The following is a 70605-nucleotide window of genomic DNA, read 5'->3' as shown; positions in this document are numbered from 1 at the left end:
CCTGAACCCCAGCTGCTCCAAGGGTGTCGTATAAATGGCTGACCCTGCGCTCTGACCCCCAGCTTCTCTCTCCCTGCCTGTGTGTCTCATGGAGAGCAAGCTGGGGTCTGTGAAAAGACAAATTCCTAATGCAAGAAATTGAATATGGCTAATAAAAGTGATCTGATCTTACCAATTCAAGGCCACAGGACCTATTCTGGCAAGCAAAGGGCACTAGGCGGGCTACACTCTGGACAGGACGCCACTCCATCCCAGGTCTTGGTAAATTGATCATGTATTATGTCTTTATTATATTATATTATATAGTATGTGTTGTGTTTGTCCGGCAAAGCCAAGTTCCCATCTGGGCCACTAAAGTCTGGAACCTAATTGGAAACTACATCTAAATGAAAATCGAAGAAATCTGAAAGGACCTCTTAAGTGTTTCTCTGATTGCAGATTCACCGACCCACAGTGATGGCTAAGAAGATATGCCTCACCTTAATCGTCTCAGGTTAGTGAGTCCTTTTTTCATTTGTGTGGACTAACCCTGAACCTCTGTTTGGAAAGATGATGTTGCTTTACTGCACAGTATTCAAGTTCAAGTTCAAGTTCATTGTCACTATACTCATATACAGGTATATGGTATAACGAAATGCTATTTAGCTAGCTCTCTGACGATACGTAGTACAAAAAAACAATGCAGTGTGCAAAAACAACAACAGGCAGTGTGCAAAACAACAAAAGGTAACGGGTAATGTGCAAAACAACATCAGATGTACAAAAACATGCATCAACAGAATGAAATAAAAGGATAGAAATTATGGGGAGTGAGCTTTTTGACATGTAAGGTAGAGGTAGATTTCAATGTGTGTTTGAGTTTTTGGTAAGAAAGAAGGCACTGTGAGGTTCAGATCATAGGTGAGAGGTGAGGTGAGAGTGAGAGAGGCTGGGAGTTTAATAGTTTGATAGTGCAGGGGTAAAAACTGATTCTGAGTCTGGTAGCCTGGGGCCAAATGCTCCGGTACAGTTTTCCAGATGGTAGAGGGTCATACAGTCTGTAGCTGGGGTCTGTGGGGGTCTTTAATGATGCTTAGAGCTTTCCTCAAGCACCATCTGTCATCAATGTCCTGTATAGATGGGAGGGCAGCCCCAGTATGTGAACAGAACTGTGTCACCAGCTCTCTGTAACTATCTGAAACACAACGACGGCTACTTATCGACAGATACTTTATTGATCCCGTGAGGGGAAATTGCAGTGCGACAGCAGCACAGTCATCACAGCAACAGTGTAATGAAATGATACAACAATACAAAAACACAATCCAATCAGTCCAGTCAGTGAGAAGTGCGCTAAGAAGAGTCGCTCACAGTCCAGAATATACAAAGAGCAAGCCGGAACAGTACACAAAAAAGTTGTATTGCACAATATAAATATATTGTCCCTGGCATGTATTGCACAAAAAACAGTTGTAAACGGGGAAAAAAAAAACTGAGGGAAGCAGAGAGTTTACTGTTTAGTCCAAAACCAGGTCAGTGTCAGTGCTGCTCCTGCCCAGACACACAGTGGATGAGTGGTACAGTCTGATGGCAGAAGGCACGAATGACCACCTGTAGCACCCCCTGTCCCACCGCGGGTGAATCAGCCTGTCGCTGAATGTGCTCTTCATTCTCCCAAGCATGTCTTAGAGGGAAAAATGGGAGATGTCCATGATGGCCTGTAAGGTTTTTCCTGGGGCGCACGATCAACCTTTTCGGAGTTCTCCAGTAAAGAGGCAAAGAAATATGTGTGCAGCTTCATTCAAATACACCGTTTGCTCCTGCCTACTTGTTAATTTTATTTAGAATTGGTCACAAATTTATATAGTGTCATAGGGAAAAAAAAAACAGTGAACAGTTATAGACAATTTGCCAAGGTTAATTTATGGCTGGTTTTAAAAAAATGATTATATACAGTATATGTATTGTAATCTCCTCATGTGGGCTTTTTCTCTCCTTTCCAATATGGACCGGCAGAGATGGAAGATGAAAAGACCTCTGAACTTCGGTGTTGAAAGGGCTGGAGCTTACAATCAGTCCCAATACAGTCAGTCCAGGCGGTCTGTGTCCCCGGTCCAGTTAGTCCAGGCGGTCTGTGACCTCTGGTCCAGTCAGTCAAGGAGGTCCGTGACCCCGGTCCAGTTAGTCCAGGGATCTGTGACTCTGGTCCAGTTAGTTCAGGGGTCTATGTCCCCGGTCCAGTCAGTCCAGGGGTCTGTGTCTCTGTTCCAGTTAGTCTAGGAGTCTGTGTCTCTGGTCCAGTCAGTCCAGGGGTCTGTGACTCTGGTCCAGTCAGTCCAGGGGTCTGTGCCACCAGTCCAGTTAGTCCAGGGCTCTATGACTCTGGTCCAGTCAGTGCAGGGCTCTCTGATCCTGACCCAGGGAGAGCTCAGGTCTAGTAAATGTTACAGGTCACCCTGAATCGCCAGTTTTATTGATGTTTGCTCCCAATGATCCCTTAGTTACTTTATTGAACAGACCACCTGTTTAATCGATCATAGTCCAGGTGATCCAGGCCTTTATTAATTGATCAAAGCACTGTTATTTACTCCTGGTCCTGGAGTGTGACAGGTAAATTTATGAGTGAGAGCCTTATAACAGTGCCAATCGAGTCTAATTGCATTTAGAGTGTATTCAAACCATTAAGAGTCCAGGAAAGGACATCAATATGCAGGACAATATTATTTGCAGGCTCCCTTTAAAACCCACTGGGAAAGGTTCAAGATGCTTCTAAATCTGGAGGTCTCAGTCCTGGTCCAAATCCAGGTATTAAGAGCCTAGGATGGAATAAAGATTAAAAGACACAAAAGCCCTCCAGGCTCAGAAATCAAATCAAATCAAATCAAAGTTTATTTATCAGATGCACAACAAAATGGCATGCAGCAGCAGTAGTTGCTGGCAATGAATTGTCTTTTTCTGCGAGCTCACAAAAACCACAAGAATCACAAAATTCACAAAATCACAAAATTGAGGTTACATTTTTTTAAATGGAATAAAACTCAATATGAGTAGAGCTGCTATGTGTCCATGGTGTATGCAATATATACAAGTAGTGCAGTTATGCTGAATATAGTGAAAACTGTGCGTCCATGTAGCCATTACAGGTGATTTGCTAAAGGAGCTGCAGGTTGGCTATTTAGCAGTCTAAAGTCTCAACAGTGAATAACAGTCTTATAGTCTCAAAAGTGAATATCAGAGCTCTGGGGCCAGGATTGGCCCTTCATTCCATGTTATCTTCATATTTCCACAGCCTTTCCTTTACTTATGTGCTTTGTGAGGAGACTGTTCAAGACTTTTTTCTGTTGGGGACACAGTCTCTTTCTGCAGGATCAAGATGGCTAAAGTCTCATAAGCACTTGGCTCACCAATGACTGGAGTGGTTGCACCCTGGATTCAGTTCTGCTGTCTGCTGTCTGGAGTTGGTATGTGCCTCCAGTTCATGTGTGTTTCTTATAGGTTTGCCCCGGTTTCTTCCCATAGTCCAAAGCCATGCTGGTGGGTTAATTGGCTTCTGGGAAAATTGGCCCTGGTGTGAGTGTGGGCATATCTGTGCCCTGCAATAGGCTGGTGTCCCTGTGTTAACATAGTCATTCATCTGTCCTGCCTTGTGCCTGTGGCTTATGGCTCGCTCACATTGTTTCGCGGATGCAAACGACGCATCAGCATAAACACCTGTCTTTTCCCCGAGTATCCTCCCTGAGTTTTGCATTGAAAGTTTGTTTTTCCTGCCGGCACGCCAGAACCCCACACTTAGACATGATCTGTCAGGTGTTTTTGGTTTAAATCATTTGAATTTCATTTGCTGCCCGCTTCTCGGCCTCCGCTAATCCCGCTGTATCACCTGCGATCGTCTGCAGTCTGGACTGGTCCGCTCATCTGGATCTGAGCAAAGTACAGAAATGACCAGGGGGCCGATTGCTCATCCAAGAACCTGTGGCCACCAGCCTAACAACTCGGAGGTTGTACCTCCTTAGATAGATAGATACTTTATTGATCCCGTGAGGGAAAGTGCAGCGCAACAGCAGCTTTACACAGACAACACAGCCACAGTGTAACGAATGATACAATAATAATAAAAATAATAATACAATACATACAATACAATCAGTACAGTGAGGGGTGCACTAAAAGAGTTACTCACAGTCCGGACACACAAAGAACAAACTAGAACAGAACAGTACGCAGAAAAATCGTAGCACACATATGAAAATAAATATAGATCTAAATATAGATATAGATATAAATATAAATGTATTGCACGGGTCCCTGGCATATATTGCACAAAAAACGGTTGTAAACGGGAAAAGAAAAGAAGAGAACAGATGTAGCAGTAGATGTGTAGATGCGTTCAGTCCAGAAATAGGTCACTGTCAATGTTTCCTCTGCCCAGACGCAAGGTGGATGCATTGTACAGTCTTATGGCAGAAGGCAAGAATGACCTCCTGTAGCGCTCCCTGTCGCACCGTGGATGAATCAGTCTATTGCTGAACATGCTCTTCATTTCTACAAGCCTGTCATAGAGGGGATGGGAGATGTTGTCCAAGATGGCCTCTAGTTTGGACACCATTCTCCTCTCAGCCACTACCTCCAAGGGATCCAGGTCAGACCCAATGACAGAGCTTGCTCTCCTGATGAGCTTGTTCTGCCTTTTAGAATCCACAGCTCTAATCCCAGGGCCCAAGCATACCACTGCGTAGAAAATGGCGCTCGCCACCACCGACTGATAGAACAAATGTAGCATCTTACTACATACATTGAAGGACCTGAGCCTCCTCAAGAAGTAAAGCCGGCTCTGTCCCTTCTTATAGATGGCCTCGATGTTCTTAGACCATTCCAGTCTATCGTCGATGTGCACTCCCAGGTACTTGTACGAGTCCACCATCTCCACGCCACTCCCATGGATGTAGATAGGAGTAGGTTTGACCTTTTTCCTCCTGAAATCTACCACCAGTTCCTTTGTCTTTGTTACATTTAGTTCCAAGTGGTTCAACCCGAAGTTCAAAGTCCGAAGTATAGAGAGTGAAGAGGAATGGAGAAAGAACTGTCCCTTGAGGTACCCCTGTGTTACTCACTACCTGTTCAGACACACAGTTCTGAAGTCTCACAGACTGTGGTCTGCCTGTCAGGTAGTCAGTGATCCACGAGGTCATGGAGGCATCGACTTGCATATCCTCCAGCTTCCTCCTTAGAAGTAAGGGCTGGATGGTATTGAAGGCACTGGAGAAGTCTAAAAACATGATCCTTACAGTGTTGCCAGCCCTGTCCAGGTGTGAGTAGGCCCTTTGCAGCATGTAGATGATCACATCCTCCACACCAACACTAGGCTGGTAGGCGAACTGTAGGGTGTCCAGTGATGAGCTGACCAAGGGGTCTCAGGTGGGATAAGACCAACCTCTCCAGTGTCTTCATGACGTGAGAAGTCAGTTCAACTGGTCTGTAGTCGTTGAGGACAGAGGGGCGCCCTTTCTTTGGTACCGGGACCAGGCATGTCTTCCAGAGCACCGGGACACTCTCCAAGCGCAGGGTCAGGTTGAATAGTCGCTGGAGCACTCCGCTCAGCTGATCAACACAGGCCCTCAGAACTCTGGGACAGATGTTATCTGGCCCTGTGGCCTTACCCTGGTGCAGCCTCTTCAGCTCCTTCTTCACCTGGTCAGCTGTGATGGTCAGCCTGGCCTGGGGGATGGTGCTCATAGGGCTTTCAGTGCTGCAGGTGTTAATGGCGGAGGTGTTGGAGTGGCAGCTGTGGGGGATGGGTGGGTGAGTAGCTGTCGGGGGTTGTAGCTGTAGGCGGCCATGTTTGTGGGGGGATGGAGGAGGTGTTAGGCAGTCGCAGCTGTGAAGGGTTAGGGAGCGTGTGGCTGTGGGGGGATGGGTGTTGAGCCACAGAGGACCCTGGATCAAACCTGTTAAAGAACTGGTTCAACTCGTTGGCCATCTCCAGGTTCCCCTCTGTTGCACCCCCAGCCTGTTTGAAGCCAGTGATCTCTCTCATGCTGATCCATACATCCCTTACCCTATTCCTTTGCAGCTTGTCCTCTACCTTCCTCCTGTAGGCGTCCTTGCTCTCTCTTAACTTCTGCTTTAGCTCCCTCTGTACACGCTTGACCTCTTCCTTATCCCCCCTCCTAAAGGCTCTCTTCTTGTCATTCAGAAGAGCCTTCAGGTCGCTGGTGATCCAGGGTTTGTTATTGGAAAAGCAGTGTACGTCTTTGGTGGGGATGGTGTTGTCTACGCAGAAGTTAATGTAGTCAGTGACACAGTCCACCATGATGTCTATGTTGTCCCCATGTGGTTCGCACAGCACATCCCAGTCGGTGGCCTCCAAAGCACCACGTAGATCCTCCATAGCCTCTTGAGACCATCTCCTCACAGTTCTCATGGTCGCAGGTTGGCGCTGGACAATAGGCGTGTATAGTGGTGTAAGCAAGACAAGGTTGTGATCTGATCTGCCAAGGGGGGGAAGGGCTGTGGAACTATATGCATCCTTAGCATTGGCATATAATAAGTCCAGTTTTTTGTTTTCTCTGGTCGGGCACTTAACAAATTGGTGGAAAGTAGGCAAAGTGGTGGAAATAGATACGTGGTTAAAGTCCCCTGAAATAGCTATAAAAGCGCTAGGGTGCTTTGTTTGTAGCCTGGCTGTGACTGTGTTTATGACGTCACACGCTACCTCTGCGTTTGCCGTAGGTGGAATGTAAACAACAACAAAGATGGCGCATGTAAACTCCCGCGGTGTCCGGGTTACAGACGCGCTCCTTAAAATGAGTATGTCCACCATCTGTTGTTGACAAGCACCACGAGCCCCCCTCCTTTCCTCTTACCGCTCTCGGTGTTTCTGTCCGCCCGCACCGTCTGAAAGCCGCCAATGGTAATGTTTGAGTCCGGAATAAGTTCCTGCAGCCACGTATCGGTGAAACACATGATACTGCATTCATGATACTCCCTCTGGCTTCTCACCAATGCTCCCAGTTCGTCCATCTTGTTCGCTAAGGACCTCACATTTCCCAGGATGATCGAAGGAAGGTAGGGTTTAAATCTCCTTCTCTTCGCCTTTGCATCCCGATAGAAACAGAGGTCCGAGTATCAGAAAAAACGAGAAAAGCATCTCAGCTTTCTAGTATCCATCATGTTGTGATCGCAAATTTAGTTGCCGGCAAAGGTATGAGGAAAAAACACTAACACACTAGCATTAACTAACTGAAAGGAACAAAAAGACAACAAAAAGACACAGAGCTGCTGTAGCAGGCTGCCACTAACACGGCGCCATGTTAGACTGATTATCACCTGGTCTTGTTGATGCCGTTGCTTTGTGCCAATGAATCGTTCCGCCTGACTTTGATATCAGCGGTGCTCTTGATTATATGATATTCCATCCTCCCACCTGTTCCACCTCATGCAGTTCAGGGTGGTGGGACAGCCAGAGCTTATTCCAGTAAACAGCAGGCACAAGGAGTGGTACTCCATCACACTGGCACTAACTCTCCCAGACGTCAGTGAACATACCAGCATGCCTTTCGACTGGGGAGCAGACTGGAGCACCCTAGAGGAAACCCAACGTGAGCACAGTGTCGAATATACAAACCAGACCAGAAGCAGAGCTGAACCCAGCGTCCCAACGCTGAGAAACTGCAGTCCAAAAGCCCCTGTGCCACTTCACAGTGCATTGGCAGACCCATTTGAAATCCTCCCCCAGGGAAGACAAAACCACTCAAAACGACAGCCACAAATGTCGGGTTGAGAAGTGCCGGGCCATTCCCCGACCGGATTTGCTTCTCCGACGCGTTGGCACGTCGTGCGCAGGCTTGGCCAGGCATCGCGAGCTGGTCACCCCTGCTCCTAAGCCTCAACCCTGCCTCCTGTGTTTCAGGCCTCTGGGAGTTGGTCTCACCTCACCGCTACCACTTCGTGAGCAAGCGCAGGACGTGGGCGGGGGCTCGGGCATACTGCAGGGGCCAGTACACGGACATGGCTACCGTGAGTGGGCCAGCTGACCTGGAGCAGCTCCTTGCCACCGCCGAGCCGGTCACGGGCTGCGCCTGGACCGGCCTGTACTATGTCTGGGACCTGTGGCAGTGGTCCCTCGGGGGGGGCTACCTCTACGGCGTGGGGAGGTCTGCTTTTACCAGCTGGCATGCGGGAGAACCAAACAACTACGGCGGCAAGGAGAACTGCGTGGCGATGGTCGGCGGCGGGTTGTGGGCAGATCGCCCTTGCAGTTTCACGAGCTATTCCGTTTGCTATCAAGGTAAATGGCCCCTGAGTCTTTTACGGCCTTTTACGGTCTTTCTCACGCGACTACTGCATGTGAAGGTGGTGGAGGGAGGGGGGGGCTTGGGAGTAATTCCTCCTTATGAAATTCCCCATTGTTCTCGGAATTGAATCCTTTGAGTGGCTCTTGGGCTGATGGGATGGCGGCACCGGGGCCCTGGGTTCAAATCCTGGGGTGGCGAGGTGGAGTTTGCATGTTCTCCCCTTGTGCGTGGGGGTTTCCTCCAGGTGCTCCAGTGTCCTCCCACAGTCCAAAGACGCTCTGGTGAGTGAATTGGCTGCTGGGAATGTTTGGCCCTGGTGTGACTGTATGCGGTGCTTGTGCCTCCGTGCAGTGGACTGGCGTCCCATCCAGGTGGTATCCTGCCTGTTGCTTGCCGAGGCTGCTCCGCGACCCTCAACCCGACTACTGACTGGGGTTCACTTCTTCAGGGGGGGAAGGCGCAGCCGATCAATACTTCCTGGTGGCTGAGGCCAAGAACTGGACAGAAGCCCTGACGTTTTGCAGAGAACATTACACCGACCTGACCCGGGTGAGGAGCCAGAGCGAGAATGAGTTAGTAAGAGTTACGGCCGGAGGCAGGGAGGTCTGGATCGGACTGTTCACCGAGCCCTGGAAGTGGTCCGATGGGGACGTCTCCACTTTCCGCCCCTGGCACGTGGGCAAGCCCAACAATTATGGCGGCATTGAGAGCTGTGGCGCCGTGAATCTTCAGGGGAGTGCGAGAGGCTCCTGGAATGACTATAATTGCAACACCACCTACGCTTTCTTCTGCTACAGTGGTAAGTTATCGCGGTGCCACTTCGACAGCCTTATGGGGGTAACCTTGCGGGGAACATCGCCTTCACTTTGCTATTCCACGACCGCTTGTCCAGTTCGCACTTGTGGTGGCCCAGAGTCGGTCCCAGGGTGCACTGGGTGCAGTGGTTAGCATTGCTGCCTCGTAGTGCCTGAGCTCTGGGTTCAGTATCTGGGCTGTTGTCTGCATGGAGTTTGAATGTTCTCCTTGTCTTTGCGTGGGTTTTCTCCTGCAGTACGAAGACATGCTGGTAGGTTTTGAATCGGCTCCTGGGAAAATGAGCTGTGGTGTGTGCCCTGTGACTGGCATTACTGCCAGGGTTAACCCTGCCTTGCACCTGTTGCTTGCTGGGATAGACTCTGGAGCCACCTTCAGAGCACCAGTCTTTTGTAATATTGTAAGTGATGTTTTGACGTCCTTGACCATATAACTGTCCCTCAGACCAGGCAGGGTGAATCACTTAATGCTACTTCAGAATGGGGTTTGCCTCTTTTTTTGTCTTCTATGCTGTTTTCATCCTTTCCTCCACATGGAAGAGAGTGGTGCTGAGAGTAAGGATATTAATGGACTCGGAAGTGAATCCTAATGACCCAGATGTTAAAGAGTGGCTTCTGGTCCAGGTATAGGAAATCGACTACTAGATTGTGTCAGTGTGCATAGGTGGCTTGCGATATTCCAGGCTCCTCGTAAAGAAGAAACTAAGCAAATCATACTGTTGGAGCTGCAGTAGACAAAAAAGATCATCCAGTCAATGCTATGCATAATGAGCCACACATTGCTTTGTTATACAGAAATCAGAAATACACTCAATCATAATGGTTGTCACACATTGCACGCAGTGGGTTCCTACCAATATGAATCATTATTGGGGATTTTTTTTGGTTAAAAAGCAGCATTTTAGGAATTCAGGAAACAATCAGATGAATATAAAGGGATAGTGTACTTATTATTGTAGTGTTACCTCACCTGGCTGGGGAAATCATTTGTGAAGAATGAGCCAGGGAGGCAGTTGCAAGGGTCAAGATAGGATGGAGGGAGGGGAGCAAGAGAAGATTAGCGCAGAGCTGTGGACAGACTGGGAGTATTTATAAACTGGGGAGTGGAAGTGATTAATAAACACAATACAAAACAAACAGAAGAAATTACTATTATCTTCCTTTTGGCATTTTGAATTAAGGGAGCATATGAATAGGCCCAAAAGTGCAGGGTAGAGTTATAGAGTTAATAAGGGCTTTAAACTAGAATATAAGAGAGAGAATACTGGAGATCATAGTTGCAGTTATATCGAAGCGCTGACCTTTCCCTTGCTGGCTTTGTTTATTTTATCATGCCTGCTCACGTTGGATTGCTCAAAGACCCTTCCGAGTAACCACAGCAACCGACGTGGCCACCTGTCAGTCACCTGGTTGCCGTGACAGTGCAATTGGGTGGAAGATCAGTTCCACCTGCTCACAGTCAGCCCTCCACTCGCTCAGTGTTAGGGAGTTCAGGCTTGAGCCTTGGTGTTCCTTAGTCAAGTTTTCCTTGATTCTTTGACCCCATTTCCCTCGACCTTGCTCTTGGATTGCCCTTGTGTTTGCTCCTTGGCGTCGAAGATTTCTCGCCTCGACTTCGTCTCTTAGCTGCTTCGCTTGGGTATCTATCGGCTCCGGGCTTTGCTTGCTTTCGACATCACCTATCTGGCTGCCTCCCTGCTTCATTCTGCAACTTTGAATCCCACTACGTCCCACGTTTTCCAGAGCGCTCACTCCAGCTGCCACCTCCCACTACAGACCACTATCACCCACCACAGGCGCTGTCTGCTGCTGCTTCCCTGTTTCGCCCGGCGATCGCGTCCTCCCTGCCGCGACAAGACCGCGGCTCTCGTTCAGGAAGACGTACCGGGCCCTGATTTCTGACCCGGGCTGCTGTGGTACTGTCCCCTCCACAGGTGACGAGAGAGCTGTCCAGGCACACCGAGCTGGGCAACACCAGCCTGCGCTGGGGCCAGGAGAACAATGGCGTGGTGTTCTCGAAAGACAAGGAGGAAGATGGTGAGATGCTTAAGCAGCACAGCCTTGGCGACGCGCATTCTGAACGCCAGGAACTTCATCGGTGATGTCTTTGCTCCACAGGGCAGTGCCACCCTATGGGAGACTGAGTGTCGGAGGATCAGTCTGCACAGGATTCCTCTGTGAAACACTGGCGACTGGCCACTGGCGACAGACCGACGTCTAAGAATAATGCAAGCTTCAAATACCGTAGCATTTATATTAAGGTTCAATATATATGGATATAGTATAATATTTTCTCTATGAGTGGTTCTCTGTTTAAACATCAAGGTCTGGTCTCAGTACAGTGAAAATGCATTGAGAGTTGTTTAATGAATATATATATATATTATCACATTTAAACGTAGTAGTAGTATTCGTTTTTTTTTATACCGTACAAACAAGAGTACATATAACATATAACACCAATAACACCGTCAGGGGCTACATACTGTAATACAATTGCACTTGACCAAAAAAAAGACTAAACAAGGTAAAAAAAAGATAAGGTCCACACAACTCTCACATTCTTACATTTAGAAATACTGTATTGTAGATAACGCCCTCATGCCTATTTTAAACTTTTCAAACATGTGTCTCAGACCATTTCATTTAATCAATATAAGAAAGTGTAGTATTAATGATTTAAAAGGAACATACTTCAAGGAACTTCTTGAAGGAGACATACTGTATATATCTGTGCATACTCAGGGTTATAGTGCTACTTAATCACGCTGGCATGTATGGAATAAATAGTGGATTATAGTGACCATGCAGCTTGGTGTCGGTCACCAGAGTAATTAAACATAGCAGTAATTGCCTTCGTTCCTAACAAGGCTGTCAAGAAAGGATCGAGGCTGTCAGGGTTGTATAAATCTTGAATATACCTGCTCAATATCTGGAACTGCAGTCGACTTTCATGAGCGTAAGACATCATCCAAACTAGGTACTGTGTAATCATCGTGGTCGTAGCTCCTCTGTCATCCAATGGAAGCACAAGGCACCCGCGTTCAAGTCTTTTGTGAGATCATGTGCATGCATCCAGGATGGATAGTGATGTACCCTGCTAGTCCAATAAGGGACACACACACACACGGAAGAATATGCAGACTCCACCCCGACAGCACTCTGGGTCTGGAATTGAACCCGGGGCCTCTGCAGTACGAGGCAGCCAAGCAAAACCACTGAGCCACAGAGCTGTCCCCCAGGTACTCCATATATATCAAATAAGGAGTCTCAGAGGCTCCTTAACACAATTCTAGCCCCTTAACCTGAAGCACTGGACAATAATGAGACAGGCCAATTTCTATAAAATAAAAAGCAAACTCGAACTAAATCTCTTCCTACAAAGTGGATGTCCAAAAGCAAACAGAGTTTTAAAAAATGCATCACCATCTAGGACTACAACACCATGCTTTGACACCCCCAGGGTGGTAGAAACATTCACCACATAATTACACTGTAATCAGACTTCCTGCGGTTTCAATGTGAAATATACATCTTTCAGCTCAAACGTGTTCTTGCTCTGTGGTGTTGTCATTGGAAGCTTATTAATATTCGTGTCCAGCATTCATGTTCCATGCGCCTGAAGTGTGTTGCCATCTTAAACAGCTTAATAATAAAAATTAATAATAATCCCTTACATTTATATAGTGCTTTTCTGGACACTCCACTCAAAGCACTTTACAGGTTAATGGGGATCCCCTCCAGCCCCACCTGGATGATGCTCCAGTCCGCTCAGCACACAGCAGCTCTCAGTGGGAAGGAGAGCAGAGGGATGAAGCCAGTTCAGAGATGGGGATAATTAGGAGGCTGTGACTGGTAAAGACCAGGGGGGGATTAGACCAGGACACTGGGGAAACACCCCTACTCTTTTCGAGAAACACCCTGGGATTGTTGATGACCACAGAGAGTCAGGACCTCGGTTTTACGTCTCATCCGAAGGACGGCACCTGTTTACAGTCTAGTGTCCCCATCACTATACTGGGGCATTAGGACCCACACAGACTGCAGGGTGAGCGCCCCCTGCTGGCCACACTAACACCTCTCCCAGCAGTACCTCAGCTTTCCCAGGAGGTCTCCCATCCAAGTACTGACCAGTTGCGAGTTGCAGGGTGATATGGCTACTGGCTATCCAGCCTGCGTACTTTAAAAATCTTAAAATCTTTTTTAAAAATCTGCGGCCGGCAGAGGAATCCTACTCCTTTGGGCCCCTGAGCAAGGCCCTTAACCCCAACTGCTCCAGGGGTGCTGTACAATGGCTGACCCTGCACTCTGACCCCCAGCTTCTCTCCCTGTCTGTGTGTCTCATGGAGAGCAAGCTGGGGTCTGTGAAAAGACTTTGTGAAGACAGTGGTAAAAATGGCACACAGCACAGCTTCTTCTGGTGCAAGATGACTACAGCCCCTGCTGCCATCACACACAGAAGTGCCAGAATCACCCTGACATGCAGTCTGGAATCCAGGTGGTTAGAGTTCAGACATGCGGCATAATCTGTTATAGAGACAAGAAAAGTTTCAGACGTTACCTGCTGCATAACAAAAATAATGTGACTCTGTTATCACCCTAGTGTGTGATACAGTATAATACACACTGATCTGCTCCAGACTCACCTGTGTGTGATACAGTATAATACACACTGATCTGCTCCAGACTCACCCGTGTGTGATATAGTATAATACACACTGATCTGCTCCTGTATCACCCCTGTATGTGATACAGTATAATACACACTGATCTGCTCCAGACTCACCCCAGTGTGTGATACAGTATAATACACACTGATCTGCTCCACTCTCACCCCCGTGTGTGATATAGTATAACACACACTGATCTGCTCCAGACACTTACCCCAGCTCAGCGTGACGCTGTGGTTGGAGCTGTGATGAGTGACAGTACAGCTGTATTCCTCGATCTTACTCTCTCAGATCTCCACACTCTTCCTCAGCTGTCTCCATTGTGTCTGAGCCCACTGGACCACACGTCCTCTCCCTCGGTCTCTCCAGGCCTGGACAAACTGACCTCTATGACTCTAGGACTGAAGCCCCAGTGACCAGACAGGACAGGGAACAGCTCTGTGTGTCTCCCAGATGCTCGGAAGAGACAAACACCTGAGGAGAGACTGAGAGGGAGACCGGAAGCAATGTTAACACACTGAGAATTAGTGTGGACACTGTGCAAGGTGAGGCGACATCGCTGCACAGACAAAATATTGTGTGGCTCCTTTCTGCAAACCTTTACAACCAAAACATGTCAGTATTAGACAATTATACAAATCAAACACATTTTCTCTTTGTCTGTTCCTCAGGCTAAGAAAGGAGATCACAGTAGAACTGGAGCACTGCAGACACGTCCTATTCACACAGGATCACACAAGCTTCACATTCACACAGACACAGACACACACTCACACACGAGCCAATTTCCCATAAGCCAATTTCCCCACCAGCAAGTGGGAGGAAACCCACACAAACATGAGGTGAACATGCAAACTCCACACAGACAGCACCCCAGAAACTGCACTGTGCCACCCACTCCTCTGCACATGGGGGAACTTCTTGTGTAGAGCTTCTAGGTGCATTTGTCTCATATTGTATCTGATATCTCTCTGTCTCACCTTTGTGTGGTTTTTGTGTTTCTTTCTGTACTGCAGGAATCTCTTCAGTGTTTCCATACAGTCAGTCTCCAGGAAGAATCTGGTATACTGGTTTTTAATCTTGTTCTGGTTCCAGTCCCTTTGAGTGCCCTCTGCCTCCAGGGAACTTGCTCTCCAGGTCATGTTGTCCACCTCAAAGGACAGGAAGTCTTGTCCATTGAAGCTGTAGTGATCAAACAGAGCCACACTCCCATCATCCTCCAGTCTACAGCCTTGCCACCTCTGGAGCGCATCTGGAGAGAGAGACCGAGGACACTGACACAGACAGAGAGACCAGGGACAGTGACACACACAGAGAGACCAAGGACAGTGACACACACACACAGAGACTGGGGACAGTGACACACATAGAGAGACCTGGGACACTGACACACACAAAGAGACCGGGGACAGTGACATCCATTTTCTAACAGCTGTATCCAGTCCAGGGTCACAGGGGGGAGCTGGAGTCTATCCCAGCAAGCAACAGGCACAAGGCAGGGTTCACCCTGGACAGGACAGCAGTCCATCACAGGACACGCACACACACACCCTAGACAGGGCACCAGTCCATCACAGGACACACACACTCACACACCCTGGACAGGACACCAGTCCATCACAGGACACACACACACACACACACACACACACACCACACCCACACCCACACCCTGGACAGGACACCAGTCCATCACAGGACACACACATATACACACACACCAAGAAGTCAATTAACCCCCCAGCCTGTCTCTGGACTGGGAGGAAACTGGAGCACCAGGAGGAAACCCCCACAAACACAGTTCAGAACTCCACACAGACAGCACCCCAGGTTCTGAACTGATCCCAGGGCAGGAATAACAACCACTGAGCCTCCCCCAGACATCTATACCTTTTATTTGTACGGAAAGTATTATATATAGAGACATGTAAATATCACTTCTCGAACCTGTTGTTTCCAGCTTCCTGTAAAGTCGTGTGGAAAGTTATTTATTTCTGATACGAAGTAGGAGTGAAACTCCGAAGTAATGAAGACAGAAGTCGGTTCAACGACAAAAGGAGTCAGGCGCTTCTGAAGTCCGCCTACGCGTCAGAAACTGGTGCGCGTTTATGCCCTGGGCCGTTGTCATTGTTTTATTCGGTTATGCAGTTTAAAATATTTTTAAGTTAAAGAGAGCTCTACTTCCGTCTCTGAACAGGTTTACGATGATGATACACGCGTTTCCTTGTTCTCTGACTGGCCATGCGGCGGCCATGTGACGAGGAAACGGGAGAGAGCAGGACGAAAATGAAAGAGAGAGAGAGACGGTGGAAATGTGACAGTTAAAATAAACTGCCAGAAGAGAATAACCGTCTCCGTCCCGTCCCTCTCCCTGCAGGCGGAGTGTTTAGTCACCGCCGACCTCTCGTACCCTACAGCAGTTAGTGAACAGGGCACTAGGTACTACTGAGCTTCCGTCCGGACTAAGCCCGGAGAGGACGGCGGTTCACTCACCCGTGGGGCAGCCCGGACCCGGATTCCCGTCTCGGGTTTGACAGCCCGTCTCCTGCGGAGCCGGAGCGGACTGGCGACGCGTACACCGGTCAGGCAGCAGTTTAATCGGAGGTTGTAATCGTGGGGGGGGGGAATTTAACCTTACGAGAGTTTCTTCTGTTACATTTTTTTTTTCTGTTAGGGAAATTCATATTACAGGATAATGTAAATTTACTATGTAAGGCGTTTAAAGGTCGAGGAGAGGTTGGGAAAGCCCCTGAAACCCAGCGCTGGAAACGTTGTCCGTCTCCACTAGGTATAGAATGCGCTCTTTACACGTCATTCACAGGCGTCACGTTACTCGGGCAACGGAGGTACGCTTATCCTCGGTGGGCAAGTTGATGTAATTCAGTAAAGCTGGAAAAGATACTCAGACACGTTAATTTATCACCTGCATATATTAACAAAGTTATTTTAGATGGACTTGCAGAACTATACTGTAGCTGCGTCGGCATGCGTAGGCTGCAAAGGAACAAGTAAAAGGTTATTCCATGCCTTCTTCAGTTGTTAGAAAGACAGGGCAGTATGCAAAGATAATTTTCTTTTTATCTTTGCTTACTGCAGTTTATCTTTGATGACAACATCAAAGACATTAAGGAATTCTTACAGCTAACAGCTCCACATCAACTTCCTTTTATAACTAACCTCATCAGATCTCTCAACTCCCAACTCTTCCAGTTTCTCACTTCAGAGTACGATAAAAAACTCAATCATCCTCTACAGAGAAAAACCATCAACACCCCTACCACCTCCACCAATCCTAACCTTGTTGTTACTGTACCCTCTGACCTTTCCCTTTCACCCCTTTGCATCCTCAGCTAACATATTTTAATATTACAACACAATTACAATAGATTGTACAGTATTTACAGTTTAAAATTAAGGTAAATATGTCAAAATATCAAAATCCAACTGCACAGTGCTAACAAAACAATGCTTGTCAAGTTCTCAAACAAATCTGCATTGTATTTTTAAAATATTTCAGCAGAGGATGTGACGGGAGTATAAATGACGATTCGACGATCATTTTTCTTGGGTGAATATGGTTTTCTGGGGAGTTGCGATGTTGGGCATTATTGGACATTTTTGACACGTGTTGAACAATCGCATTTCCTACAAATATTAAAATGGCTGTGATTTAGCTGAGAAATCCAATCGACCTATGCGAAAACAATGTTTACATCGCAAAAGAAACCCGACCCTGGGTGGACTTGAACCACCAACCTTTTGGATAACAGCCGAACACGCTAACCGATTGTGCCACAGAGACTGACTGGTGGAGTATTTTCTCGAATCAAAAAAAAAATATCTTACCGTTCTTTTTGCCAGCCGGTAATATTTCTTCTGCACTGATAACCAAAAACTGAATTTCATGTTTCGCAAGCTGTGTGAATTTAATCAAAAACAAGTTTTCCAGAAAGGAAATGAACACATGCATTTAACGAAGTCAAGCCCTTTGTGATTGCCCAAAATGGTACGTTCTGTACTACAAGATAGGAAGAAATACACAGCTGGGATTTGAGCATAGGTTCTTTTGTTTAATTGAGAAGCGCTTTAACCAACTAAGCTACAGCGACAGGATGACTGTCACCTTTTACAGCTACTTGGACACACTGCTCTGAGACATCTGCGTTCAGAAAGTGTTGAACCTGCTCTCAGAGCAAATTGCCTCTTTTACATACAGTAGCAGCCCCGACACTAAGAAACTAAGAGAAATGGCTTTTATTGGGCATTTTTCATGTCCAATGCGTTTGACATTTCCCAAGGGCGACAGAGTTCTTTTGCAACACTATTTCTTCTTCTTTTTTCTTTCTGTACGCTTTGATAAAAAACGAGAAATCATGCAAGGGAAAAATGTCTTTTTTTCATAGAGAAAACGTGTACCAGGAAATGTTGTGTTGAGAAGAAGTGATTTAACATGATACGTGACCTAATTTATCGGAGCGAATGCTCACCCAGCAAGGTCTGGAGAAGTTGGAGAGTCTGGTGGATGTGATAATTATACGGTGTTGTGGAAGAAAACAGTCTTTCTTTGAATTCTCAATCAATTGGAATTTCAGTGCGGAACATAAAGCCTTTGTCTGATTTAAAGAGATTATATTTTAAAACTCATAAAAAATCAGAAAACACACGTTTCTCACTTTGAAATTTTAGACGGGGCGGTATATTACTAGTAGCAACGCTGAGCACACTATTGGGGAATTCAGGTTATGTGAAATACCAGCAGTTTAATAAATAACGCATCTGATGTTGGATCATAAGATTGTAGGTTCGACTTCTACCTGGCTCATGTAAATTTTATTCAAGCTCCTCAGTAATAGATGTCTATTATGTAATGAACCGCACCTGAAAGCAAACATTGGGTCTGTTTCCTTTGTTTTCCAGCATGAAATAGCAAATCGTTACAAAAAGTACCTGCTAATGTCCAATAGCGTTTTTTTTTCAAATTACATTTTCAGGCTTCAGACACTTTTTAATAAAACAAAAGTGTCCAGAAACTCCCTAACTTTCAGGTTTGCTTGAACCTGTATTAAAAGAAATTATTTGAAACTTCCGGGATTCCATTCTCTGATGTAGCTGTCTCTAAAGACGGATGTGATGTTTCGCAGATGTGAACTGTGCCTTCTCTCTTGTGTTCAAGGGTATTCGCTGTGGGAGATCCTAACTGTATGTCCAGTAGGGCTCTATTTTGTTTAGATGATCTATGTGGTGTACAGATAGAACTCAACTACATGGTGTGAATTCCGTGTTCAGGACGAGCAGAACCTGAAAAACTAAAAGCAGACCTCGACCACAAGGTCACAGCTCTCAGCTGTTTTGAATTCCCCAAAGGAGACAAATCAGCTTCACAAAAAATTCTCCTGTGAAGAGCGCCGCTCTTCCGAAGAGAGTCTCTTCATCTCAGACCATATTTTATTCTTCCTGCACAGCTCTTGTGCAGGTGTTGTTCTTGATAACAGATCCAGGAAGTTAATTTTCAAAGTATATCGGAGTCAACTGATACTGATCAGGTTCTGCTGCTGCTGAACCCGCAGTCTTCACCTTAAAGTTGAATTCCCCAAGCCTTATATGTCCATCCCTTCTCGTCAAAACTCATATTTTCACAGGGTACCCTTCAGAAATCGCAGTATAGAATGAAAAACTCCAGTAGATCTCGGCCGCTGTTGGTGATTTTCCTTTAAAAATAAATGAATCTCTGGAAATTTTACGGAGTGTATTACTTTCACTGAGACCGAGGAGTGTTAAGATGTACATGAGTCTTTGTGGCTCGGTTGTTAACCAAAAGGGTGGTTTTATGTTTCACACTAAATTGAGATCTTGAAACCAAAATAGTTAGAAATATGGAACACAACCGTTGTTCCCCAAGAAGGAAAGCTGTTTTGTACTGACGTCACTCCTTTTTATGTAACCCAGATTGTGAAGACAACTCTGCCCTATCAAAGGAAAATGTTACACAAAAGTTGGAAAGCACACTCTGAACCCATCTGTATATTTGATTCCCGTGATCCGTTCAAAGCTGCTTAGTACTTTGCAAGCAAATCAAATCATTTCAGGGAAGAAACTCAGTTTAATGAACTACTTTTGTATTTTCACTCATTGATTTTGATCTTTGTATTCTCTTCGCATTCTCAGCAATAATATTTCAAAATTACAGTTCGGATTTATTGGAAAACTTCACAAGCATTATGAGATTAGGACTGTACAATTGTTTTTTAATATCTTGGTATATTTACCTTCATTTTAATATAGATATAACCATAAATGTTGTTAAGCATATTGTACTTTTGTCGTACTTTTTAAAACATTTTAGCTGAGGACACACGGCGACTATTATACCTTGTGATACATGCAAGACATCTGTAAACGAAGATGTAATTACAATAAAATTACAATTCACAGAAAAACACAATTTGTATAATATTATTCCTCTATATCAATGATCAATTGAAGGATTTGAAGAAACTATCAAAGAAACAGCAGCAATAGCAGATGATTTTGGTTTTGAACCCATCTTTACACCTCAATAATCCATTTGTCCTCGAAAAAAGAAAAGACAGGGATATTTTGAGTCTCATAATTATCCTCTTCTTGATCCAAAAAAAGCGTTTATTGCTTCTGTACTTTTTTGGATTTTCTTACGAAGATCTCACGAAGTATTGCCAGGATCTATATTTAGTGTTCGGTAGCGATAACACTGCTGATATTGATTGAGTAAAAATCTGTGATGTATTGACAGCTTTATCTGAAGCGAGAAATCCTCGAACACCGCTTATGAAGTGTTGGGATTCATACCAAGAAATACCTTTTGTTTTCCCACCCAAAATGCTACTATTGCATTACACATTATGCAAACATTACCAGTTTTAGTAGCTTCTGGGCGCGATTTTCCAAAACTGAAACTAATTACAAATTATTTAAGATGAACCATGTCCAAAAATTGTAAATCAGGACTAATATAATATCAAGTGAAATTACTACAGAAGAAAAGGTTTAACTGAAATATGAATAAGACTATGCAAGCCTACAAAATAGAATAATTCAATTTATATAACTTATTCTTTTCTTATTTGAGAAATGGGCTCACATACCGGAAGACACTAACGTTTCTCTTCGTTAGAATATGTGAATAACAGTTTAACCCCAAATGTCTGTAATTGTGATTCTGTTAAAATTTAAAAAAGCATCTATCAATAGTAAGAAATTATTAAGAAAGGAAGAAATTGTGTTATTTCATAAACTGTAAGACATGAAGACATTTACAGGTTATATCCTTTGCTTTGTCTTTTAACACAAGCGTTCAGGATCCAAGCCCATGTTCGGATGGTTGTGTTTCTCTTGTAATCATCAAATGTCATTGTTTTGTCCGTCAGTTCTTTCTCAAGTTGTACCATGGATATTTTATACCATCAACACTTTTCATGCTCTTTTGCATTTTCCTTCACATACGGAAAAAAACTCAAGGCGTTCTTGTCACTGTGCTACACAGTACAGGACACGCAGTGAGGAATTCGCGCAGCTTTCAGCTCAGTGCAGAATCCAGAGGGAGGACTCGCTCGGTGAATGATCTCTCAGGAAATCCCGGGTGAGGTTTTTCTGCAACAGCCACGACAAGTGTGAAGACGTTCTCTGGATTTCCTGAATGTGACTTTAAATTAGTTCACATTCTTTGGTAGTTAACAGAACTAAATGCTTTGGAGGTACATCTAAAACTGCAGAGAACACTGTAGCACTTCGAGTTAAATTGTGTAAACCTGGCTCTCTATGAACACGAGCAAAGAGTTCTCACTCGACAGAAGACTGCGATGTGAGCACAGTAACATAAAGCACTTGAAGATGCTAGGGATTGAACCTGGGACCTCATACATGTAAGACAAGCACTCTACCACTAAGCTACACCCCCGACATAGAGACCTTTCGAAGATGTGCAGGTGCTCACAGACCACAATCCATCTTTTGCATCTTTTAAGTGCTCTTGATTAAACTATGCATAGAAAAACAGCAGTACTGATGATTTTCATGGACTGATGCACACTTGTTCTGTACAACTCCAGTGATAAAACCTTGTCTGTAAATATTGTAGAACGTAAAAGGGTGAAACAACGCTCCAACCACAGGAATGGTAACAGAAAGGATCATTTTCTTATTTAATACGTCCTTTTGAGATGCCTTGTCAACGCACACAGACGTTAGAGCTGAACAAATATTTTGTACACAAGACGGCAGTGCGATATTAAAATTCCTGTCTTCTTGATGGATTCAGACTGGTAGCCAGAGGACGCCGGGACAACGCCCATTGGACAACTGCTGGAACAGAGGCTGCAACAGAGCTTGTCAGCTGGTTTGGTGTTCGTGCCAGGAGATTCCAAATCCATACACAGTGGATAAGTAAACCCCATGTTCTACATTCCGTCTCGAGAATTCAGTTTGTACCTCAAAAAAAGTTGTTATCAATTTAATTCATGAGTAATGTATTTACTTCCGAGTTTAGAGTAACAGTGGGTAATAACACTGATTAGCGATTTGGTAACCGAACGATATATATTGACATATATTCTCTGTTGTGTATCTTTGTGTTTGCATCTCTTCGAGATTATATACCTTGTATATTGATAACCCTCACAGTAAGGTCTGCCGCTCGTATCCAGGCAGACTAGTATATGTTTGGTGCACAATTTATGTTAATAAATGTATCTCGTGTATTGAACCCGTGTGTGTGCGTTGTTAGTTGTTCTGACGATTGATTTTCTAAAAGCCACAATGAACAACCTCGTGATTACTGCTACAATTAATAATTGTCTCAGTAAACCCATCAAACCTCTACACTTGTATAGTATAATTTATTATCTGTACCTGCAAATCCCCAATATTACTGCTGTCTCCTGAGAAACACAAGTGTAGAGTCAAATCATATGAAATAATACAACAAATCTATTCAATTAACACCCAGATGTGACAGAACACTTTAAAGACTTATACCCCTTTAAATAAGTATTTCCTTAATTTCAGTTCTCTTCCCTCCATGGGATACCTGAAAATTCACTATAGCATAATAAAGGCTGTGCATGCATTACCTGTAATACAGCTACTAATAAAGATAACATTAAAGTTGATTATTAAGAAATCACACTTTTATTAATAAAATATGTTTTGATAAAAGAAGTCTTAATAGACTAGGTAAATCCCTGTAGTAGTCTAACAACTACAAAAAAGAAAAAAAAAACAGAACAACTTCAAAACAAAGAGAAAAAGAACATTAAAAACAAATCTTGATAACAACAAAAACACAGAAAAGTGAGTGCTTTTTCAAGTCTTCGGTACTCCATCATGCTCCTCTCATTTCAGTAGACCTCTCTCATATATTTGTGTATAGGTCTGCTGGAGGTCCATTGCTGATGGTAATTTAAGTAGGGAGCTGTGTCAGCATGTGTGGACTGCATAGGAACAAGTAAAATTTTATTCCATGCAGAAAAGAGAAGCAAACAACGTTTGAGCTTTGGAGCCTTCTTCAGGTCTAACCTTTACTTGTTCCTTTGATGTTAATTTAGACCTGATCTCCAGCAAATACTTAACAGGACCTAAACTGGTCAGTTAGTTTAAATAGTTGAAGATATAGGCCACACTGCTCCAGGTGAGGCTTGAACTCAATCTCAGCATGAGTTCGATTGCACCACTGGAGCTGCAGAAGTCTTTTTTTACACAGACTAATGCAATTGCAATTAGTCACGAAACAAACGAGAACTGCAGCTGTACACTTGAGACAGGACGCTACTGTATTATTTTTGTTTAACACTCCAGTCGAACAAGCCGACATGTCACTATTGCTAAATCGTTACAAAAGACGCCAACTAATGACCAGTTTTATTTTTAACAGAACTTTACTGAAAGTTAAACTTATAAAACTACCTGAGCAAATAAATACAACAATTATTGTTCCTCTGACCTTCTCAGTATTTCTTTTTTTAAATTAATACATTTATTTATCCATGGTGTGCCTTGTGCTTACTTTTCAGAACTCTCTCTCCTGTGTTAGTAGGAGCTTACATTTCAAATTAAGTTCTTTAATCAGTTCCAATATCTTCCTTTCAAAGTAGGGAAGAGCAAGCTGGCATGTTGTTTTGCCTGTGGTTATTCTTTATGACTATATCTTCTGACACCTGTGCACAATCCTACAACATTACAAGAGAAGCACTATAACAGGAGTCATAAAAATGCAAGAAGCCACTTTGAACAATCTTTCGGAATTGTAAAACAACTAACGCTTTGCTTGGCTGTCATTTGGTTTGTATACCAGTCCATCAAGAGGCAGCACCATCATCATCAGGTCATGTGCAGTCCTACACAACCTTGCGATTGACTGGGATGAGCTACCTTTTCCATCTCCATGGCATGCAGCACACTCTGGCTGTTTCAACACAGTCATTATTGGACCACAGTGCACTGTCTCTTCTGTCCTGTGGCTATCATAATCACTTTTAAGAAGCCAAGTTTTTTTTCTTTAACATGTGCTTGGGTGCCACCCATTTCCTTATTATCCCTGCTTTCCAGCGGCTGACCCTACCTGTGTAAATAATGTCCTAGTAGTTCTAGTGCCCTGTGTAGTCTTATAAGTGTATAGCGTGTTGTTAAGTAATTACCACCCTAAAGATGTGTACGTGTTCTGTCAGTCTCCTCATGTGCATGTATATCCTGTGTTTGGTTTTGTGGTTGTTAAAGAATAAAGCTATTGCTTGGTTTGTTAATCGCGTCTCCACTGGTCCTTTGTTCTGAGAAGAACCTCTAAATGCTACATTGGTGTCAGAAGCGGGCAGGATGGACAAATCTTGGCAGACATTAGCTGATTCTGTCAAGTGCTGTCTGACTCTAAAAGAGACAGAACCCATCGGCAGCGCACATAGGGAGCCTGAGCAACTCCTGGGTGTGACAGGTGGCCACAGCCCTTACCAGGGCTATCCAGTAGTGGTCCTGCCGGTAGAATTGGGGCGACTGCCCGCTACTCCCGCCCAGTGGATGCCCCAAAGAGAAGATACCCTCCCTGCTGGAGCTGACCAGTGATTCCCACACCCATCAGTGCAGGTGCAACCCGGTCGCTACGACGGGGAAGCGCCTTGGGAAACCTACAAGGCGCAGTTCCAGCTCGCGGCCTGGACGAATGGCTGGTGCCGGGCAGAGATGGAAGGAGTGGCCTGCCAGGTGCTCCTGGACGTCCCGGAGGAGGACAGAGGCGAATACACGGCGCTGGCGGCGGCTCTCCAGCTGCGTTTCGGTGTGGAGGAGGCGCCGGACTTGATGCGGGAGAGGCTGGCCCTGCGGCGGCGCCGACCAGGAGAGCGACTGGGCCCGGTTGCCGCTGATGTCGCGTTCCTCGCCCGCCGAGGATACCCAACTTTTCCCCGGGAGGCGCAGGGGGAGATGGCTCTCCAGGCCTTTCTCAAGGCCCTCTCACCCGAGGAGCTGCGGCACCAAGTGCATCGCTGGAGCAGGCCTTGGCTGAGGCCGTGTTCAGGGTGGCTGGAAGCGCCAGCAGACACTGCTGGCTGACCGAGGCGGCGACGGAGGAGTCCAGCGAGGGGGAAGAGGAGCCAGACCTTGCAGCGACCCCTGCGGAACAGCCCCACACGCTGCTTTGCGACCGCTGCAGGAAGAGGGAACTCTGAGCCCGGTTCTGCCGGGCACCCGAACCTCGCACTCCTCGATCGGCGTCGGGAAACGGGAACGGGGCGACTCAGCGTGTGGAAGGCCGCCACTCGAACACCTCACCCCCCGCTCCGGAGAGCGCTCCCCCCGCTCGAGGACCAACCCTGCCTGGCCCTACTCGACGCCGGTTCATCGGTAACCTTACTCCGGCCGGGCGTCCTCCCCGACACCGAGGGCACCAACCCCCCAGGATGGGAGGCCTCCGGCCTGCGGCTAAGGACCGTGACGGGACAGCTCGCCGCAGTCCGGGGGAAACGGGTGCTTGCCTTCCGTCTAGGTGCAGCGACGGTGTGCCACCCCTGCTACCTTGCACCCATCCAGGAGGACTGCATTCTGGGGCTGGACGTACTGCAGCGAGTGGGGGCCAGTTTGGACTTGAGCCGGCAGGAGTTGGTGTGGCAGGGGGAGCGACTTCACCTGGTGGAGGGCAGGCCCGGCGAAGGCCGAGGGACGCGGGCTTGCCGGAGCTGGGAGAAAAAGAGGCAGTGGCGGCGGCGGCGGCGGCAGTCGCCGGGGCAGACCAGGCCTGTGAGCCGGGGAGCGAGCGTGCTGGATCCTGCTCCCGAGTCAGCCGGGGGGCCAGACAAGGCGGCGGCGGCGGGAGCCGAGCGTTGCATGGAAGCGAGGCGCGCCGTTGAGGATCTACCAGCAGAGCTGCGAGGGCCTCGATCAGGACCAGCGGCAGCGGCTCCAGGCGCTACTCGCCCAGAACGAGGATCTCTTTGCGGCGATAGATGAGGACTGCACCCGCACTGCCCTGGTCCAACACGAGATCAACACCGGCGACGCTCGGCCCATCCGCATCCCACCGGGACGCATGGTTCACGCCAAGCGGACCGCCGCCGAGGAAAAGATCCGGGAGCCGAACGGAACTACTGCGTGACCCGTCGCGAGCTGCTGGCGGTGATGGCGGTGGTCCACCACTTCAGGCCGTACCTGTTCGGGACCCGGTTCCGGCTGAGGACCGACCATGCGTCCCTCACCTGGCTGCTCCACTAAAAGGAGCCGGAGGGGCAGATGGCGCGATGGATAGAGATCCTGCAGGAGTACGACTTCACTGTCGTGCACCGTGCGGGGTCTCGCCATCTCAATGCCGACGCTCTCTCGCGGCGCCCCTGCGAGGCCGCGGACTGCCATCACTGCGCCCGGTGGGAGCAGCGTGAGGTGGCTGTCCGCACCGTGGCGGGGGTGGGCACTGCGGCCACGGCCCGGGAGGGGCTGCTGGGGGTGGGCCTGCCAGACCTGGCGCAGCGTCAGGCAGCTGATCCTGACGTGGGGCCGGTGCTCCGCTGGAGGGCAGCTGGAGTGCGGCCTACGCGAGAGGAGCTCGCCCCGCACCCAAAGTCCGTCAAGGCCCTCTGCGCCCTGTGGGAGGCCTTGGAGGTAAAGGATGGGGTGCTGCACCGGGGGTGGCGGGTACCCTCCAGTGGTGAGGTACGGTGGCAGCTGGTGGTGCCTCGGTCGCTCCGCGGGGCGGGGCACGGCCAGCCGGGCATGGGGCACTTCGGCGGTAAGAAAACCCTGCAGCGTCTCCGAGGCCATTTTTATTGGGGTCTTTGCCACTGGGACGTGCAGAGGTACTGCCAAACGTGTGCGGTGTGCGTGGCGCAGAAGGGTCCCCCCGAGCACTCTCGGGCCCCCCTCCAACAACACCAGGTGGGGGCTCCTATGGAGCGGGTGGGGGTGGACGTTTTGGGCCCGTTTCCGCGCACCGAGGCTGGGAACCGCTACGTCTTGGTGGCCATGGATTATTTTACGAAGTGGCCGGAGGCCTACGCCCTCCTGGACCAGAGTGCCCCCACGGTGGCCGATGCACTGCTGGAGGGGATATTTGCCAGGCTGGGGGTGCCGGAGGAGTTACACAGTGACCAGGGGCGTAACTTCGAGGTCTTCGCCAGAGTGTGCCAGCGCCTGGGGATCACTAAGACGCGGACCACACCGCTGCATCCCCAGAGCGACGGGTTGGTGGAGCGGTTTAATCGGACGCTCGCCACCCAGCTGGCCACCCTGGTGTCCCGGCACCAACGGGACTGGGACTGCCACCTCCCCCTTGCGCTCTGGGCGTACAGGACCGCGGTCCAGGAATCCACCGGGTGCACCCCGGCCTCGCTCATGCTGGGCCGGGAAATGCGAACCCTGGTGGACCTGGTCTTCGGCCCGCCGCCCGGAGACGGGTCGGCACCGCCGGCTGGACCGGACTACGAGTGGGACCTGCGGCAGCGGATGCAGCAGGTGCACAGCTTTGCACGGACCCACCTGACACAGGCGGGGGTCCGGCAGAAGCGGCACTACGACCTGCGCTGCAGGGGGCCTGCCTTCCAGCCCGGGGACTCGGTTTGGGTGTACAACCCGCGCCGCTGCAAAGGCCTCAGCCCTAAGCTGGCGCCGTCGTGGGAGGGTCCCGCTGAGGTACTCGGGGTGGTGGGTGAAGTCTGCTACCGTGTCCGGTTGCGAACACGGGGGAGAGTGGTGGTCCTGCACCGAGACCGCCTGGCCCCCTACCGGGCCCGGGAGGAGGAGCCGTGTGGGGAGGCTCTACAGGAGCAGCCGGGGCTGGAGCCGGACGATAGTGGGGCGTCCGTGGGTCGCCAGCCGTCACTGCGGCGCAGGGTTCCACAGCAGTTAGCCCAGTACGAGTACAGCCTGAGGGGGGTGTTCGACGTCGGCGAGACGCCAGACGCCAGACGCTTCAGGTGGGGGCAGTGTAATGCCCTCGCCTGGTGGTGAGGAGAAAGTGCCCCTAGGCGCTCGTAGTACCGCTGGGCATGCTGGGAGTGGTAGCCGGGGAGAGTCTGAGGGTCAGCACGATGACCAGCGGCTGACCCTACCTGTGTAAATAATGTCCTAGTAGTTCTAGTGCCCTGTGTAGTCTTGTAAAAGTATAGTGTGTTGTTAGGTAATTACCACCCTAACTATGTGTACTTGTTCCCTCAGTCTCCTCATGTGTGTGTATATCCTGTGTTTGGTTTTGTGTTAATGCTTGTTTGTTAATCGCGTCTTCACTCGTCCTTTGTTCTGAAAAGAACCTGCAAATGCTACAGTATTTATTTTATAAACACCAGTATTGACACTTTGATCAGTATATTTATTATTAGTAGCCAGTCTTATAAATTTACAATTTAGATTAAGTCTGGTAACAGTTATACAGTTAATTTAAATCATCAGACCACTAATGGAACTGAGAGCTGGGTGGAAATAAAACCAGGATACACATTTTAACCTCCAGGATCAGGAGTCTGATCCTCCTGGCTTCTTTACTCTGAAGATTTGTGTAAAACTCTTAAAAGCGCTTATTTCAGTGACTCGTGCTTGTCCTCTACTGCTCCACATGGGTATGCGATGTAAACTTTTTTTTCTGTTTAATGAATTTTATTCCTAGGTTTGTCGCTCTCCTTCTCCAACTGTGATGATTCGCTTCTCTTCACAGTCCGGTGTGTTTTTTTTGGGGGGGGAGATTTTATATCTGTAAGAAAAGCCCCCCGGGCTCCGGACAGGAGTCTCCTCCAGCTCTGCTTTGTCAGAAAGAGCGCTGTGACGTCACAGACACCAGCCAGAGTGCTGGGATCAGAGAGCGAGACCGCGGGAGATGCGCGGAGGGAACGGAGGAGAATTATTGATCACTTATGTATCGACAACCAATTTATTCAGCTGAAGGACCATAGAATAATCGATTAACTTCACTGATTGGTGAGTACTGATTCTTTTCTTGACCCTGTTTAAATATCTAGAAAACAGTCAATAAAGACTGTATCGATCAATTACCATAGTGCGTTTAGTGTTAATAATGTTCAATCCGAAATTAAACAATGATTATTCATATTATTATTTAGGTAACTCTATCCTAGAGCTAGAAAATTATATTCCAAGTTGATAAATGTATGTAAGTAACAGTTTAAATACATTTTTCCAGTGTTTATAAATCATAAGTATGGTAACCACGGCAACAGCCGGCACGTCACTGTATGTGTCTAGGTGTCTCACATTCGTCACAGAGAGTGTATGTGACGTCACGGGCAGCAACTAATACTACTACTAGTGTATTCATTTTAACATTAGTGAGAGTACAACTGGTAGTTTTAATGGTAGTGTTCATAACAAAGTGTGAGTATTAATAACAAAGCGCTTGTTTGTTAATCGCGTCTCCACTCGTCCTTTGTTCTGAAAAGAACCTGTAAATGCTACAATATTCTTTACTCAGCAGCTTATTAAAAACAGCTCCTGTGATGTTCAAACCGATTTTTTACACAGAACACTGACACAGCTTTGCGTTCTGAATCTCTTTTTCTCGTGCGTTTATTTAATGTGGCACAATGCACTGGGATAAGGGTATTCTGTTCACAAACCAATAGCATTTAAACCACAGTCCAGGTTCGATCTGTCTCCCAGAATCACCAGGGCGCACACACACACACACAACCGTGCCGTTGAAGTGCTCTGCTTCATTTCTAAGGGCAACTCAACATTCACTCCTACCCCGAGTGCAGAAAAGACAGCGTCCGCAGCAACAACAGCTCAGGTCTCTGCACAGGAGCTAAGCTGCCCCCATCTCCTCTGCTCTGCGGTTCCTGCGGAGTGGATTCCTGCCTGGAGCCGTGTTTGCAGGCGGCGGCTCCCCGCGCCCTGTCTGTGCGTCGTGTCCAAGAGCTCCTGGGAGGAAGAGAGAGCCCTCACACTCGGGGGCTTTTCCACGGTCTGTGTGAGGAGGGGCGGGTGTGTCCAGTAGCTTATCGAGCGGAAGCCTGGGGCAGCGGAGAGCTGTGATCGTGCAGACCTTGAGGTGTCACCTCTTTGTCTGCTTTCCCGCCCCCCCTCCGCCCAAGCTCTGCTCCAAAGTAGCCCGGCAACCCCTCACACCTGCACGTGTCACAACCTAAGGTGTGGTCATGAGACACCCATGGGGTGTCGTTCTGTTCTTGCTAATTGTTTCCTGCCCGTCGCAGGCAGGAGTCCATGCGAGGAAGATGCGCTGGACAGAGCTCAGAGGGCGCACCTGGGTGGCTTTCCTTCAGAGTGACGTTCCTGCAACACTCTCCCGCTACTCTTGGTGCGCTCATGCCGCAACACAGGAAGGCTGGAGCAGGTGGCTGTGGGCTCTGCGCACCGCCAAAATAGCTCAGTTGGGAGAGTGTTAGACTGAAGATCTAAAGGTCCCTGGTTTGATCCCGGGTTTTGGTATTTTGTTTCATCGCGCCCTTTGTTCCTCTCTCCAGCGCACCCTGCCTAAAGTGACGCGTCCCTTTCTCAGCCCGAAATGCAAGCAAGACACCAGCAGCGGTCCCTGCAGGTTTCCATAGTGTAGCGGCTATCACGTTCGCCTAACACGCGAAAGGTCCCTGGTTCGAGACCGGGTGGAAGCAGACTCGTTTTGCACGCTCCTGTACTTCACAGAGGTCTTGAACGACCGGTCATTTGTTCCCAATGTATTTCCGGTGCCTTCGTGCACTCTTGTACCAAACGCACGTTCCTTCTGTACGTGGAGCCGATCATTTGCAATTGGGCTGTGCCGACAGACCAGGACGAGCTCTGTCGGCTCAAAAGCAGCGCAGGACCTGCAAGAACAACAGAAAGATTAGCATCCAGCGGGGGCCTCTTAGTGAGCCCAAGATCTCATCAAGAATCGGCTCCAGCAACAGGGCTGGGCGCATTGTTCCATTCTCCGACCACTCTCGGTGTAAACAAGTCCCTCCTGGTCTCTGCTTGAAATGCACTTTCCTGCGTTTGCTTTGGTGTAACTGGCTTCCCCTGCATGGGCGAATGTGAAGAAGATCCTTAGTAAGTCATTGAAGAAAACCAAGAAGAGGTCAGAGTGGCCTCTGTCGTTCATCAACGATCCAGTCAGGCAGTACTCCTCCTATTCTGCCAGTATGTGGATTCGAACCGGGGTTGTTGCGGCCACAACACAAATTCTGAGCACTATACGATCACAGCGAGTTACTGAGACATACACAGCCAGTAGGAAAGGATGTACTCTCTTTGTGTGACACTAGTCGGAAAAGTCCTGACGCTGCATTTCAACTGAGCCCTAGTATACATCAACCCTTCGACACTCTGAGTGCCAACTCTCTTGTGTGTTTTCTCCATCAAGCAGGTCATGAAGGCAGCAATTACAGTTTGCTTACATGACGCACGCACAACATGGCTGTATGCTCCCATATGGTCTAGCGGTTACGATACCTGATCTTCACCCAGGTGGCCTGGTTTCAGCTCCTTGTATGAGAACGTGTCAGTTTTGCCTCCTGCTTTCCAAAGATCAGCACCATGTTTTATGCCTCCCCCGAATATCGAAGCTGCCTCTAAATCTGCAAATGAAGATGAGTCAATAAACCACTTGTTTTTCGTATAACTATACATATATTCATTTAATACTGATTTCATTCATTGAGCACGGATACAATAGAGGTACAGCTATTCACTGTTTGACATGTCTGCACTGGTACAGAACCTAGCAATCAGAAAACGGGTGAAACTGTCTTGAGAATTAGCATACAGTACCGAGGCCCCCATGACCAAATAAAGGCTAACCTCGATAATCAGCCTAAATAATGCAGACAACAGCAAAACGACTGACTTTGAAAAGGGAATGAATATCCGGAAGGAGTAGTGTAACCAGCTTGAAATGCTTCTCCGGACCTCTAACTAAAAGAAACCGGGAAGCAGCAGTGGCATCGACTCCTTTCGAACTGGGATCCTATCGCAGCTCATGGTGTCCTAACTCTCCCGTATCTGATATTTGACCAAGCACATCAGGAGAGAGCGCGAACGCAGTCCCCCACTACCAGAAATTATGCAGTCGAGATTCCCACATTTGGGGAATTCGCAGGGGTCAGCACAGCCGGAGTGCAATGGCCGAGCCTCGCCCTGGGTGAATCGATTTTTTAAGAACTTTATTTTCTTTTCACAAAAAAATACAGGACATCACAAATTAGAAAGCTTTACATTAATATACATACTTAAAACAGTATATATAATCCCATCTCATTACATTTTGACACGGTACCAGTTATATAGCAACAATTTATTTTTTTCTGGTGCAAATCACATTCTTTACTTAAACATGATAATGTTTTTCACAGTTTCTTGAGATATTGACCTATGCTCTCAATTTCCCACAGATTTTCTGCTTCCTCCCTCCCTTCTCTCCACAGATCTCTGAGGTAATAGTTCTCTCGGGTGATGAACAGGGCCAGGCTACCTGCTGCCTTGACTGGGACCTCGATGCCTTTGAACAGCCCCATGTTCCTCACTCTCCACAGGGCGTCTTTCCCACTGTTCACCACGGCCCAGATCCTGTCAAACATGTCAGGAGGAAGTTTGACAGGAGAGATGCCGTTGTAGCGGCAATGCTTGTTAATAAGACAGAATTAGGCCGTGGTATTCTGTCCTAAATGAGGCCCCATCTCACCCTCCATCTTTGTGGTGCAGCCACAGAGAAAGTATTCATGCAGGTTGATTTAAGATGTTTTCTTTTGATAATGGACAGCTCCCAGATGGGGATGCACTTAGCTTAGCCTGGCTATCATGATCAATGGTCATCCATTGGTGCCTATCTGTCTAGGGAGTGCCGAATGGACATCTGGACTGCATTCCTAAGTGTCAAGAGTAAGTGACTCATATCTCACCTTGACCAACCAATCAGGGACTGGCAGGGCGTGGTAATACCACGTGGGTCTCTAATGCCCGCCAAACTCTCAACCAATCAGCACACATCTATGTCTTGGTCAAAAAGGGAGCGCAAGCTCAGATCGGGGCTCTCCTTGGCCATTTTCGCGCATCCTCAGAGACAATCACGTGACAACTGCTGTTGTCTGCAAAGGGACTTGGACTTTGTTCTAAGCGCGAGGCCGAGGATCCCATACGTACTCAGAATTCTACCAACGTGAATGATCCGCTTGATCAACGGCAGCCTACAGTTGGACCCTCATCGACAACCTGAATAGCTTATTCAGAAGCAGCGCTGGACCAGGAACGAACCAGCTTCTTCCCAGGCAAAAGAGTGACTTGGTGTTCGTGCCGGGAGATTCCAAATCCATACACAGTGGATAAGTAAACCCCATGTTCTACATTGTGTCTCGAGAATTCAATTGTACCTCAACACAAGTTGTTATCAATTTAATTCATGAGTAATGTATTTACTTCCGAGTTTAGAGTAACAGTGGGTAATAACACTGATTAGCGATTTGGTAACCGAACGATATATATTGACATATATTCTCTGTTGTGTATCTCTTTGTGTTGGCATCTCTTCGAGATTATATACCTTGTATATTGATAACCCTCACAGTAAGGTCTGCCGCTCGTATCCAGGCAGACTAGTATATGTTTGGTGCACAATTTATATGAATAAATGTATCTCGTGTATTGAACCCGTGTGTGTGCGTTGTTAGTTGTTCTGACGATTGATTTTCTAAAAGCCACAACGAACAACCTCGTGATTACTGCTACAATTAATAATTGTCTCAGTAAACCCATCAAACCTCTACAACCACGATACACCACCATAAACTATATTAATTTAGGAACATGAACATATAGTGTAAACTGTATATGGCTGGTATTGGTAGTTTAAAGAAAAAATACACACCAGTATTCCACTTTCTTCCTAAACATTTTAAGCATCAAAGTCTTACATGTAGTAAGATTTTACCAGGTTTCGGAAACGTTTTTACATGCTCCTTCTGACCATCTTAACTTTATATACTTTGTGAAAAGTCATAACATATTCACATTTTCTGTGAATGTGCTCGTTATCGGAGTAAACAAAAGCATACTTTTAGAATTTGATTAATAGGGAATATAATATGGAATCACGTACCTAAAGAAATTAATAACGATATAATTATTTTTATGTACTGTAGCTCAAATAGTAGTATAATACACTTTCTATGGATACATGTGCTTCTACGCAATGCAGAAGCACATCCACAAGTAACATTACCTAGCTAAGAGAGGACATTGGCTAGCCATTATGATAAATACAGTGGAAAAAAGCAATTGGGAAAATAAGACCTGCTGATCTGTTATACATACCAGGAAGAGAACAGAATATGATTTTTTTCTGTTCGAAACGTGTGTTGTCTTTATGAAATTCATGTATTTTAAACGTTTAATTAAGAAGAAAAAAACTTACAGAAAGATACTAAGCTGATCACGAGATAGAAAGATCACCCGTTTTTCGCGCATAAAAAGTGGCTATTAACTGGGTAAACTGTTATTAACTGGAGTCAACTGGGTGAAAACACATAATATGAACATGAAACAAAACAAAAAATAAAAATAAGATACAATCTACAGACATGAAAACCGGTGTCATGGAAATATAACTATCAAGGAAGCCACAAGAGAGAGTTCTCACCTGAGTAAGGTCTTTATTTCAATATTGGGAGCAACCAGAGACTCAATTTGTTACAAGCAGTACAGGTTATCATAAGACGTTGCGCTGTAAAAAAGCTCAGCGCTTTGTCCATTCTAAAACTTCCACTTTCCCTAAGAGAAAACAGATTACATCAAAAAGCGAAAGAAGAAGCACTAGATATGTTATTCAAAGCTTATCAGTTACTTTCAGCTAATTCTAACGACCCAGACAGCATATATTGTTTTGGTACATTGTCTTCTAAAGTAACCTAAACAGTGTACTTTGTTGACGCACTGTTTTCTAAAATTCTGCACGTACTGTAGCACAGCAATTACATCCTTGAAATATATTATCTAAAAGCCCCAATATATTTCTTTGCAAAGCTCTCTACATTTTAAGAATCAATTTACTTATTAGATTTCCACTTAAAGACTTGTTCGGCTGGCGTTCAAGAGTCGCGTTTTTCAGAATTGTATTGAGATCGTTTTCCACAGAGCTCAGATGTCAAAGCACAGCAGCAGCTCTCCACAGCGATCCTCTATAGCGCCCTTTCTCCCGCAGCTCCGTCCTCATTGGAAGGAAGCAAGAGTGAAAGGCTGAAGTGAAATAGAGCGGGGACGAAGGCAGTGAAGAGAGAGAACGTGGAAAGAAGAGAAAAACGCAAGGGAAAAAAGCAGCGTCGTAAAAGAGGTGACGGAGCTGTCCTCTCAATAAGAAGGGTGCCAGCGAGCCTTGCTCTCGCTTACGGCCACACCCCCTTGAGCACGCCTGATCTCGTCTGATCTCGGAAGCTAAACAGGGATGGGCCTGGTTAGTACTTGGATGGGAGAACGCCTGGGAATACCAGGTGCTGTAAGCTTTTAAGCGCAGGAGGCGCCCTATCCCCGCTCGCTGGCTCATTCCCCTGTTCACACGTGCAGTGCGGCTTGTCCGTCTGTTTATTTGTCAGCTTTGGCGAGACACGGGTGCTTGTGTATTAGCGTGAGCGTTTTTTATTCTGATCAGGAACAGTTTTACAAGTCCGCAAAGGATCGAGGAAAGGTTTATCGCCAGCTGAAAAGAGACACAGCGCTTCGGCTGTGGAGACTTGTTCGGCTGGCGTTCGGAGAGTCGCGTTTTTCAGAATTGTATTGAGATCGTTTTCCACAGAGCTCAGATGTCAAAGCACAGCAGCAGCTCTCCACAGCGATCCTCTATAGCGCCCTTTCTCCCGCAGCTCCGTCCTCATTGGAAGGAAGCAAGAGTGAAAGGCTGAAGTGAAATAGAGCGGGGACGAAGGCAGTGAAGAGAGAGAACGTGGGAAGAAGAGAAAAACGCAAGGGAAAAAAAGCAGCGTCGTAAAAGAGGTGACGGAGCTGTCCTCTCAATAAGAAGGGTGCCAGCGAGCCTTGCTCTCGCTTACGGCCACACCCCCTTGAGCACGCCTGATCTCGTCTGATCTCGGAAGCTAAACAGGGATGGGCCTGGTTAGTACTTGGATGGGAGACCGCCTGGGAATACCAGGTTCTGCAAGCTTTTTAGCGCAGGAGGCGCCCTATCCCCGCTCGCTCGCTCATTCCCCTGTTCACACGTGCAGTGCGGCTTGTCCGTCTGTTTATTTGTCAGCTTTGGCGAGACACGGTGCTTGTGTATTAGCGTGAGCGTTTTTTATTCTGATCAGGAACAGTTTTACAAGTCCGCAAAGGATCGAGGAAAGATTTATCGCCAGCTGAAAAGAGACACAGCGCTTCGGCTGCGGAGACTTGTTCGGCTGGCGTTCGGAGAGTCGCGTTTTTCAGAATTGTATTGAGATCGTTTTCCACAGAGCTCAGATGTCAAAGCACAGCAGCAGCTCTCCACAGCGATCCTCTATAGCGCCCTTTCTCCCGCTGCTCCATCCTCATTGGAAGGAAGCAAGAGTGTAAGGCTGAAGTGAAATAGAGCGGGGACGAAGGCAGTGAAGAGAGAGAACGTGGGAAGAAGAGAAAAACGCAAGGGAAAAAAAGCAGCGTCGTAAAAGAGGTGACGGAGCTGTCCTCTCAATAAGAAGGGTGCCAGCGAGCCTTGCTCTCGCTTACGGCCACACCCCTTTGAGCACGCCTGATCTCGTCTGATCTCGGAAGCTAAACAGGGATGGCCCTGGTTAGTATTTGGATGGGAGACCGCCTGGGAATACCAGGTGCTGTAAGCTTTTAAGCGCAGGAGGCGCCCTATCCCCGCTAGCTCGCTCATTCCCCTGTTCACACGTGCAGTGCGGCTAGTCCGTCTGTTTATTTGTCAGCTTTGGCGAGACACGGGTGCTTGTGTATTAGCGCGAGCGTTTTTTATTCTGATCAGGAACAGTTTTACAAGTCCGCAAAGGATCGAGGAAAGGTTTATCGCCAGCTGAAAAGAGACACAGCGCTTCGGCTGTGGAGACTTGTTCGGCTGGCGTTCGGAGAGTCGCGTTTTTCAGAATTGTATTGAGATCGTTTTCCACAGAGCTCAGATGTCAAAGCACAGCAGCAGCTCTCCACAGCAATCCTCTATAGCGCCCTTTCTCCCGCAGCTCCGTCCTCATTGGAAGGAAGCAAGAGTGAAAGGCTGAAGTGAAATAGAGCGGGGACGAAGGCAGTGAAGAGAGAGAACGTGGGAAGAAGAGAAAAACGCAAGGGAAAAAAAGCAGCGTCGTAAAAGAGGTGACGGAGCTGTCCTCTCAATAAGAAGGGTGCCAGCGAGCCTTGCTCTCGCTTACGGCCACACCCCCTTGAACACGCCTGATCTCGTTTGATCTCGGAAGCTAAACAGGGATGGGCCTGGTTTGTACTTGGATGGGAGACCGCCTGGGAATACCAGGTGCTGTAAGCTTTTAAGCGCAGGAGGCGCTCTATCCCCGCTCGCTCGCTCATTCCCCTGTTCACACGTGCAGTGCGGCTAGTCCGTCTGTTTATTTGTCAGCTTTGGCGAGACACGGGTGCTTGTGTATTAGCGCGAGCGTTTTTTATTCTGATCAGGAACAGTTTTACAAGTCCGCAAAGGATCGAGGAAAGGTTTATCGCCAGCTGAAAAGAGACACAGCGCTTCGGCTGTGGAGACTTGTTCGGCTGGCGTTCGGAGAGTCGCGTTTTTCAGAATTGTATTGAGATCGTTTTCCACAGAGCTCAGATGTCAAAGCACAGCAGCAGCTCTCCACAGCGATCCTCTATAGCGCCCTTTCTCCCGCAGCTCCGTCCTCATTGGAAGGAAGCAAGAGTGAAAGGCTGAAGTGAAATAGAGCGGGGACGAAGGCAGTGAAGAAGGAGAACGTGGAAAGAAGAGAAAAACGCAAGGGAAAAAAGCAGCGTCGTAAAAGAGGTGACGGAGCTGTCCTCTCAATAAGAAGGGTGCCAGCGAGCCTTGCTCTCGGTTACGGCCACACCCCCTTGAGCACGCCTGATCTCGTCTGATCTCGGAAGCTAAACAGGAATGGGTCTGGTTAGTACTTGGATGGGAGACCGCCTGGGAATACCAGGTGCTGTAAGCTTTTAAGCGCAGGAGGCGCCCTATCCCCGCTCGCTCGCTCATTCCCCTGTTCACACGTGCAGTGCGGCTTGTCCGTCTGTTTATTTGTCAGCTTTGGCGAGACACGGGTGCTTGTGTATTAGCGTGAGCGTTTTTTATTCTGATCAGGAACAGTTTTACAAGTCCGCAAAGGATCGAGGAAAGGTTTATCGCCAGCTGAAAAGAGACACAGCGCTTCGGCTGTGGAGACTTGTTCGGCTGGCGTTCGGAGAGTCGCGTTTTTCAGAATTGTATTGAGATCGTTTTCCACAGAGCTCAGATGTCAAAGCACAGCAGCAGCTCTCCACAGCGATCCTCTATAGCGCCCTTTCTCCCGCAGCTCCGTCCTCATTGGAAGGAAGCAAGAGTGAAAGGCTGAAGTGAAATAGAGCGGGGACGAAGGCAGTGAAGAAGGAGAACGTGGAAAGAAGAGAAAAACGCAAGGGAAAAAAGCAGCGTCGTAAAAGAGGTGACGGAGCTGTCCTCTCAATAAGAAGGGTGCCAGCGAGCCTTGCTCTCGGTTACGGCCACACCCCCTTGAGCACGCCTGATCTCGTCTGATCTCGGAAGCTAAACAGGGATGGGTCTGGTTAGTACTTGGATGGGAGACCGCCTGGGAATACCAGGTGCTGTAAGCTTTTACGCGCAGGAGGCGCCCTATCCCCGCTCGCTCGCTCATTCCCCTGTTCACACGTGCAGTGCGGCTTGTCCGTCTGTTTATTTGTCAGCTTTGGCGAGACACGGGTGCTTGTGTATTAGCGTGAGCGTTTTTTATTCTGATCAGGAACAGTTTTACAAGTCCGCAAAGGATCGAGGAAAGGTTTATCGCCAGCTGAAAAGAGACACAGCGCTTCGGCTGTGGAGACTTTATTAATAAGGCCCCTCAGTAGTTGAGATCTCTGTTATACCCATCTAGAAACATGCAATCAGGATGTTATTGCTGAAGCAATAGTCACAACATTATTCCACACCTGGGTGAGATGCGGGTTATGATGACAGTCATGCTTTCTACACCTTATACTGAGCTCAGAAATGGACCAAGCGGACATCTCACGAGCAGATCCCTCCGCGTATAAGAAAGGCAACTTGTCTCAGCAAAAATACCACGGATTCACATCCAAAATATGATAAAAAGGCAAAAACCCCACACTTGGAATGCAAACGTACCCTAAAAAGGAAACACGGTTTTAAAACGAACTTGATTTTCCCCTGGAGAAACCTTTTTATGGACACACATCGCATCTATTACACATGTAGAACTAAATATAAAGATAAAACTTCATATAAGAAGTCATGACATATCACACATGACGAAGTCTGGTCCAGAATAAACAGTTTACACTGACCCACCTTTATTTACCCTGGTCACTCACTTCTATTAACTGTTTAACTGGGTAACAAATTAATATTTGTTTCAATTTGGGATCTACACCTGGGAGCCCTGAAATGTTGGCCAGAGGGGAGAAGCTGATATTCAGACGTGAGAATATATTAAAAAAAGGATCTGATGTTGTTTTTCACCTGTCTAATCAAAGCTTGTTCAAAAATTATCTGATTATAGGACACACGAGTTTATAATCATACTCATTTCACTTTTTAACCCCGTATATATGCACAATATGAAACGTATATACACTAAATCTCACGTGTGACTCCCATAATATACATTTCTTTACGAAAATTAGGAACACTTAATACAATTATCAACCCCCCATGACGAGGCAATATTTCATACCTTTGTTTCTTTGTGGGTTCAAAGTTCTGTCCTGTCGTTTCACACGTAATGTTTTGGTAGTTATCTCAATTTTCCTTTGCAATTATCTCCAAGATCATCATCAACTTTTTGTAAAACGCTATGCACAACTGATATTTAAAGAAAGTCCTGTACCAAAACGTCTTCGTAGGGAAAGACAACTTTTTTTTCCTTACGTTAGTCGCTACACGGTTACTCAGAAAATCCATTTACCGCCTTTAAAAAAAAAGTTTCGTTTTTTATTGTGGTTCACTGACATTTCTGTCACAATTCTGAGGGACCCCATATAAAATTCACTTGCCGGTATAAAGAAGCCGGCGAGGAAAGACAGGTATCGAGCCACCTGCGTATCTAGCGGACGTTTAAAATAAAAAAAATGGCGTGTAATGTTGCGAAGGGCTACTGTTTTTTTTTAATAGTTTGTCGATTGTAAGGGACGTGGGCCGCGACAGAAATACTGGACGGGGTGGGAAAAGGTTTATTGATGGTTTATTGTACCGCAACGGTCACAATTGACTCACCAGCAAAGATGGCACCGAGGCCACATCGACTCCCTCCCGCCCTGCCTCGCACCGAAGCTCGAGCTGCGGAGCGTGACGCCAAACCGCCGGTCCACGGGCGCGGGCGCCGGACATAGACGTCATAAACCCTTCCGAGGCGCAGGAATTATAGATCACTGTAGTTTCTTCTGGACCCGGGTTAGGGACAGTGTGCCCTCCGTGAGAGTCTTCTGAGGAAGCCAGTGTCTCATGGGTGTCCAGGCTTGGTACCATCTGTCCATCACAGGACACACACACACTCACTCACACACCCTGGACAGGACACCAGTCACTCACAGGACACACACACACACTCACACTCACACTCACACTCACACTCACACACACACACACACACTCACACACACACACTCACACTCACACTCACACTCACACTCACACACACACACACCCTGAACAGGACACCAGTCCCTCACAGGACACACACACACAACCTGGATAGGACACCAGTCCCTCACAGGACACTCAGACACACACTCACACACCCTGGACAGGAACCAGTCACTCACAGGACACACACACACACATACACACACACACACTCACACTCACACTCACACTCACACACACACACACTCACACACACACACACACACACACACACTCACACACTCACACACCCTGAACAGGACACCAGTCCCTCACAGGACACACACACACAACCTGGATAGGACACCAGTCCCTCACAGGACACTCAGACACACACTCACACACCCTGGACAGGAACCAGTCCATCACATGACAAACACACACTCACTCACACACCCTGGACAGGACAGCACTCCATCACAGGACAAACACACCAGGGCCAGTTTTCCCAGAAGCCAATTAGCCCAAAAGCCTGTCTTTGGACCCGGAGAACACAGGGAGAACATGCAGACTCCACACAGACAGCCCCCCCGGGTCCAGACCCGAGCCCGGAGCCCCCCCGCGCTGAACCCCTCCATACAGACGGCCGCACACAGCTCCGTTGTTCCCGATTCCAGAGGTGATCTGTTAAAAGAAGCCGGTGTGTTGCCTCCAGGTGACATTTCCTACTGGAGTCAGGACAGGAGGCTCTTCTGTACACAGAAGGGGGTGGGGGTGGGGAACAAGCCGCCCAGCCCTGTGGTTGAAGCCGATACCCCGGCTTCTCTCCAGACACAGCTGGGTGAGCTCCTCCAGTCAGTACAGGGGGCTCTACTGTACACAGAGGGTGGCGGGGGTGTGGAACAACTCCTTTGTTCGGGGCCTTGGGGCATTCTTGTTGTGAAAGGCGCTATATAAAAAAAACTGAATTGAAATTGAATCTTACAGGTTTGGGTTTTTCAGAGATCTTGTCAGAGATCTTGTCTGACGTGCCATTTCAAAAACGTAACGACACTCCTCACGTCCGAGCGCCGCCGGTCTGTGACGTAACGTATGCTTACACAACCATGACGGTTTCATCATGGACAGCACGAAAGCCCGAAAAGTGGTTGACGTTTTAATTTGGCAATGCCACGATGGATCCCAGTTTTTCTTTTTATTTTGGGGGCCAAAGACGACAAAAAAGGAAACGTCTGGAGGTGGATCGATGGTCATCTCTGCGGTTGTTCTGATGTTCTGGAAAAAACAAAACAAAAAAAAACGGCTCGCTTGCCCGGTCGTGTAGTGTTTCCACACCCCACGCAAATCAACTTCTCTTCGCCCCTGGGGGCTCGTCGCCCGCCGCACCCCTCTCACGTGATAGGGGCTTCCCCCGGCTGTGACGTACTTACCCTACCCCATTTTCCGCCAACGTCATACCGAAGGTCGCGCTTCGGGCCGCGGCGATGTTGACGGACTGTCTTGTAGCGTGAGAAGGGTTTAAATTTCGACTTAAGGAGTTGGCCATCGTTATATTTCGCGAGGTATCATACGGGGGGGAAAAGAACATTTATATTTATCAACCTACTAGTAATACTGGGTGGATGTCACGTTCCCCAAAGTTCAGTGCCTCTCTCTAATAAAGTAGAAACGCGACATTAAACTCCGTTCGAAACGGGAGAAATCACCAGGACACTATACAACTGACGTCCAGAAAAAAAAGAAAAAAAGAACTCCTATTCCCGTTTGTAATGACCCCGTCGTGTTTTTCCCGGTGTACGCTTATCTTTCGGAGACCGTTTCTCTCTGGTGTTGTTGTGCTGTTGGAATAAATGCCGAGGTGACCCTTCTGTGTGGAGTCTGCGTGTTCTCTCCAGCGGGTCGTTTCCTCCACCGCAGGGGCTGGTCTCCCAATCGTCACAGAAGTGGTTGTCGTTTTGGGTGGTGGTGGGGGGGTGCATCGGGGATACTGCGCCCCGAGGGGGTGACCTCTCACCTTACTCCGGACGATGGGAGAAGACCTGTACCTTCACGAGTCCAGGTTGTGAAAACTTCTTCTGGCAGTTCAAAACGTTTCGAAGGGACTACAGCGCTACCCTGTTTTCCATTTCTATCGTGTATTATTATACACTCATAAGTATCTGTACTGATCACAGAGTCCCCCTCTCACTGCCAGGACTGAAGCCCAGTGCAGCACTAATAATAATAATAATTAATAAGTCTGGACCCTCCACTCAGAGCTCCTCCCAGGTCAGGGAGATCCCCTCCAGTCCCCCCAGTGTGCAGCCTCCACCTGGATGATGCTCCAGTCCGCTCAGCACACAGCAGCTCTCAGTGGGGAGGAGAGCAGAGGAATGGAGCCAGTTCAGAGAGGGGGGTGATACGGAGGCCATGATGGGTCAAGACTAGGGGGGGAATCAGGCCAGGACACTGGGATAACACCCCTACTCTTCTCCAGAAACACCCCAGGATTGTTAACAAGCACAGAGAGTCAGGACCTCGGTTTTACGTCTCATCCGAAGGACGGCGCCTGTTTACAGTCCAGTGTCCCCCGTCACTATACTGGGGCATCAGGACCCACACAGACTGCAGGGTGAGAGCGCCCCCTGCTGGCCCTACTCACACCTCTCCCAGCAGCAGCCTTAGGGGGGGGGGGAGGGAAAAAACCAAAAGCTAAACAGATTTTTTTTTAAAAATGTTTATTGATGCTTAACAAAAGGTCATCAGTCCAGTCTGGGGCCCCTCAGCTTCAGTCCAGACCAGTCTGGGGCCCCTCAGCTTCAGTCCAGTCTGGGGCCCCTCAGCATCGGTCCAGCACAGTCTGGGGTCCCTCAGCTTCGGTCCAGTCTGGGGTCCCTCAGCTTCGGTCCAGCACAGACTGGGGTCCCTCAGCTTCGGTCCAGTCTGGGGTCCCTCAGCTTCGGTCCAGACTGGGGTCCCTAAGCTTCAGTCCAGTCCAGTCTGGTGTCCCTCAGCTCCAGTGCTGTCCAGTCTGGGGTCCCTCAGCTTCAGACCAGCACAGTCTGGGGTCCCTCAGCTTCGGTCCAGCATAGACTGGGGTCCCTCAGCTTCGGTCCAGCACAGTCTGGGGTCCCTCAGCTTCAGTCCAGACTGGGGTCCCTCAGCTTCGGTCCAGCACAGTCTGGTGTCCCTCAGCTCCTGTCCAGTCCAGTCTGGGGTCCCTCAGCTTCGGTCCAGCACAGTCTGGGGTCCCTCAGCTTCGGTCCAGTCCAATTCAGTCCAGTCCAGTCCAGTCCAGATCTTAGCTGGCACAGAACCAGGAAAGGAACCTGGAAAGAATATTGTTATTGCAGGTGTGAGGGACACAGACACAGACGTCACCATGACATCAAACAGCAAGAGGAGACTTCTCCTTGAATCACAGACACGACCGGGCGGCGCCCCCCTGTCTGCTCACCTGCACCTCCTCTTCCTCTTCTTGTCCTTCCCGGCAGCCTGCTCCTCCTCTCCCTCGCTCTTCCTCTCCTGACCCACGGTCTCCGCCGCCTCCATCGGCTCGTCCTGATCATCTGTCTCCACCGACACGCAGCTCAGGGAGTTTAAAAAGACGCACCAGCGCTTCTGAAGCAGAGACAGGAGAGTCACGTTAAGAGTCGGACTGGACACTCCAGTACATGAACACTGCACTGGGAGAGAGGGGTTGATACAGACACACTGACTGGACACTCCAGGACATGAACACTGCACTGAGAGAGAGAGGGGTTCATACACACACACTGACTGGACACTCCAGTACATGAACACTGCACTGAGAGAGAGAGGGGTTCATACAGACACACTGACTGGACACTGGACAGGAGTAAAGAGAGGATCAGAGCATTACCCACCTTCTTTTTCTTCTGTCTCACAGGAGGTGGTGATTGGACCTCCTCCAGTTGGAGTCCGAGGAGGGAGAGAGGGGGCAGGAGAGGGACAGCACAGGGAGAGAAAGAGAGAGACAGGTGAGTCAAGTGTCCCAAGAGTACAGAGACTCTGCTGAGATCACACTCGCAGTGAGTGACACCGACACTAACCAGCCTCAGGACAGCACTGCTAGAGCACCACAACCCAGACTCAACCACATCACAGCACAGATCAAATAGCAATATCTCACACATTGGGACACACACACACAAACACAACATAAACTGGAATGCTACAGAACCTTAAACAGACAATACACACTAGCTGAATATTTGACCAAAATAAAAAAATAACAAACAGAAACAGACCCTGACGAAGTACAGGCTCAGTGACCACAACTTGGCCATAGAAACTGGGCGACACAGGCAGACCTGGCTGCCCAGAGAGGACAGGCTGTGCTCCCACTGCCAGCGGGGAGAAATAGAGACAGAGGTGCACTTCCTACTGCACTGTGACAGATACTCTAGGATTAGAGAAACATTCTTCCCGAAATTCAGAAATCTAATCCCAGAGTTCCCACACCTGCCAGAATCACAACGGGTCCCAATCCTACTGGGAGAGGGAGGAGGGAACTCAGTTGATCTGGCAGCCCAGTATGTGATCTCCTGTCACAGCCTGAGGAACAGTGAGTCTGTCTCCCAATAATGCTCCAGCCGCCTACAGTATATGTCAATATTTTATAATACGTCTTTGTTGTAAATGTCTGTAACATGTCTGCTTTACGCAGAGAGTGGCGGGGGTTGGATGTCAAGGCCTGACGATACCGCATTACGCAGAGAGTGGAGGGGTGGGATGTCAGGGCCTGACGACACTGCTTTATGCAGAGAATGGAGAGGTGGGTGTCAAGGCTATACGACAGTGCTTTCCGCAGAGAGTGATGGGGCTAGGATGTCAGGGCCATATGACAGTGCTTTACACAGAGAGTGGTGGGGGTGGGATGTCAGGGCTTGACAACACTGCTTTATGCAGAGAGTGGAGGGGTGGGATGTCAGGGCTATATGACAGTGCTTTCGGCAGAGAGTGGTGGGGGTGTGATGTCAGGGCCATACGACACTTCTTTACGCAGGGAGTGGCAGGGGTGGGATGTCAGGGCCTGACGATACTTATTTACGCAGAGAGTGGCAGGGGTGGGATGTCAGGGCCTGAAGATACTGCTTTTCTCAGAGAGCGGAGGAGGTGGGATACGACCTCTCAGTGGGGCCAGCAGGGGGCACTCACCCTGCGGTCTGTGTGGGTCTTAATGCCCCAGTGTAGAGACGGGGGACACAATCTGGCCCACCAGCGACGAGCAGGTTACCAGATCTAGACAAAGGGAGCAACTCTTAGTCGTATGAGCTTAGTCACACATCGCAGCGATTAAAAAAACAAAACAAACATATTATGTCTGTTACTAACGACTTTTTTTTCCTACATTGAAAGTCACTTTCCCGGGTGATTTTTTAGCACGACTGGGGCTCTTCATTTCTCCTCTGTGTCTCATTGCGGGCGGATTTGAAACAGACCACAGAAGGTGGTCACACACTATATTATTATTTAGAGACAGGCTCACTGTCTGTATCTCAGGCTGGGACAGTAAATCACACTGTATTATTATTATTAATATTATTGAGAGTCTGGCTCACTGTTCCCCAGGCTGGGACAGGAGATCACATACTGTATTATTATTGATTGACAGGCTCACTGTTCCTCACACTGGGACAGGAGATCACACACTGTATTATTATTGAGAGACAGGCTCACTGTCTGTTCCTCACACTGGGACAGAGGATCCCACACTGTATTATTATTATTGAGAGACAGGCTTACTCTCTGTTCCTCAAACTGAGACAGAGGATCACACACTGTATTATTATTATAGAGAGACAGGCTCACTGTTCCTCAGAGTTGGACAGGAGATCCCACACTGAATTATTATTATTGAGAGACAGGCTCACTGTCTGTTCCTCAGGCTGGGACAGAGGATCACACACTGTATTATTATTATAGAGAGACAGGCTCACTGTATGTTCCCCGGGCTGGGTCAGGAGATCACACAGTATTATTATAATTATTGAGAGACAGTCTCACTGTCTGTTCCTCAGTCTGGGACAGGAGATTACACACTGTATTATTATTATTGAGAGACAGGCTCACTGTCTGTTCCCCAGGCTGGGACAGGAGATAACACTGTATTATTATTGAGAGACAAACTCACTGTCTGTTCCTCAGGCTGGGACAGTAGGTCACAATGTATTATTATTATTGAGAGTCTGGCTCACTGTTCCCCAGGCTGGGACAGGAGATCCCACACTGTATTATTATTATTTAGAGACAGACTCACTGTCTTTTCCTCGGTCTGGGACAGATGGTCACACACTGTATTATTATTGAGACAGGCTCACTGTCTGTTCCTCAGGCTGGGACAGGAGATCACACACTGTATTATTATTATTGAGAGAGAGGCTTACTCTCTGTTCCTCAGGGGGAGACAGGAATTCACACTGTATTATTATTATTGAGAGACAGACTCACTATCTTTTCCTCAGTCTGGGACAGTTGGTCACATACTGTATTATTATTATTGAGAGACAGTTTCACTGTTCCTCATGCTGGGACAGTAGATCACACTGTATTATTATTACTGAGAGTCTGGCTCACTGTTCCCCTGGCTGGGACAGGAGATCACACACTGTATTATTATTATTGAGAGACAGGCTTACTCTCTGTTCCACAGGCTGAGACAGGACATCACATATTGTATTATTATTATTGATTGACAGGCTCACTGTTCCTCAGGCTGGGACAGGAGATAACACACTGTATTATTATTACTGAGAGACGGGCTCACTGTCTGTTCCTCTGGCTAGGACAGGGGATCACACACTGTATTATTTTTATTGAGAGACAGGCTCACTGTCTGTTCATCAGGCTGGGACAGAGGATCACACACTGTATTATTATTGAGAGACAGGCTCACTCTCTGTTCTTCAGGCTGGGACAGGAGATCACACACTGTATTATTATTATTGACAGATAGGCTGACTGTCTGTTCCTCAGAATGGGACAGGAGATCACACATTGTATTACTATTATTGACAGATAGGCTCACTGTGTCTTCGCTTGGGCTTGAACAGGAGATCACACACTGGACGCGGAGCCGATCATTTGCAATTGGGCTGTGCCGACAGACCAGGACGAGCTCTGTCGGCTCAAAAGCAGCGCAGGACCTGCAAGAACAACAGAAAGATTAGCATCCAGCGGGGGCTTCTTAGTGAGCCCAAGATCTCATCAAGAATCGGCTCCAGCAACAGGGCTGGGCGCATTGTTCCATTCTCCGACCACTCTCGGTGTAAACAAGTCCCTCCTGGTCTCTGCTTGAATTGCACTTTCCTGCGTTTGCTTTGGTGTAACTGGCTTCCCCTGCATGGGCGAATGTGTAGAAGATCCTTAGTAAGTCATTGAAGAAAACCGAGAAGAGGTCGGAGTGGCCTCTGTCGTTCATCAACAATCCAGTCAGGCAGTACTCCTCTGTAAAGCGCCGTTCGTTCACATCGATTGGCTTTTTTTTGCCTTCATTCGTACAAGTAGTAAAAGCAGACGCCCCTATTCTGCCGTGACTCGGTTGCGGCTACAACGCAAAGTACTGACCACTATACGATCACGGCGAGTTACCGAGACACACGTGGCAGGGCGGAAAAGGCTGTGCTCTCTTCGTGTGACATAATTCGGAAAAGTCCTGACGTTGCATTTCAACTGAGCCCCAGTATACATCGACCCTTCGACACTCTGAGTGACAACTCTCTTGCGTGTTTTCTCATATTTATGTAGTTTGCTTGCATGATGCCCGGAACAGGGTGGGTTGTGTGCTCCCATATGGTCTAGGGGTTAGGATTCCTGGTTTTCACCCAGGCGGCCCGGGTTCGACTACCGGTATGGGAACGTGTCCATTTTGCCTCCTGCTTTCCAAAAGATCAGGACCGTGTACGAAAGAGCCGCATTAAAACTACTCGAACGTGCAAAACGTGCGAGAAGAGGGGGCGCTTGTTTCCAACCGAAACTTCTCGCGTGTGAGACGAGCTGATCATCGCTGTGGGAGGGTTACTCTGGTAGACAGGGCTGACCTTCGGCAATAGGATTTATACTCTCCAAGATGATATTTGCACTTTCTGGAGAGGCGATTTTCTCCACTTCAGTAGCCCGATTTCGTCGATTGCGTGGAGAGGGCTGTAGAATGTGGCGCCGCCTTTCCTGCTCCGTCCATGACAGGCGTGCTGGTCTCTGGAGAGAGAGCACGGTCCATCAGCGCACTCCAATAAAGGCACTGGAACCAGCTGAATCGCATTGGCGAAGCTCAGCACTGGGCCGCTGGGCACAGTTTACCATCGTTTCCGTAGTGTAGTGGTTATCATGTTTGCCTCCCACGCGAAAAGTCCCCTGTTCGAAACCAGGCGGAAACAGACTTCTTTTGTCACCACGCTGTGATCGAACAGACCCACTCACCTCTTAGTGTGGCGGGATCTGCACAGTGCAGGTCGCAGCGCATCCTGCTTTCACTTCAATGCGCGTCCTGATGTACCCCGGTCTCCCGCGTGACAGGTGGGGACAGGTGACAGGTCCTATACTAACGAGGAAGACATCGCTCTCTCCGACCCCCGGCATCGTGTCCCGACCCACCGTGCTGGAAGCCGACGCGTGCTGTGATTCCTTTACGGAGCAGAAATGACAACCGAGGAGCCGAGAGATCATTTCAGCATTTCGCGTCTGAACGGAAAACACAAACGACCAACTCGGAATGACTTGCCTTTGACGCTTTTCAAAGCGTTCTTTGTGCACGATGACTGCGCCGCCTAGCAGATACAAATGGGTTGTACAACTTTGAACTAGCAAATGGAAGAGGGCTGAAGTAAGAGACAAGATGTAAAAAGGGTTAACTTAAGTCAATTCTGCCTGAAAATTAGACTTCTAAGCAACAGGGGTTTATGGCAGGAAAGGGGGTTAACTGATAAGGATTCCAGATGCGAGGGGGCATAATCTTAAACTGACCATTTGGCCAGGGTCTCTTAACTGGCCAAATACCATGACCCCCCCTTACCATAACACCGAATGATGTCTGAAGCAGCAAGGAAGGACTATATAACCTGAAAGTTTGTACCGGCACATCGAAGAATACTTCGGTTTTGTTGTTTCTTGCGGGAAAAAAGTCCCGACTCTCTCTGATCGATTGGGAAATCTCTGCTCCCTGCGAGAATCGCCTGAGATGACGGAGTAAACGTGAATTCCTGAATTCCTCTGGCCCGGGGAAGACACCGGTGTATGTAATGGGTGGTTTGCTGTAAGCCCAGAATTTGGTCTGGCAGGCAGTCCGCGGTATTGTGTACAGGCGTTCGAAGCTGGTGTAGGCATCCCACACTGACAGATGAAGAAACTGAGTCTCTTTAGTCTGAAGGGAGTGTCTCACACTGACAGGCCGGAGGAACTGAGTCTCTTTAGTCTGAAGGGAGTGTCTCACACTGACAGATTGAAGAAACTGAGTCTCTTTAGTCTGAAGGGAGTGTCTCACACTGACAGGCCGGAGGAACTGAGTCTCTTTAGTCTGAAGGGAGTGTCTCACACTGACAGATTGAAGAAACTGAGTCTCTTTAGTCTGAAAGGAGTGAACCCAGGTGCCCTGTGCTGAGCCAGGATCAGGGTGGAGTGGCGATTGCCATGATCCGGCGAGCACAAAGCTTCATCAGCTGCCCTTTGCCACAGGAGGTAAGAGGATGTCCAGTGATGACGGGCTTCCCTGTCCGTCGTGGCAGTGAACAGGTCCTGGTTACAGGATCTCTAAAAAAGGAAATAAAGACTGAAATCAGAGCCGACCCACCATGCTGCCATGGCGACGGTGCACTGCCCAGTGAAAGTGGCAGCCTGTCCCTGGACTGTGGGTGGAAACTGGAGCACCTGGAGGAAACCCCCACAGACAAGGGAGAGAACATGCAAACTCCACACAGACAGCACCCACACCCCAGGTCCAGCACTGTGAAGCATGCCCGACGATGCGGAAGGGCTTTTACAAATGAGTGTGTAACTCACACTGGTGCCCAGGATGGCCTGCTACCGGAACGCAACCTAATTTTCTTAATACAGTTTGTTCGAAGCGGTTTGCAGGAGCTGGAGGTGAGGACTGAGCTGGGGTCCAGGGTGCGAGAGTGACTGCTGATGTCGTGTGTGTGTGTGTGTGTGTGTGTGTGTGTGTGTGTGTGTGTGTGTGTGTCTGGATCATTGTGAGCGCCGTCAGGTTTGTGTATTTGTTTAAACAAGAGGACGTGTCTGTGCGGGTCTGACTCTGTGTGAGGGTGCAGCTCTAACTGTGTGCGCGCGGGCGTGTCTATCTCTCTACAATGCATGAGGGGCTAAATCTGCCTCCCAGAACCCGACTTTTCAGAAGAAAAATCTATGAAAAGGCACGGCCTGGCCCTCTTCTCTTGCTCCCGACGTATTACACACTGGGGGATGAAGCTGGTGTCTTCAGCTGTAACCCTAGCTATTTATGCAAACAGCTCTTTTATGAAAAGCAGCTCTAGGCCTAGACAAGAGGAACAGATAAAACAAATCTTGGATTTATGGCTTATTCAAAGCAGACTGAGTGCTGCTATACTGTATGTAGGAGCCAGAGATGAAGAATGAGCTATTTAAGGAAATCAGGAGTGTGAGAGAGGGACTGTGTGTTTTTCCTCCCAGTAGAGAAGGCTTGTGGTTCTTTATGCTTTTCTGCACAGGCTGCCAACGTGAGTACGTGTTGGGTTCTTGGTTTGAATGCTCGAGTTGTCAGGCTGGCATTTTTTGTTCCTGTTGGAGCCCATAATTGTGAACAAGGCGCTTGAGGACGTCTCTGTGCGGGTGTGCATTTGTAATGAGGTGTGTGTGCCTCTCTGTTTCAGTATAAAAAATGCATTTAAGACATTCAGCCTTTTCATGTTCCTAATATTCTTTCCTTCTTGACCATAAGAACTAAGGTGGCTGCTGGAAGAGGTGTTAGTGGGGCCAGCAGGGGGTGCTCACCCTGCGGTCTGTGTGGGTCCTAATGCCCCAGTATAGTGATGGGGACACTGGACTGTAAACAGGCGCCGTCCTTCGGATGAGACGTAAAACCGAGGTCCTGACTCTCTGTGGTCATTAAAAATCCCAGGGTGTTTCTCGAAAAGAGTAGGGGTTTTACCCCAGTGTCCTGGCCAAATTTCCCATTGACCCTTACCAATTATGGCCTCCTAGTAACCCCCATTTATGAATTGGCTTCATAACTCTGCTCTCCTTCCCACTGATAGCTGGTGTGTTGGGAGCGTTCTGGCGCACTATGGCTGCCGTCGCATCATCCAGGTGGGGGCTGCACATTGGTGGTGGTGGAGGGGAGTCCCCATGTCCTGCAAAGCGCTTTGAGTGGAGTGTCCAGAAAAGCACTATATAAGTGTAAGCAATTATTATTAATTATAATGTAGTAAGTCCATTGTCCACTCCATTGCAAGGCATACACAACACAAACACCAGGAACAATTATCTCAGAAGCCAGTTAACCTCCCAGAAGAAATAAAAGGTGTTAAAAGTAAGTATCTCCTTTAGGTGAGGACAGACTGGATCAAACGAAAACAACATTTGAAGTGAATTGCAAATATATTGAGTTGTGATGCAACTGTAACTTGAACCTAACATGACTGGGTGGTGCATTTTTGAAATTGCATTTTCACAGCTGAAATACAAAATGAAGCTGATCGCAGTCCAAACTCAAGGTATTGTTGTAAAACTAAATATTCAACATGTTTCTACCTGTCCCTTTTCAGCTCACTCAGAAGTCCACAGCCTGCAGCCTCTCTGGTCCAGTGGAGGTGCTGTTTGATCCTGCAGGATCTGTCCAGTCTCACATAGTCTTACTGAGCAGCGCAGGGCTCCCTGGCCCCAGGTACGAACAGTGAGTGTCAGTGCAGAACAGCTCTCTGATACTCCGCTCCCTCACTCCAGCTGATCAGGGGAGCTACACAGTGAGGGACCTTAAGGGAAGCACTATCAGCACTGTGATCATCACTGTGGGAGGAGAATTCTGGTATCCAAGAGCTTTTTACAGAATGAGGCTGGAAAACGTGGAGTGTAGCTTGTGCCTGGCCTGAACCCTCTCCAATGGCTGAGCGATGTGTATCTGCAGCTCTTGCAATGGAACTACACCCTGAATCAGGACAGTGTGGGGGGCAGTGCACTATGGGACTTGTAGTTCCTGCCAATTGGGGAAACGCCCCTCAGGACTACATTTTCACATTGGCTGTCCACACGTGGCTTCGCACTCCCGGAAAACGTCCCCACGCTTATGTCCACGCTTACTTTTCCAGGCACCAGAAGCCAGGCACATACAGTGCCTTGCGAAAGTATTCGGCCCCCTTGAACTTTTCAACCTTTTGCCACATTTCAGGCTTCAAACATAAAGATATAAATTTTTTATTTTATGTGAAGAATCACCAACAAGTGGGACACAATTGTGAAGTGGAACGAAATCTATTGGATTTTTGAAACTTTTTTAACTAATAAAAAAAATGAAAAGTGGGGCTTGCAAAATTATTCGGCCCCCTTGCGTTAATACTTTGTAGTGCCACCTTTTGCTGCGATTACAGCTGCAAGTCGCTTGGGGTATGTCTCTATCAGTTTTGCACATCGAGAGACTGAAATTCTTGCCCATTCTTCCTTGCAAAACAGCTCGAGCTCAGTGAGGTTGGATTGAGAACGTTTGTGAACAGCAGTTTTCAGCTCTTTCCACAGATTCTCGATTGGATTCAGGTCTGGACTTTGACTTGGCCATTCAAACACCTGGATACGTTTATTTGTGAACCATTCCTTTGTAGATTTTGCTGTATGTTTGGGATCATTGTCTTGTTGGAAGATAAATCTCCGTCCCAGTTTCAGGTCTTTTGCAGACTCCAACAGGTTTTCATCCAGAATGGTCCTGTATTTGGCTGCATCCATCTTCCCCTCAATTTTAACCATCTTCCCTGTCCCTGCTGAAGAAAAGCAGGCCCAAACCATGATGCTGCCACCACCATGTTTGACAGTGGGGATGGTGTGTTGAGGGTGATGAGCTGTGTTGCTTTTACGCCAAACATATCGTTTTGCATTGTGGCCAAAAAGTTCGATTTTGGTTTCATCTGACCAGAGCACCTTCTTCCACATGTTTGGGGTGTCTCCCAGGTGGCTTGTGGCAAACTTTAGACGAGACTTTTTATGGATATCTTTGAGAAATGGCTTTCTTCTTGCCACTCTTCCATAAAGGCCAGATTTGTGCAGTGTAAGACTGATTGTTGTCCTATGGACAGACTCTCCCACCTCAGCTGTAGTTCTCTGCAGTTCATCCAGAGTGATCATGGGCCTCTTGGCTGCATCTCTGATCAGTCTTCTCCTTGTCTGAGCTGAAAGTTTAGAGGGACGGCCAGGTCTTGGTAGATTTGCAGTGGTCTGATACTCCTTCCATTTCAAGATGATCGCTTGCACAGTGCTCCTTGGGATGTTTGAAGCTTGGGAAATCTTTTTGTATCCAAATCCGGCTTTAAACTTCTCCACAACAGTATTACGGACCTGCCTGGTGTGTTCCTTGGTCTTCATGATGCTCTCTGCGCTTTCAACAGAACCTTGAGACTATCACAGAGCAGGTGCATTTATACAGAGACTTGATTACACACAGGTGGATTCTATTTATCACCATCAGTCATTTAGGACAACATTGGATCATTCAGAGATCCTCGCTGAACTTCTGGAGTGAGTTTGCTGCACTGAAAGTAAAGGGGCCGAATAATTTTGCACGCCCCACTTTTCATTTTTTTATTAGTTAAAAAAGTTTCAAAAATCCAATAGATTTCGTTCCACTTCACAATTGTGTCCCACTTGTTGGTGATTCTTCACATAAAATAAAAAATTTATATCTTTATGTTTGAAGCCTGAAATGTGGCAAAAGGTTGAAAAGTTCAAGGGGGCCGAATACTTTCGCAAGGCACTGTAGGTGCCTGCAGGATTATTTTGCTCCAGAAATGGGAAATAAAATTAAGAGCATAATCTGACATGCAAAACTCCCCTTTATTCGAAAACAAATAAATAACTTTATTTGTTTTCGTGCAGCTGCTGCTGCTGTATTTTTTTTTATTTTGAGGGGTTGTGGGTCACCCGGTCTGCGGCTCACCTCTTACCCCCGGGGCAGGCAAGCCAAGCGCAGATCCCTGGGTCTGTCGCCGTCAGCAAAGGTGCGCTGTCGGGGGATAGGTGGTGGCCTCTGCTCTGCTGCTGGGCAGTCTCTGCTGGGGGTGGGAGCTGAGGTAAATGGAGGAGTAGAGCACTGTGGTCTCTTCTTCCTGCTCGCAGAGAGACAGACACACACACACAGAGGTGTGCTGAGCTCAGCTCAAGAGCTCTTGATCTTGTCTATTCTTGTACATGCCTCCAGGAAACTCACAGTACGCACACAGAGCAAGGACAGCTGAGGTTCCACACACAGACACACTGAGACTCAGCTGGAGTCAGATGAGCTGTTAATCAACTTTCATTTAAAAACACCTTCTTATGAAGCAGCACATAGAGTAAACTTTCAGTGTACAGACACACTAAAGACCAGAGATTCAACACACTTCAGCTTGAGTGAGGCTGGAGTCAGATGAGCTGTTGACAAACTCATTTTCTCTCAGATACACTTACTTATGGACCAGCACACTTATAATCTAACAGTTTGCACGCGGAGCAAATACCCGAGATTACACACACACACACTGAGACTCAGCTTGAGTGACGCTGGAGTCAGATGAGCTGTCAACAAACTCATTTTCACTCAGATACCCCTCCAGCTTCCTGTATACCAGCACCCACAGTCGTCTTGCAGTGTACAGACAGAGCCAAGCAAAATGAGACTCCACACAGACACAGCGAGACTCAGCTTGAGTGAGGCTGGAGTCAGACGAGCTGTTAATAAACTTGCTTTAATTAAAAAACACCTTCTGATGTAGCAGCACATAGAGTAAACTCTCAGTGTAAAGACACACTAAAGACCAGAGATTCAACACACACACACACTGAGACTCAGCTTTTGTGAGGCTGGAGTCAGATGAGCTGTTGAGAAACATACTTTTTCTCAGATACCCCTCCACCTTCCTGTATACCAGCACCCACAGGAATCTCACTGTGTACAGACGCAGCAGATACACTTACTTATGGACCAGCACACATAGTAATCTAACAGTTTGCACGCGGAGCAAGGACACAAGATTACACACACACTCACACACTCACAGAGGATAACACGCCCAGGCTTATTCTACGCAGAGCTTGTCTTTGCTGAGCCAGAATGAGTCGCGGTTTCCTCCCACGTGTCTGAGCTTGTGTTCTGGTCGGAGCTGAAGTTGTGGGTCAGCGTGTGTGTGTGGAATCTGCTGTCTTGTTCTGTCTGCATACTGACAAAGAAGACAAGCTCTGCGTAGAATAACAGTGTGCTATCCTCTGTATGTGTGTGTGTGTGTCTGTGTGTAATCTCGGGTCTTAGTTCCGTGTGCAAACTGTTAGATTACCAGGTGTGCATAATGTGAGTTAAGTATGTGTGCTGGTCCATAAGAAGGTGTTTTGAAATGAAAGCAAGTTTATTAACAGCTCATCTGACTCCAGCCTCACTCAAGCTGAGTCTTTCTGTGTCTGTGTGGAATCTCATTTTGCTTGGCTCTGTCTGTAAACTGCAAGACGACTGTGGGTGCTGGTATACAGGAAGCTGGAGGGGTATCTGAGTGAAAGTATGTTTGTCAACAGCTCATCTGACTCCAGCTGAGTCTCAGTGTGTGTGTCTGTGTGTGTGTGTGGTCTTTAGTGTGTCTGTATACTGTGAGTTTACTCTACATAAGGAAGTGTATCTTGAGTGAAACTGTCTTACAGACTCCTACAGTATGTCTCGGATTTCACTGCTGGCCTGGCCAGGCCAAATATCGGCGGTTGTTTTATTTGCGTGTGGTTACCGGGTCATCGTTGAGACTGTTCCCGTCCCTTTTGCTCCGCCTGTTTCCCGCGGCTCTTCGGTGGCGGCCACAAGGACAGATGGAGGGACAGAAATGAAGAAGCATCATGATGAGAAGCCTGCTTTCAGTGCACTGACTGAGCTCTGGGGAGTGTCCTACAGGGACAGGAGGTGGAGGAAGGGAAGGGTCTCCTGTCCCGATCGGTGGATAGCATTCAGACTAAAGAGGTTCAGTTCCTTCAGACTAAAGAGACTCAGTTCCTCCAGCCTGTCAGTGTAGGACACTCCCTTCAGACTGAAGAGACTCAGTTCCTCCAGCCTGTCAGTGTGGGACAGTCCCTTTGGACTGAAGAGACTCAGTTCCTCCAGCCTGGCAGTATGGGACACTCCCTTCAGACTAAAGAGACTCAGTTCCTCCGGCCTGGCAGTGTAGGACACTCCCTTCAGACTAAAGAGACTCAGTTCCTCCAGCCTGGCAGTACTGTATAGTTCTTTCCCTTAAGAATGAAGAACAATATCTATTTCAGAACGTGGGCACAGTACTCCGGTCTGATCGAGAGGTGCTCTGACCTGGTCGGTGGGAGAGGCAGTAGGTGCAGCAGGAGCAGATCACAGCCAGCGTCACAGCTGTGCAGCCCTGTCTTATGATCCCTGCCTCCCAGCAACGAAGGCGTAGTCTTAGTTCATTAGTCTACCTATCATTGTACGCTTTCACCACCACACCTATGTCTCATCTTGTATTTAAGCACTAGTCTTTCCCTACCTCCTCGCTCAGTATTGGTTTTCCTTTCGAGCTACTTAGTTGCGCTACCTCTTCGTACTGTTCAGGTTCCGACTTTGTTTTCTCCCCTTTTACTACGTTTTTTGGATTACGGTCTGGCTTTCGCTTCTCTCTCCCTGTTTGGATCACTGGCTTCCCCTGGACTCTCAGCTCTCTCCTTCGACTACGGTATTTGGATCACGACTTGTCTCTATCGGCTCCTGCAAGTGGGTTCATTAGTTGGTTTCGGTTTCACTGGCCGAATCCTTAACAGAATACTGAGCCACTTAACATGGACCCAGCGGAGCAAGAGGAATTTTGCTCGGTTTTGGATCAGCACTGGCAAGCTTTACTCCAGTTACAGGCTTCCGTCCAACAGACTTCAGCACCTGTCGGCAATGCCGCCTACCAGTAATAGTGAAAGTAATGCTGGAGCTGCCGCTTCGGCTCCGCCCCCGCCAGCTTCTACACCCGCTCCTCGACCTCTTCCACTTACACCACCTGACAGGTTTGACGGCAACCCTACGAGATGTCGGGGCTTATTAGCACAGTGTGCGCTGGTTTTCAGGCTCCATCCGGAAACTTTTTTTTCTCCTCAAGACAAGATTGCCTTCGTAGTTTCTCTGTTAACTGGCCGTGCTCTGGATTGGACAACTGCCCTACTAGATCGCAGGGCTCCTGAGGTACAGGACTATGATCTCTTTTTAGAGAAATTTAAGGGGTTTTTTTGTCGTTCCTCAGCTGGACAAGACTCTGCCTACCGCCTCTCATCTATCCGCCAGGGCCGCAGGTCTGCACAGGATTATGCCATAGACGTTCGAGTAGCAGCAGCAGAGACTCACTGGGAGGATGAGGTCCTTATTTTTCTTTTTCTGCAAAGGTTATGTGAAGAAATAATCACCTGGTAACACCTCCGTCTCATCTTGTATTTAAGCACTAGTCTTTCCCTACCTCCTCGGTCAGTATTGGTTTTCCTTTCGAGCTACTTAGTTGCGCTACGCCTTCTACCTCTTCGTACTGTTCAGGTTCCGACTTTGGTTTCTCCCCTTTTACTACGTTTCTCCCCTTTTACTACGTTTTTTGGATTACGGCTCGGCTTCGGTTGCTCCCTCTCAGTTTGGATCTCTGGCTTCCCCTGGACTCTCGGCTCTCTCCTTCGTCTACGGTATTTGGATCACGACTTGTCTCTATCGGCTCCTGCAAGTGGGTTCATTACTTGGTTTCGGTTTCACTGGCCGAATCCTTAACAAGTAGCTAAATACACAGGTCACACTGCTCCAGTTGAGGCTCAAACTCACAACCTCAGCATCACTCTGCTGTGCATTGCTGTATAAGCACCGCACGCTGACCGACTGCGCCACTGGAGCTGTTTAACACCCTCTCCTCATACAGACTGCCGCTGCAGAAACACAGGCTACAAACAGGGTTTCGGTTGTGGATCCATCTCCACATGGGGGGAAAGGGACAGTAAAATAGCAAGGAAAATACAAGAGAAGAAACTGAAAGAATTGTGCTCACTGCAAAGAAGGAAGGAAAGAGGTGGCCGGATACGTAAAACAGCTCCGCAGATAATTTGTAACGACATTCTTTGGTGACAATCAGCGGTCGGATTTCTCTTCAGGTTCAGCTCTGCAGTATGAACGTACATTCTCCGAGATTGGTTAGTTATATGTGATCAGCTGATATTAAATAGGACTAATAAGAATCAATACAATTGATGTCTGGCAAAGGCAAATAACCTTTGTACATGATCTGGAATGTGACTGGTTAAATTTCAGCACAGTTGCTACCCCCTTTATAAAGGGTGTGCACACTTATACAACCAAGACATTGAAAGTTTTTTTTTTTATTATTGTTCCAAAAAATGTTCCATTTGTTTTCTTTCTTAAATGTTGTTGATTAAAAGATCTTATTAAGTGTGAAAAAATCTGATTGTGAAAAGGTCAAATTCTTAGTGAAAAATTCAGTAATGTGAGGAAAGATGAATTGTGGGAGCCGCTTGACTCCTCGTGTCGTTCTGTATTTCTCTCTCATTCTGCTGGGAGTGGCGCCGTCACTTCTGGTTAAAGTCTGTCAGTTGTCAGATGGATCAGGTATGAATGCACTTCGGCACAAGAAAAGACATGTGACTTGCGAGTATCCCGGCAGTGTTTTCTTTTTTTCTAGAGCCCGGATAGCTCAGTTGGTAGCGCATAAGAATTTTAATGTGAGGGTCCAGGGTTCAAGTCCTTGTTTGGGCGGTTGTGCTTTTCTTCAATCTATTGTGAATGTCATTCTAAATCGTCTTTTATCTTTCCCTCTTCTAGCTGTACTGTGGTTATTTTAAATGTTCATCACTTGTATTTTCTTTAGTGTTTCTTTTCACAAACCGAAAATGTTCAAGGTGATCTTCTCACCACACTCCACTTAGATAAATTAAAAGAAATCACAGTAGAGTAAAGGACACGCAGTGAGGAGCTCCCGCAGTGAGTGCTCTTGAATACGACAAGAGGAAAGGCACACTGCACATCTGCGGAACATCGCAAAGTAATTTTTTTTTTATTAAAGGTTCAAGGAAACCTGAATATGTTTGCTAGAAGTATTTAAGAATCACAGTCAACTCGAGTACGATTGCTGCACAGATCTGCCATGTGAAATTAGAATACTGTTTGTGCGTTGTATAAAATACGCTGTTCAAAGCTTTTCTAAAACTACAGAGATACTTTTCGGAATGCGTCTTCCTGTAAAAATAAAATCTCTACACGGGTGCTATAAGCAGAGTCTGAAGCCTGCTTAACAGAAGAACTATATTCAGAGGGCCAAAGAATTGAATATTTCACCAAGTGAGAGAAAGCATCTCAGAAAAAGGAGCTCCATCTCTTCGAGGGCGTGAGTTGGAATCCCACTGCTGCCCAGTATCTCCTTGTTAAGAATCATGGTTTTGTTGTTGTAGATTCTGCGTGATTAAATCAGTTTCATTAGAATTAATTTGAACAGTCATATTTGTTTTACTCCTCCTACCATGGCAATTTGTGCTCAAAGATTTAACTTTTTTGTATTTTAAAAAACGTGCTAGCCTTGATGGGAAAGTAAGCGGCACCGCAGGTGTGGTGGCCAAGTGGTAAGGCGTCGGTATCAATAAGGTCAATAATCTGTTAAACATTTTATGCCATTTTTTCCATAGATGATGTTCACGTTGGAACAGTGAGAAAGGCGTGCCTGGATGCGCTTGAACCATCACCTTACTATCATTTGAGTCCCGACCTGACCGCACTAAGCAATTGTACCACAGAGACTCCAACAAGTTGGTTTTCTCCATTTGCAGTTTTGGGTAAAAAATAATCTGCACTTTTAAGCAAGAATTGTATTTCAAATTTTGCAAATTTCTTGAAAAATGTTGTTTCAGAGAGAAACAGAGTAGACAGGAATAGCCCAGTCAGTAGAATATCGAACTTTTTATCTGTAGGTCTCTAGTCAGGCGACTGATTTTCTTGCAACTACTGTGAACCTGCAAAATAGATGGTCTTTTGTCCCTCAGTTTTTCAAGTTGTTCTATGAATGTTTAAAATGTTCAATATTTTTCATGCTCTTAAGCACTTTCTGTCACAAAGTTTCTGGTGTTCTTGGTGCTGTGCTGCACGTAGATAATGTAGACGAGAGCACAGGTAACAATACAGGACAAGCAGTGAGGAGCTCCCGTAGCTTTCAACTCAGTGCAGAGTCCAGAGGGAAGCCTAGGTTGCTAAACAATCAACAGGTATCTAATAATGACGTTCACAAAGGTGACAATACGTTTTTTTCAACATATCCTTACATTTACTCATACAGCACAACATATTTTCTATAACCTCAAATCATCAATGTAACGATTTTCTCCTGAGAAACACAAGTATAGAGTGAAATCACAATAACTTATAAAACAAATCTATTCAAACCCCCAGATATGACAGAACACACCCCTTTAAATATGTATTTCCTTTATTTCAGTTTTCTTCCCTCCCCAGGATACCTGAAAATTCGCTATCGCATATTAAAGGCTGTACATGTAATACATCTACTAATAAAGATGGACATTAAAGTAAATTATTAATAAATTACATTTTTCTTGAAGGCATGTATTGATAAAATTATTGTGAATAATTGTGGTGTCTGGAAAGCAATTTTAGTTAAATATAACAATTTTCAGGCAAGTGGTGCATAAGCTCAGTATTTAGACACTGAATTATTTCCACTGCATTCACAACAGTTCTAATGTGTTTGCTTGTTCTGCATAGTCTGCTACTGAGTTGTTTTCCAAACTGAAACCTATAAGAACGTTATTCAAGATGCACCATGGCCCAGAATCGTTCATTGGGACTAGGATTAATATCAATTGAAAGTACTCCAGAATAAAAGATTTAACCTGAACATTAAAAGAGTAGGAAAGTAATAAAACAACACCATAGCATCTTGACTTCCAATCTTCTTCCTGGTTCAGGCCGTGTAAAATGACATAATCATTGGAGTCATGCCGAGGTTGTGAGTTTAAGCCTCGCCTGGAGCAGCCTGTTTTTCTGTCTTGACAGGTAAACAGTGGTTTGTGTTATTTGCTAAAGAGGATTCTGGATTAATTGTGCTCCTCCTGGGAGTGGTAAAGATGAGAAGTTCATGAGGCTGGTGGTAAATATCCTGTTCAGGAATATCGGGGTTGTAGGGGGTCAGATCTATAGATGTAGTAAACACATTAGTGGAGACGGTGTGTCTGCTCTCCGTGAGAGAGCCGGGCGGGAAGAATAATCTGTGGTCTGGGAAGAAGAGACCCTCGCTGGAAGAGCGGCGCTCCTCACAGGAGAGAATGAAAACAATCTTTTTCAGGGACGCTGATTTTTCTCTTTGGGTGAATTAAAAGCACTTGTCGCAAGTGACCTCGTGGCGCAACAGTAGCGCGTCTGACTCCAGATCAGAAGGCTGCATGTTCAAATCACATCGAGGTCAGCTGATGTGTTTGCAGGTGCTGCTGGTGCCGAACCCGGAATTTACACCATGCAGTCGGGTTTTAGCTGTACACCACCTAGGTAATCCGAACGAAATAACAGAACACCCAGTCAGGAGCTTATGCAGCATTTCATCTTGAACACGACAAGAGAAAAGGCACACTGCACATCCGCGAAACATCACGTCTGGCTTTAGAAAAGTTTCAGACCTCCTTTTTATTACAGGTGCAAGCCAACCTGAAAGTTAGGGAGTGTTTGGTCACTTTTGTATGAAAAATTGTCTGAAGCCTGTAATTATAATTTGCCCTTTTTTAATTGTGGTTGAAATCAACTCCCATGTACTAACACCTTACAGTATATTCATGTTTACTTAAATGACTAACGCTATTGGACATTAGCGGGTGCGTTTTGTAATGATTTGCTATTGCATGCAGGAAAGAAAGGAAACCAGACCCAACGTTTGCTTTCAGGTGCGGTTCATTCACATAATGGACATCTATTTCTGAGGAGCCTGATTTAAAATCACACAACACCGATAGAAGTCGAATCGACAATCTTATAAACCGAAATCAGACACGTTATCCATTAAACCATTAGCCCGTCACATAACTGAATTGCACATGGTGAGTTCAGCGCCGCTACTAGTAATACACCACCCCATCTAAAATTTCTAAGTGAGAAACGTTTTTTACATTTTTATCAGTTTTAAAAAATCTCACTTTTAAACAGAGAAAACGTTTATGTGTCGCTCTGAAATTCTGATTTAGAATTCAAAGAAAAAAGTGTTTTTTTCCACAATACCGTGAAATTATCACGTCTTTCACTCTACTTCTCTTTTGTAGTAAAGCAGACCTTGCTGGGTGAGTATTTGCTCTGGTAAATTAGGTCGCGGATCATGTTAAATCACTTCTGCTAAACACAACATTTCCTTGTGCACGGGAGTGTGTCTTTGTACAGCTGTTAAACAAAGGGCTGGTGGTCAGGGACGCGCTTCGGATTGTTTCGATGTAAACATAATCTCAGCTAAAAGCCGTCTTGAACTTTGCAGGAAATGTGCGTGTTTTAAACCAATTTAACGTGTGGAATTTTATCTTCAGCTGGCTATAGTTAGAATGCCTTATACACCCGTTGTGTATCCTTAGCAAAAATATTTTAAAATTATAACACAGAGTTGTTGGAGAACTTGACAATCCTTGACAATCATTATTAAATGAGCACAGTACAAATGTACATTGATATTTTTGTTGTATGTACCTTAATTTTAAAATATATAAACATAATTGTGCTGATATGGATGTTCATTTGAAGGATTTGAGGAATCTATAAAGGATCTCAGAACAACCAAAGAAACATTTGGGCATCTGCATATTTGTAAAGATTAAAGAGCACCGTAAGTGTGAAGTTTGCACACACAAGAGAAGAAATCAGTTTCAATGCACGTCATTAAACTGATGGTGTGCTTATCAATCGTGCATAACAGAAGATGGCTTTGATCCATCGATCTTTGGGTTATGAACCCGGCACGCTTCTGCTGCGCCACTCAGCTATGTTTAACACAACTGCTTTTGCACCTGAGATGAAAAGTTTCAACGGTAAACGCAGACGTCACTGAGCACTTGGTCTTTTGTAGTACAGATCATCACACGCTGCTCTACATGAGCGTGTCTTCAAGATCGTTGAGAACCAAAGCTTCTGCCTTCCTGGCTACTGATTCTTTCTTCGTTATTTCCCAAATCTTCAATGAGAATCAGTGAAACGAAAACCAAACACATGTACACACTCGCGTCCTAGCGTGAAAGAAAAATGATGGAAGCGTTTGAGAAATAACAAGAGTAGTCTGAACAGCTCCAGCCTATCAACTGCTCTACAAAGTGATCGTTATCTCCACACCCAGTTTATAACACTGAAAATGATTCAGGAAGCACAGCAAAGTTCTAAAAACAGCGGTTGAAAAGCGTCTAGATACATAAAATGACAATTTCTCAAAAGTAAATCTTCATCTTTTAAATATTGTCATCCATATATTTTCGTACCTAATTAAAATCGGGCTTATTACTTCTGCGTTTTTCAGCTTTCTTAGCGCTTGGGTCTCGATTCAGATATTGCAATGAAAGCAACAGGGGAGTACGTTTTCCTTTCCTAAATCAAAGGTGATCTGCTCACAAGGAAGTATAAAAACTTCAGCGTTTACGTTTTGAAGACCGCAAATTGTCGAAACAATATTGCTTCATAAGCTAATAAGTAACGTTTCTGAGCACGCAATGTATTACTAATGCTGTTATTAATAAAAAAAAGCTTAAATTCAATTAATGGAATTTGGACGGCTCAAAGTAGTCTATTCCTTGTACACCTTTACTTGCCCGCTGAGTAGAGTTTTAACCAACGGCAGCAGATGTAGCAGTAATAGCAACAGTGTGGTTAGAGTGTCACAATACACTCTATGAAAGAATTGCGGCTTCAGATCGTTTTGTTCTGTTGAAGCTGCCTACAGGCTCTAAATTGTTGACATTGGCTGTGATCTTCTTTTTTCAGGTTTCATGAAATTCTTCACATATTTGAAATATTTAATTCGGGTTCGCCTAATACACGGTGCAACCCGTACCTGCAGCAGAATGCTGTGGCACATGAAGTCGTTTTGTTTATCGGTTGTAAGGACTGAGGAGCGTACTACAAATCGAGGAAGCGAAAAGAAAATTAATCAGGAGTCACTTTTTGGATTGCTAATCCATTGTGCTCTGCTCGTTTTGGTTCAAATCCCATCCTTGTCATGGTTAAGGCCTGAGACGTGTGTGTTTTTTCAAAACGGTGTTTGCATTTGTTTCCTCTTTTACTCCTGTAAACTCAGGATTTTTTTTTCCTTGGTGGCAACAATACGCTTCTGCAATACAGTGAGTCATAGACTCTGCTTTCAAAATAGCTGCACCAGGCATTCGGATACAGATAAACACAGGGATTTAAAATTCAGGAATATGAATGGCCAATTGCTTACAGCTAGGGTTTTTACGTTTTCTTATTTAGAGATTTGTGTATCAATCTTTTAACAATTCATTAAAATGCTAACAATATGTAAAATCAAAACAACAGCACCCTTAAATGCTGGGGAGACAGGTCGTTTTTTTTCAGATTCCAGTCTCTAATGCTGTGTGTGAGAGCTTACGTACCTTTCCTTTTCTCACGTTTTCTGACAACTATTCCAAAGGGCCACCCTGTCAGCTCCTAATACTTTTTAAAAGTCTGCCTGCATGTTTGATTATTGTCGTTTTATTTAGAAAAAGTTCAATATTGATCATAACTAAAGAAAATTAGGATCACGAATAAAAAAAGGGCTGAAGATGCGAGTCGCTCTTGAATCAGAGCTGGGCGACACGGGCTTCTGTTCTGATATGATTGTGCGAGAAGCAGGAGGAATCTCTTCTCTCTTATGGAGCATGGGCTGAATCAGGAGGGAGACATTTCGTATGCTCGTGTATATGTTAACGCATGACCTACATCGTAAAACTAAATTAAAAGCTAACATTAAGTTGTCAAAGACATTCATTTATATACAAACAAGAGACAGACATAGTAATGATTCTACATTAACTTGTCCTACACTGATCAGACTAATTGAAATGTATGAAAGCCCGTTTCCGCCAGGGAGTTACAAAAAAACGTGCTATGGTATCGCAGAATTCCGACTAAGTAACTCAGAATTGCAACTTAGTAAATCACAACTCCGACTTTATATCTCACATTTGCAAATTCGAAATAGACCATATTTCATTGTCTATCATTCTGTTATTGTGACGGATTCGGGTTCTAGGGTTTGTACTCTCGCTGCTCCCACTCTAGCTCGTGCCTCACTGCATTAGCTCGAACCCAGGTCTTGCCAGCTGAGCTAACGAACACTTTCTTTAGCCACGGCGGCCAGCATCCCTGTTATGCACAGGGGAGAGCGGTGCCGTCATCACTGCAACCAGATCGTACAAATTGTATGTCGCAAAGGAACAAGTAATAGGTTTATTCCATGCTGAAAAAAAGAAGAAAGAAAACACAACGTTTCAGCCGAAACGTGTTTTCTTTCTTCTTTTTTTCAGCATGGAATAAACCTATTACGTGTTCATTTGCAGCCTACGCATGCTGATGCAGCTACCCACCTGAACTACAAATTGTGTCGGCCGTTCCGTTACACTATATTGATGAATCGTACAAGATCATAGGATCTATAGGCCTGATGACTTGTCTTGTACAGTGCCCTGATAAAAATCAAATTAATTACATTATTTTTTATGGAATCCCATTTCCGCTAGTGAGGCTTCCATAGTACCCGAATGGAATAGTGGCCGGTGGGCTTTTTTAATAAAAAATATTGAAACACCAGAAATACAAAAAACGGAGACAGAATATGAAATAAGATACAAAAATAGACACTTCACATCCAGAGGAATTCACAATTATAAAATCTGAAACTTATACTTTTTCCATATTTCCATTGTATGTCCTTTTTTACTTAAAAAAGAAACTCTTCTTTAGCTCAGCTAGCAAGACCTGGGTTCGAGCCAATACAGTGAGGCGCGGCGAGGGCACAAGAATCCGTTACAGTAACAAAAGGACAGACAATGAAATATGGGCTATTTTGAATCGCAAATGTGAGATATAAAGTCAAAATTCTGAGTTTTTAGGTCGCAATTCTGAGATTCTAAGTCACAAGTCTGAGATACCATAGTGCGTTTTTTTTTTACTCCCTGGCGGAAACGGGCTTCCATTGGTTCTCAGTGCTGCGAAGCAAAAGCAATCTCTGGAAAATCAGACAAATTATTGTCAGATCATGTCGAAAGCTGATCAGTATTTCTTTACTGGGAAGCAAAGAAATGCTTGTATTACACATTTTAATATGACATGCAATTACACTTGAAAAATAGTAAAATTATTTTCATTGCGGTACATGTTGATAGAACAGCCCCCTCGATAAAGGAAAGTGTGGACGGACGTGTCGCATGTTCCGTACTCTTTCTGACAGCGAGTTTAACACACTTTCCTCAGAAATTAGAAACTAATTGAACAATAAATTAATCTGAGCAAATTTTACAGGCGTGGGTGATTTAATTCTGTCTAAATTGCGTGGAACTCCTCCGCTGAGGTCGGATACACACGGGAAAGTGTTCAGGCGACTTCACGGAGTCCCGCCTCAGACTGGAAGCAGGTTCTAATTAGACGCTGAGAACAATCCGGGTCTCTGTGTGTAATTGATTGTGTTGATTGAGCGGTAGTGTGACCATGTGTGTGGTAGCAGGTCCTGCCAGTATAAAAACCTAGTCACCGCATTCACACTCTATGCTCTCTTGCTTCAACACAGTTTGGTGGTTTATTTGTCTTACTTCTGTAGCAGTTTAGTGGGACGTCAATTTGGCAATGCGCTCGTTTCTCTTTGTGCTGTGCCTGTGCGCAGGGGCCGGGCTCCCCGCACTGATCTCCGCCGGGCCGGCTGGCTGGGACTCTCGGGAATTAGCGCTCCAGGCCGACTTCCCGGCTCCTGAAGACGCAGCCCAGTCGGAGGACTTGAGCCTGGCAGATGCGCCCTCCGAAGACCTGTCTGCAAGCGAGAACGACTCGCAGTCCTTGGCTCCCGACTTTCGCCGCCTTCCCGTGTCCAGAGACGCGTACTCGCCCTACTGCGACAAGGAGAAGATGAAGCCGGCAGCCGCCCCTTACCCGCCTACATCAAGAGCGTCCTGTTTCCTCCCCAGCGAGGGCGGCAGCCGGCTCGCCTGGCCATCGGGGGCACCCGAGGAGTGGCTGTGTGGTGCGACTCCAGCAGGATGTACGTGAGGGTCAGTCGGCTCCTGTTCGGCTTCAGCTGTCGGCCATCGGAGGTGACCTTGGGCAACTGCAGCGTCAGCCGAACCACACGCAGTTACTTCTACTTCATCTACGGGCTTCACGAGTGCGGTACCGAGCGATCGGTAAGCGGGTCTTCATCTACAGGCAGTATATCGATGTGAGCTGTAGGGCTAGTGTCGGGGTTGCCTTTCCTGGGAATATCCCTTCCTCTGTGACCCTGCAGGTTGTCCAGGGCTGCCTGGTGTACTCCAACACTCTCTGCTATGCCCCGCCCTCCTCCAGTGCGCCTGTGCATCGCTTCATTCCCTTCTCTGTCCTGGTCAAGTGCTCCTACAACAGGTAGGCAGGGCTCTGCTGCTGGGAAAGTGTCCAGAAGCCCCTCATCCCCTCTGTCCTGCAGGTTCCACTACTCCTACAAGGTTGGCTATGTCCCCACGTGGGCCAGGAGAAGGACCTTCTTCAAGGACCTGAAGAACAAGCACAGCTTTGTCCTGCTCACCACCAACTGTAAGCTCCTTGAGCAAGTGGCTCCTCCTGCCTGCAGGGGTTGCTGTGTGCAGGTGTAATGCTGCCTCTCTCTCCAGCCCACTGGGTCCGGCTCTCTCCCAAGGATGAGTACTTCCTGGGTCAGCCCATGTACTTCCAGGCCACTGCCTACTTTGCCACAGCGGAGCGGAGGCTGTACATCCACTCGTGTTACGTAACGGAGAAACCAGACCAGCACTCGCAGCCCTGTTTCCCTGTGATCGACAACTTGGGGTACGGCCCTTTCTTGGAGGGAAGGTGGGCAGGAGCCCTGAGAGCCTGCAGGGGTTCATCCTTGTCCTTGTCCCCAGGTGCATGGTGGACAGCAAGGCAGATGGCTGCCTGTCCAGGTTTGTCCCCTCCAAGCAGAAGGATGTGCTTTGCTTCACAATTGATGCCTTCCTCTTCCAGAAGAAGCTGTCCAGGAAGGTACTGCTCTCAAAGGCTGCTCAGCCTTCTTGCTCTACTGATCCATTGTCTGCTTTCACATCCATGATCTAGATGTGAACCAGACTGTGGCAGCTGTAGTGCCTAGAGCTGCCAGCTTGCCTTCACTGATGGCAGAAGGTCCTTCTCTGTCCCTCTATTGGCCTTGATCCCTTAATGCTGTGACTTTCCCTCTTGCAGCATGAAGTGACTGAGCTGTACATGCACTGTCATGGCAGTGGCTCCTGCTAAAGCAACACCAGGGACCAAGTCCTGCACCTACAACAGGGAGGTGAAGAGGTACTTCTGCAAGGAGCCTGCTGAGGGTGCTCTGGGACATGCCAGGTGGAGGCCTCACCTGTTCTCCTCTCCTCCAGGTGGGAGGAGCTGTATGGTGACCATGAGGTCTGTGCCTGCTGTGACTCCAGGTGTGCTGGCAGTCGGAATGAAGGTGGGTCTGGTTCTCTATCCCTTGTGGATGCATCTCTGCCCAAGAGACAACCATGCTTGGACCACTGAGGAATGATCCCATGCTGGACAAAGGGACTGTTTAGATGAGTAGCATCACTGTGGGACTCTGGGTATAGAGGATCCCTCACTCCTGGGTGCTGCTTGTCCACAGGTACCAGGAGCCCGGTGACCAGTAGTCGGGTGGCTGTGGCACCAGTAGAAGCTCCTCTGGATGTGGGAGCTGACTGGACTGAGGATGAGGAAGGAGACCCTCAGAGCTCCAGTGAAGATGCTGAGAGCACCAGTGAGGATGTGGCGGGAGCAGAGGACTTTGGAGATGTTGGCCAGTGGACAGGTAGTGTCTGGCAGGAGGAGCTCCTGTAGGGGTGGTGTCCTGTAGTGCAGCTGGATTGTTCTCCTTCTTCCTCCCCAGGTGCCTGAATGAAGGCTCCAGCCTGGCCCTTGTGACTCTCCTGCCTCCACTTGCCTTGTAATGGCAACATTTCAATAAAGCTGTGAAAGACCCTTCTGCTTGCCCTTGTTTCTTTATGGTTTATAGGTTTGAATGGGTGGAGGAATTCAAGGGAAGTGAGACCCATTAATCAATGGAAGTAATTTGTAGGGGGTTCCCCTTTCAAGAATGCTTCCCGTATTGCTGCCAATGAGGACTGAAAATGTCTGGAGTAATAAAGCATTGTTCTGGGGGAAGATGGCCACACTATTCCTTGGGCAGGGCAGTGTGACACTCTTTACTGGGGGAGAGACAGAGGTGTTCAATATACTGGAAATCCTCCCGTTTCCG

The 70605-nt window shown here is 47.1% G+C and overlaps 1 protein-coding gene, 1 long non-coding RNA gene, 6 other non-coding genes and 4 pseudogenes across 10 annotated transcripts; 10 read left to right on the top strand and 2 right to left on the bottom strand.

Moving 5' to 3' along the window:
- Positions 1–11519: 11519 nt before the first annotated feature.
- Positions 11520–16340, bottom strand: LOC138243030 (uncharacterized). Of its 3 annotated transcripts, none has more exons than XR_011191889.1 (4): positions 16249–16340; positions 14736–15007; positions 13970–14240; positions 11520–13612 (listed from the first exon to the last, which is right to left on the bottom strand). It is a non-coding gene; the product is annotated as an uncharacterized lncRNA (long non-coding RNA). The 3 variants fall into 3 exon arrangements; XR_011191890.1 differs by lacking the exon at positions 16249–16340 and adding an exon at positions 15703–15794; XR_011191888.1 differs by lacking the exon at positions 16249–16340 and having other exon boundaries at positions 14736–15290.
- A 14244-nt stretch (positions 16341–30584) lies between these two features.
- Positions 30585–30657, top strand: trnaf-gaa (transfer RNA phenylalanine (anticodon GAA)). Its single transcript has one exon. It is a non-coding gene; the product is annotated as a tRNA-Phe (tRNA).
- A 109-nt stretch (positions 30658–30766) lies between these two features.
- Positions 30767–30839, top strand: trnav-aac (transfer RNA valine (anticodon AAC)). Its single transcript has one exon. It is a non-coding gene; the product is annotated as a tRNA-Val (tRNA).
- A 1387-nt stretch (positions 30840–32226) lies between these two features.
- On the bottom strand, positions 32227–32391 carry LOC138243621 (U1 spliceosomal RNA). The gene has a single exon (XR_011192276.1). It is a non-coding gene; the product is annotated as a U1 spliceosomal RNA (small nuclear RNA).
- A 3183-nt stretch (positions 32392–35574) lies between these two features.
- LOC138217579 (5S ribosomal RNA) lies at positions 35575–35693 on the top strand. The gene has a single exon (XR_011181291.1). It is a non-coding gene; the product is annotated as a 5S ribosomal RNA (ribosomal RNA).
- A 537-nt stretch (positions 35694–36230) lies between these two features.
- Positions 36231–36349, top strand: LOC138218165 (5S ribosomal RNA; annotated as a pseudogene).
- A 536-nt stretch (positions 36350–36885) lies between these two features.
- LOC138218359 (5S ribosomal RNA) lies at positions 36886–37004 on the top strand (annotated as a pseudogene).
- A 537-nt stretch (positions 37005–37541) lies between these two features.
- On the top strand, positions 37542–37660 carry LOC138244960 (5S ribosomal RNA). The gene has a single exon (XR_011193577.1). It is a non-coding gene; the product is annotated as a 5S ribosomal RNA (ribosomal RNA).
- Positions 37661–38196: 536 nt separating this feature from the next.
- LOC138218519 (5S ribosomal RNA) lies at positions 38197–38315 on the top strand (annotated as a pseudogene).
- A 536-nt stretch (positions 38316–38851) lies between these two features.
- Positions 38852–38970, top strand: LOC138217826 (5S ribosomal RNA; annotated as a pseudogene).
- Positions 38971–48742: 9772 nt separating this feature from the next.
- Positions 48743–48814, top strand: trnae-uuc (transfer RNA glutamic acid (anticodon UUC)). The gene has a single exon. It is a non-coding gene; the product is annotated as a tRNA-Glu (tRNA).
- A 19108-nt stretch (positions 48815–67922) lies between these two features.
- On the top strand, positions 67923–70328 carry LOC138243024 (zona pellucida sperm-binding protein 3-like). The gene is made up of 9 exons (XM_069198524.1): positions 67923–68524; positions 68626–68741; positions 68803–68909; positions 68987–69161; positions 69239–69356; positions 69555–69653; positions 69731–69804; positions 69976–70158; positions 70237–70328. Exons 1-6 carry the CDS (start codon positions 68381–68383, stop codon positions 69603–69605), a joined length of 711 nt encoding a protein of 236 aa, XP_069054625.1. The 5' UTR covers positions 67923–68380; the 3' UTR covers positions 69606–69653; positions 69731–69804; positions 69976–70158; positions 70237–70328.
- Positions 70329–70605: the final 277 nt, after the last annotated feature.

Source organism: Lepisosteus oculatus, chromosome 14, assembly GCF_040954835.1.
Source record: "Lepisosteus oculatus isolate fLepOcu1 chromosome 14, fLepOcu1.hap2, whole genome shotgun sequence".
NCBI lineage: Eukaryota > Metazoa > Chordata > Actinopteri > Semionotiformes > Lepisosteidae > Lepisosteus > Lepisosteus oculatus.
This window is presented reverse-complemented; position numbering and strand designations above follow the sequence as displayed.

What these genes read in the sequence shown, in the direction of transcription:
- LOC138243024 (XM_069198524.1), top strand. Translation starts at nt 68,381, where the DNA reads ATGTACGTGAGGGTCAGTCGGCTCCTGTTCGGCTTCAGCTGTCGGCCA. An exon ending in GTCAAGTGCTCCTACAACAG is followed by an intron (nt 68,742 to 68,802) that starts GTAGGCAGGGCT and finishes TCTGTCCTGCAG; the next exon opens with GTTCCACTACTCCTACAAGG. An exon ending in CCTGTGATCGACAACTTGGG is followed by an intron (nt 69,162 to 69,238) that starts GTACGGCCCTTT and finishes CCTTGTCCCCAG; the next exon opens with GTGCATGGTGGACAGCAAGG.